The sequence below is a fragment of the Protobothrops mucrosquamatus genome, unplaced genomic scaffold, assembly GCF_001527695.2.
Source record: "Protobothrops mucrosquamatus isolate PMUCROS unplaced genomic scaffold, P.Mucros_1.0 scaffold125, whole genome shotgun sequence".
Classification (NCBI taxonomy): domain Eukaryota; kingdom Metazoa; phylum Chordata; class Lepidosauria; order Squamata; family Viperidae; genus Protobothrops; species Protobothrops mucrosquamatus.
This window is the reverse complement of record NW_015386492.1, coordinates 1,138,445-1,210,533: the sequence shown is the minus strand read 5'-3', so window position 1 is coordinate 1,210,533 and position 72,089 is coordinate 1,138,445. Positions and strand designations below refer to the sequence as shown.

General features: G+C 40.8%; 2 protein-coding genes across 2 annotated transcripts; one reads left to right on the top strand and one right to left on the bottom strand.

Moving 5' to 3' along the window:
- Window positions 1–1,601: 1,601 nt before the first annotated feature.
- LOC107284861 (zinc finger protein 2 homolog) lies at window positions 1,602–9,927 on the top strand. The gene is made up of 3 exons (XM_029283540.1): window positions 1,602–1,664; window positions 4,774–5,022; window positions 7,207–9,927. Exons 2-3 carry the CDS (start codon window positions 4,833–4,835, stop codon window positions 8,556–8,558), a joined length of 1,542 nt encoding a protein of 513 aa, XP_029139373.1. The 5' UTR covers window positions 1,602–1,664; window positions 4,774–4,832; the 3' UTR covers window positions 8,559–9,927.
- Window positions 9,928–18,547: 8,620 nt separating this feature from the next.
- Window positions 18,548–50,938, bottom strand: ZNF395 (zinc finger protein 395). The gene is made up of 10 exons (XM_015812989.1): window positions 50,927–50,938; window positions 40,106–40,358; window positions 33,393–33,694; window positions 31,359–31,471; window positions 26,535–26,761; window positions 25,770–25,870; window positions 23,550–23,820; window positions 21,980–22,072; window positions 20,088–20,191; window positions 18,548–18,910 (listed from the first exon to the last, which is right to left on the bottom strand). The coding sequence occupies exons 2-10, from the start codon at window positions 40,346–40,348 to the stop codon at window positions 18,799–18,801; spliced, it is 1,566 nt and encodes a 521-aa protein (XP_015668475.1). The 5' UTR covers window positions 40,349–40,358; window positions 50,927–50,938; the 3' UTR covers window positions 18,548–18,798.
- Window positions 50,939–72,089: the final 21,151 nt, after the last annotated feature.

Here is a 72,089-nt window from a genome sequence, read left to right as displayed (position 1 = left end):
ACTTCATATGCAATGTCTAATTGTGAGGACCTTAAGAATCAGCTAATCTTTGATTGCAATAAATTGAAATTGGCATTAAGAACACCTTTATTAGATCTACATTTTTCCATTAGCAACTATCCTGAAGACATCCAGTGGAGGAGGATGGACCCGGATTTCCTTGATCAGAATCCTGTATTGTACAAACGACAATGATTGAATGCATGGAACCTGCTAAACCAAAACCAAATCAAGTTTATTACAATTCAGTGTGTTATATGAATACAGCCCTTGAGTTTGTAATAGAGATAAGATTCCAAGGACTTGAGCGTTTATATAGATCCCTTCTCATATCAGATAGCTCTTGATATAGAGGGAAGAGGGAACAGGAAAAAAAAGTAACCATTGAGCCAATGGTCTGATAAGAGCAGCTTGAATTTGGGCTAAGAAGATAACTTGAGAAAACATTTCAGATAAGCTGCTCCCTAATTCACCCAAAGATAAAGGGAGGAAGGAGGAAACACATTCAGATTTGCAATATTCTGTCACTGAAGCTTTTTTCAATACAGTAAAAGCAGTTCTGATCTATAGAGTATTGATTTTTTTTGCCTGTTCTTCCTCATTGGGCTGAGTTGCTGTGCCTCCCCTCACCTTCCAGTTGGAACCATGGATTATTGCTCTACATTCTTTTTCCAATCGTGGCGCACTGTACCATAGTACAATGTTTCTCACCCTTGGGAACTTTAAATATGGGCTTGGCAACATCCCAAAATTCCTCAGCCAGCATGCTTGTTCAGCTCCCTACAAGTGCAGAATCCCTACAAGTGCAGAATCCAACCTCCCACCTCCCACCTCCAGGTTTGGTGACCAAAATTACAATGAGCATCCATGTAATGTGTGCAGTCAAAGCTCTTCTTTCTCTTCTTCTTTATGTTACTAAAAGGAAATATAGACTGCTTGCTACAGTATCCCCCATTTCTATGGAATGGATACCTAGCTGGTAGCTCTTGGCTAAGTATGTACCCTGTTGCAAATTGTTTATACTCTAACCCAGTATTTCTTAAGCTTGGCAATTTTAAGAGGTGTGAACTTCAACTCCGAGAATTCCCCAGTCAGCTGACTGAGGAATTGCAGGTGTTGAAGTCCATATATCTCAAAGCTGCCAAGCCTGAGAAACACCACAGTAATAGTACAGTACAAGCATAGGTCTATGTTGCAAGGTTGTTGTAACCTGACACCCTAAATCCCACCACTACCAACTCTCATACTACAGTATCTAAAATCAAGGTGGTGTTTTTGCATAACTACTTTAATATTTTACATTTTTAGAAAAGGCTTCACACATAACAATACTTGAGTTTGATATAGCCCGGACTCTTTAATTATTGTCTACTTATTTTGAAGAGCGGGAGGACCATCTTAATTATGTTTGGGGGGGGGACTTCTAGAGCAACTTAGCGATACCAACCCTGCCATTTCCTACCTAGGCAAATTAACAAAGCCGCTTTATTCATTCTCTCTCTCTCTCTCTCTCTGCTATTGGCTCTTCCTTCATTAAGACCCGCCCCGGAAGCTGATGTTTGAAAATGCAAGTAAGATTTCCTGAAAGCCCCAGGGGAAGTGGGGGGTTTTCTCTTGGATTTTACAAGCTCGAAGGTGGGCGAAAAGGGCTTGGACATACCTGGGTGAGTATTGGGAGCGGGATTTTCCCCCAAGAAAAAACCCGAAAGAGGCTGAGCTGCAGATCGGAAGGACACGAAAACCCGCTGCCGCACCTTCTCATTCCCCGTAGCCCAACTTGTAAGAAGGGACCAGTTTTCCTTCCTCTGCGCGTCTAATAGTCATGGAAAGGGGACCTTTGCAATACCTGGTTTCATACTCCGTGACTCGTGGGTTTTGTAATCTCTGAAGCTGCCCTCCCTCGGGCTTTGTTAAACACCTGTAGAGAGAGAAACTGCAGGGAAAGCTTAACCGAAAATCTGCAAGGAGATTATCAGGATGTCGATCACAAACAGGTCGACCTCTTTTATCATGGTCTTATCAGAGGGACGCGGTTAAAAGACGAGAAAGGATGGTGGGTGAAGGATAGTGAAGCTAAGTCTAGGTAGATGGCAGGGAGCAAAATCTGCAGCTCGGGAAGGAAGTTTGCAATATAATTCTTAGCTGGAGGCTTTTCCCCTTAAAGCTTAGAGTGATTCTGGATTGGTGATTTAGTTTTCACTAGGTTGATGGCTGCAATCTTTTGTAGATAAAGTTGACCTAGCTTCCATGATATTATGGTTATGGCCAGGCTAGATTATTATAAAGTATACCATGAGATTCTTCAGAGAGCTGTTGAAACAGGCTGCAGAGTGTATGTATGTGTATGCATGAGGAGGGGAGATGTGGAGAGGGAAATGAAGCATTTGAATCATGTTATGCATATTCTTTGCCAGTACCATTAATTGCATATTTATTTCCAGATTCCATTTAGTGTTGATCTTAAGTCATTAAAGCCTCGCATGGTTTAGCTTGAAATACTTCCTTTCCAGGTATGAACTTATGTGAGTTCTGAGCTTGGCTTCAGAATCCCTGCTTTCTGACCCACCTCTAAAACCTGTTATTTGTGAGCATTGGAGTTTGAGAGATGAGATTCAGCATTTTGCTCTTTTTATAAGTTTGTTTTTGAATTAACTTATTTTTTTAAAAAAAACATTGCTTTGTTTGCTTCTGCTGCAAGGAACTTACCATCAACTGTTCATTTTTCAAACCACATTCATACTTCTATTATCCTAATGTTAATCAGTTCTTTATTTTTTCCAAAAATTATACTACACCAGTGGGTGGGATTATTGTAGCATTAAATATTAGTAAATTAAAAAAATGCAAGTAATTATTCTGCATTTAGTTATTGTGGCAGATGCTGTGGCCACAATGTTAATTAAATTTCTGATATCTAAATTTCTGATATATAATCTTAAATGTTAATATAACTGAATTTACTTCCACTTCTGTGCATTTTAGAGAATATTAGATTTCTGTATATTTGCTCAATATGGAGGTCTTGCAAAGAAAGTAAAAATCCTTATTCCCTTACTGGAGAGAAAAAGGAAGGCATAATTAATAACAAACATATTTTTTTCAAAAATAATAGACATACACATTTTAATGTATGCATAATTTGTATGTAATTAGACCAAAATGGACTGTAAAGAAAATTCTTGTGGTAAGAAGTGAGATACTTCTTATCACATTACCTGTGGCATAATTTGTTGATTTCAGAAGAGGAAAAACATTTTGTGTTGTTACATGCTCTGTATTTTATGTGTTATATGCTGTAGTTTTGATTTATCATGGTAAGATGTGTCATAGGACGTTTTGCTCTATTTTATTTTATAAAAGAGCCACTCCAAGGATGGAAGAACATGGACATACACTTGAAAAATTTAGGTGATAATGTTTATTATACAGAGGTGGAAAGAATATTTGGGCCACTAAGTCCAATAACATTGGAAATCATAATCAACACTGACATCAAAAGGAAGCATAAAAAAGCTTTCCATTTGCATTAATTTGTGGAATGGGATATCACTTTTGTAGGGTCAGTCTAGCCATAAGGGGACATTTTTCATAGACTAAAATACAACAAGTTCCTTGTCCGTCTTCTTGAGTCAACTGCATGCAAGGTTACCGTGAACTGTGTGTAACTAGTTTCTAACAAAAAGCCTCAACAAATTTAATATATACATTCAAGTAATTCAGTCCTGATATCCCTTTAGCTTGTGCTAATGGGGCCACTAAACATAGAATTGGGTCTTTTTTTGTGTGTTATGTCCTTTCAGCTTTTTTGCTTTATCTTGAAAGGATTCATTCCCACTACCACTCTGGGGGGAAAAAACCTGCAAACTTCTAGCAACATGAAGTTCCAACTAAGATGGAAAGGAGACTTCTGTGTGCTGTGACTAAGAGGGATAGATGAAACAGTGGATGTCTGCTTCTTGGGTAATGAGGAATGCCCTTTTGTGTATCTAAACTTCATTGTGAGTCTGAATTCAACTAGGACTCCTTCCTTCAGAGAACAGAGAAGTTGATGTATGCTTATAGTATTCACACTCTTTGATCACTAAATGGAAATGGGGAGACAAAATAATTTTCCCAAAGTTTAATGAGTGTTATTTGCTCTTTTAAAAACAGACCTCCGAGGCCACCCACATGATCTAAATTTACAATCTCCATTTAATTTCTTTTGGAACTTATTTTATTTAAGGTCTTCGGGATATGAAAAAAAGGAAGGAAAGATGAAAAGCCTGATTGTAGTGAAAGGAAGGAAAAGAAAAAAAATCCAGATATGCAACATAGGTTTACTGAACACAATTGTTTTTGAAACACATTTGGGCTCAATATATATATATATATATTTCTTATGTATCTGGGGATTCTTTCACCTCCTTCACAATTGCATTATACGTCTTAGAATGCTTGATAACTTTTATTTTTATTTTATGGGGCTTATAAACAGTCATGATTTTTCATAATAACTAGAGGCAACAGACTGTCAGAAAGCATACAATTGTTTTTTTCTCTCTTATTTTGTATACTGGGGGTAATGTTCAGTATATGGAAGAGATAGGAAAATTATGCTCAAAGGTTTGGATTCTTAATCTGATGAATGCATGAGACAGCTAAATTCCTTTTGAGATCTGAAAGGTGATTCTTCCACTTAATTCCATTCCCACATACATATAGAAAATAATTTTGAAGTTGCATATTTTCTAATTTACGGAACAAATTGGGTTTTTTTCATTACTCCAACAGGCCTGGAACGTTTAATCAGAATCAACGAGGAGAGACATATACCAGAATATTCAAAACCTATGGAATTATATGGCAAATCAGCATGGAAAGGAGAAGATTATGGTTTCCAGAACTGGGAGCAGTCAAAAACTTTAACAAGCCAAGAAAGAGCAAAATATATCCCAGGGGAGAAAGCAAATAAAGCCATTCCCTGCAGAGAAGGGAGCCCAGCTCCTTGTGGAACTAGTGTCCAGTTGAGAATTGATACTGGTAAGGACTATGGATATATCTTTTGAGCTTGGTTCATTTTTGCTCATTTTAACACTAAGCCCCAATTTGTTTTCATCATGGTTTGTTGAATAAGCTACTGTGTACTTATGTATTACACAATTTCTGTGCTGCTTCAGTTGCAACTGGCTTCATGCAGCATAATTCCATTTTAGTAAACCGATTATAAAATACAATAACCATAATAATTCTAATTGTGCTATGCTGAGAAACAGCATTCATAGAAACAAAATCAATCTTTTGGGAAGTGAGGGTAGAGAAATCTCATTTCTCAAGTCAGTCTTAAGTAGTTTCTTGGTTGGCCTAGTCTTAACAACTTTGTTAAATTGCAAGCGGGTTGGTGCTAGCTAGGCTAATCATAGCGGGAATGTTAGTCCAAAGCAATGGGGCAGCAGGAGAAAAAACTTGGCTTTGTGCTTGATGGTTGCTCTGTTTAGAGTAGGGATTCCAAGTGAATCTTCCCATCTAGGTTTTACTGGTATTGCTGGAAGTAGTCTGTCCTAAAGCTATCCACGCCCCAGGTCACATAGGACTTCCAAGGTGCTACATCCTATTATCTGGATTTACTCTCAGAAAGAATGAAAAAAAAAAACAGTATGGCACAGCATAAATGTCAACAACATGGCAGTCATGGACATAAAAGCTATTGCCTCTACCTGCTAAAATAATACCAATCAAAACACTGAAATTCAGTGAAATCCCTAATTTTTGACATTTTGGTGATGTTACCAGACCTGAGGTGCAAAACTTCAGGCCGCAAGAAATGTGGCTGCTTGCTGCTATCTAGAGTCATCTGGATTTTTGAAGCACCAAACTGGTAGCCTTCATTTTTAAGGCTTTTAGGAGAGCTGACGGAGCACGATGGCTCACATGGCTAGAACATTGGGTTAACAATTTGCAAGCCTGCGTTCAAGACCTGAGGGCTTCTGTGTGATGGGGTGAGCTCCCATCATTCGCTCCAGCTCTTGCCAACATAACAGTTCAAAAGCTACAAACATGAGTAGATAAATAGGTACTACTTTGGTGGCCTTATTAGCAGACCATGAAAGGAGCCCCCAACTGGGTGTCCCCCAGGCAGTGGTGATGTCGTTGGCTAATCCTTTCAACCTGGAAGCGCCTCAGCGCTTCCGACACGACAGTGACAACGAGGAGAGCTATTTGATCCCAACTCATTTAACTTGGTCAGTGGAAAGAATAATTAGATATTAGCATGATGTAACACAAAAGAGATCAATTGACACAGTTAGCTAATGCTCAGTAAAGTTTATCCTCAAACAGAACCAGTTATGCATAGAATTAAAGCTAATTTGACCCAATTAATTGTGGACAGGCCTAAATATAGACATTCTGTTTTGATTAAGTAACTCTTTGCTATATAGAGAGAAAATCAACTGAAAAAACAGTCTTGTTCATTCCAAGATCTGGCAACCTAGAGATATGTCTCTTCCACATTAATTGGCTATTGTTAGCCCTTTGAGGTAATTCTGATATGAATTAGTACTATGATTGCTAATTCTTTTGTAAAGTCACATTAACAGAATTTTGAAAGACTAAAAGTACTTCTTCCTTTCTTCACGTTTACTCTCCCAAAAACTAGAGAAAATACCTTCTGAGATGCTTTCACCATATCTCCTCCGTCAGACACAAATTTTATCAGACTATGTATAATCTAGGCTGCACTCTTCTTTCCAAGCTCATTCCCATTAGTTAAAGGGGTGAAGCTTCTCCTACTGCTGCCTTCTTGTTAAAGGGGATGGGGTTAGTGATATAATAAAACTTGCCAGTATTTGACTGATACAAAGACTCATAGGATATCATGTACTCCATGAAAAAGTGGGGTGTGGAATCTGTCTTCCTAAAATAGCAGTTGTTGACCCAATTAAATCAGCAGTGTGCTGCAAAAATCACCGTTGATGAGATATAGAGTACTGAGGTTCTAGCTGATTATTAAGCATGTTGCAGAAAACAGCCATTTAAGATTATATTTGTCCCTGTAAGTCAGAATCCTAGTGGAAAGAGAGATAAATCCTGTAGTAGATTACCTAGGAAGGATTTAAGGGGCTAGTTAACTGTTGGGGGGGGAAGCCCAAGAAACTAACTATGTTTATAACACAATGTCTGGAGGTCCTATGTGGAAATTTTGTTGGCTTTCTCTTTTTATTCCAGTGGATAATGGATGGAAGAGTGAGAATGATGGGAAGCAATCAGAAAAAGTCAAATCTGAGGAACTGAAAGAGAATTTTTGGAATCAAAGCAGACCAACAGGAGAAGAAGGAAGTTTTGTGGAGAAAAGAGTTGATAAATCTATTACTTCTCAAGGTAGAAGTTTCAGTGAAACCCCAGTGCAACCTAACAGCCAAACAGATAAGAGATGTAATAATTGTCTGACTATTCACCAGTTAATCCACGCAGAGGGAAAGTCAAATAAAAACTTCAAATTTGGAAAGAGTGTGAATTGGAACCACAACCTTGCTGATGGTCAAGCATTTCTCGAAGACAAGAAACCCTATAAATGTTCAGAGTGTGGAAAGGGCTTCAATCACAGCTCAAGCCTCCCTTCGCATCAGAGAATCCACACAGGGGAGAAGCCCTATAAATGCTTAGAGTGTGGGAAGAGCTTCAATTCAAGCACAAGCCTTTCTTCACATCAAAGGACACACACTGGGGAGAGACCATTCAGCTGCTTGGATTGTGGCCTGAGCTTCCGGGACCATTCAGGCCTTATTAAACATAAGCGGATTCACACTGGGGAAAAACCCTACAGTTGCTCAGACTGTGGCCTGAGTGTTAGTACTCAGTCAAGCTTAGTTAGACATCAGAGAATCCATACAGGAGAGAAACCATATCGGTGCACGGAATGCGGGAAGTACTTTGGTCAGAGCACAGATCTTGCTTCACACAGAAGAACCCACACAGGGGAGAAACCATATAAATGCTTGGAGTGTGGGAAAAGCTTCAGTCGAAGCACAAGCCTAACTTTGCATCAGCGCATCCACACTGGGGAGAGACCATACAGCTGCTTAGACTGCAACAAGAGCTTTTCTGATCAGTCAAGCTTTATTAAGCATGAAAGAAGCCACACAGGAGAGAAGCCATATAAATGCCTGGAGTGTGGTAAGAACTTCAGTCGGAGCACAAGCCTTTCTTCGCATCAAAGGACACACACTGGAGAGAGACCGTTCAGTTGCTTGGACTGTGGCCTGAGCTTCCGGGACCATTCAAGCCTTGTTAAACATAAGCGGATTCACACTGGGGAAAAGACGTACAACTGCTCAGACTGTGGCCTGAGTTTTACCACTCAGTCCAGCCTAGTTAGGCATCATAGAATCCATACAGGAGAGAAACCATATCCATGCTTGGAATGTGGGAAGTACTTTGGACAGAGCACAGATCTTGTTTCACATAGAAGGATTCACACAGGGGAAAAGCCCTATAAATGCTTAGAGTGTGGTAAGAGCTTCAGTCGAAACACAAGCCTAACTTTACATCAGAGAATACACACCAGGGAGAGACAATAAAGTAGGAAAAGCTTTTGTTTTATCAAGCAAAAGAAAACTTATGCAGAGAAGAAGTCATACTTATATGTGCAGAAAGATCTTCAGAAAACAAGCATTACTTCAAAGGATAAACTTGGTCTTTTCATCAGCCTATGTAGACTTCTTTTACTTAATTGTATTTTTGAAGGTAGCCATATGAAAAAGTTATTTTTTGGTACTCATTCTCTTGACATTTCTGCTATGGTCATTAAAATATAGATTAGAAATACATTGGTAATTCTAATGCATTGTTTAAATTGAAAAGTACGAGTAATTAAATTTTACATTGCTTGCAAAGAATGTTCTATTGGAACAAAAGGTAGACAAAGTATATATCTGTAAGAAATTTTTGAACACTTTCAGAGCAACCATCTAAATTTGCGTAAAATAATTGCATGGAGTAAAATAAACCATGCTGTTTCCCCTGACAGTGCCAGTTATAGCTTGCACTATAGGAAGGAAATTAGGCTGATAACCTATAGAATGGAGGGAAGCATCCAGATGCAATTGCAAGCGAAGGGGAAAGCTTTAATACATTAAAGCTTTAAAGGTCTGTAATTGATCACTAGGAACTTTTAATATATTCCTGGAGATAAGCTACATAATGGGACTTAACCTCTTGAGTAGGTTTGCCTAAAATTGTGCTGTAAGCCAATAAAAGGTCAAAGAGGAAATGCAGACCATTGAAATCAGACTGAATGTGTCTGATCAAGTTTGTTCTATGATGGGGCAAGAGCAGAAGGGGGGGGAATCACCGCCAATTAAGAGACGATAAGCAATGCCTGCAAGTAAAATGCAAAAGGGAGCTTCTGAGATAGGAGAGATCTTGAGGAAAATGGTTGGTACTTTAAATTGCATACTACATACTTATTTTGTTCAGTAAATATAGATAGTCCTTGCTTAGCAATCACAGTTGAGACCAGCAGCTGTCATTAAGTAAAATGGTTGCTAAGTGAAATGACTGCTTGTAATCTTACGTCAGCTTTCCTTTCCTTTGCAGACCTGTGAAGATCATAAATTTGAGGATTGGTCACAAAGTTACTTTTTCATCACTGTCATAACTTTGAACAGTTGCTAAATGAGGACTTCCTCTAATGCCAAAATATGCAGTAGCTGTAAAGGGAATGTCATAAATTTCATATAAAAGATGTAAAGTACAGGTATTAGCAGACTGAAAGGTTAGATTCCTTGTTGAATAGTATTGCTGAAATTGTGACTTCGTACGATGTAACAGAACAGTTGGGAAATTGATAGTGGGGGGTTTTTTTTAGATTGCTTCATTCTGGATTTAATTTAAAATCATATTTTTTTAAAAAAAACGTTGAATCACCAAGAGATTAAAAACCTGTTGTTACACTTTATTTTACATTTCTTTCTTACTAATTGTTTTTTTTATATTTTTTAAGTTGGGATTCAAAACTGATCACTAAAACAAATTAATCGACAACTGTTTTACTATGTCTAAATAATGTACTTTATGTAATGTTTTAGGGCAGCAGTGAATTTTTTTCCCACAAGTCAGCTGTCCAACTGCTTAACAAGGCAGCCCAGAGATGTTTCATCTCCTGGCACATTATGTCTGTGGAGCCATTATTTCATTGCAGTTAAAAATGAGGTAGGAAATTCCATGAAGAAAATTTATTAATGCCACACCTAGCTATACATCACCCAACTATTTCAGTTCATTAAAAAAGACTCACAGACACTTATGCCAAGAGCTTGAGGTATGCTATAAAACAATATGTCTTAACTCATTCCATGCTGACATTCTTGAAGTTTGGGGCAGAAAGATTTAAGATCACTCAAGCTTAGAGGTTTAACTAGAGTAATAAAGAGAATAATGCTTTCTACTTTGCAAGCTTCCACGTTACAATATCTTCCTGCTATGGAGCCCCTTAACACAAATAACCTTAGAGAGTGTTCTTTGCACTCTCAGGTTTTCTAAAATTTCCATTGCTGTTAACACTCGTACCCTTTATGTAATTGCAGCTGAGTTGGAGCTGTTATATGTTAAACTATGTTTTTAGCAGAGAGTTATATAGCTAGTTATACTTTAGTCCAGGGGTCTCCAACCCCCAATCCGTTGACTGATACTGGGCCGCAGCATACCAGCAACCAGTCCGCACAAACAAGCAAAGCCCCATGGTTGAAATATATCCAGATCTATGCAGCTTTGGTATGCCAGTTCACTATAGGGATGACCTTTGTACCTACACCAGTACAAATGCATTTTGAGACACTCTTACCTTCTGTCCAATTATACAAGTATACTTCTGTGTACTAATCAAGAAATTTCTAGCTTGAAAAATGCCTGAGGGAAGAAAGTGTCACTCATTAGGAGTTATCTCAGTTGTAGAGACAGATAATATCCCCAGCATCAATTCTCCACATTAGGTCACTGATGGCATACTTTTTTATCCCTCAGCTTTTGAGCAGAGTGTTAAATTACAATGAAGTAGAATTTGGCTGGATATCAGTAAGAACTTTCTAACAGGAAAAGCGGTTCAACTATTCGGAGTAATAGTTGTACCAGCAGCCTGGTTTAATTTAAAAGTCAACTTTCTATGCCTCCATACACATCCTGACCAGTTGGGATGACGAGTCAATAATCTTCTGGAAAAGTAGATGGAGGAATCACTTTTATGTAGACCTACCCACTCACCCACCCAGCCTCCCGAGAAGGAGCAAAAAATACAGAAACTGACATCTACCAGGCCATATCCTTTTATTATAAAATATATTTCATATTGCTGTTGTAAAAATTACATTTCACATTTTTTGTTTACAATAAAAAATAATACTTGGAAGACAATCAAAAGAAAAGCTCCAATTAGATAGCAATTCACAATACAACAGATTCCCCTCCCCTTAGGCTTGATAGCATATCACCATTGAAAGAGCAGCGGATTGCAGATTACAAGAACTATCCAGCCACTCCTATCTTCATTCCTTTTTTTTTTCTTCAAAATCTCTCATACTTAAGAAGTTCAAAAACCCAGGCTCACCAATCTTCAGCTCAGAAAACCAACCAAGTAACTTGGTTTTAAGGTGGCATTAACTGAAGTTTTAACAGGCTTATTCTTGATCTTCTAAGAAGGCTAATTCTGGGACTTCCTCTTCACCTTGTGTTGCTCTCTGTAAAAGCAATTGTTGGTGATAGGATCCAGGTAGTTTTCTTGTTCTCTACCCTGCACTGGAGTTAATGCGTGCACTCAGTTTTAGGGGAGAATTCTATCCGTGCCTAGAATTGCATGTTGATCCCAGAGGATGAGCTGGCAAACTGTCTCTACATGCCTAACAAGGCATGGCACTCACGCACATCTGCACTCAGTACACATATATACACCGCTGTGCAACTATATAGCCCTTTTATTTGGAAATCAATTCCACTTCTCCTATTTGAAAGCAAAGACATTTTTTTTAAATTCAGACACATTAAATTAATTGGATTTTGGAGTTCTACATCTAAACCTCATTGAGGTGTTTTTGTTTCCATCATCCCCAGTCTCCATGCTGGTTAGTAATTATGGGAGCTGCAGTCCGACCCAGCAGATGGAAACTGGGTTGGTGGTGTTTCCAGTATGCCAATTTTGCTACACAACATTGGTGACTTTTGTTTGAAATAACAAAATCAAGGGTTCACAGTGCATAGCATGAATAGAAAATAGGCCCCCAGCTAGTGCTAATAAAATGGTTTATACATGCGTGCACAAGTCATAATTTCCCCCTTCCTCTAAAAAAAAAAATGTTACGCAGCCCATAGTGGTATTTGCAGATCTTAGATCGAGTTAATTCTTGAAAAATGGGTATAGATTTGGAAATCAATCCTGTAATCCAGTGTTTTTCAACCTCAGCATCTTTAAGCTGTGTGGACTTCAACTCCCAGCATGCTTAAAGTCCACACAGCTTAAAGTTCCTGAAGTTGAGAAATACTGCTGTAATCCAAAGTAACTAAAATCAAAATGGAAGAATTAAAAACTGCACCATCCGTTAATTCAGATGAGAGGACCACGGAATGATTACTGTATTAAAGCTAAAATCTTCTGGCATCAGAAATACACCAATGTCCTTAACTCAGTAATAAAAACAAACCATAGTGACCTCATTTTGGGAGGGTGCACTCAGTAGGATCCTGATGCATCCTATTGACCCCCGGTAGTGAATTTTGCTCCTAGGAGGACAGGGAATGTGTCCACTCACTACCCACAGGTTCTATGCAAATCCAATGGAAAAACTAACAATGTTTCAAGTAATTAGAAAGATTGGGCTGGATAAAAATGGGAAAAAGGAGCCAGCCTAAATATTTGAAAATCCTTTTTTTTTCTTTTGCTATTTTCAAAGCCAGGAGAAAAGCCTCAGTTGCATCTGTGAAATGGTAATCATTTTTTAAAGTTTTCATAAAAGAATAAAAAGTAGTGGCTTGGATACAGATAGGGATCTCTTTCATTCTCTCTTTGGCCTATTGCAAGAAAGAGTAAAGGTTGGGAAAAGGACAATCCTGTGAGCAGAAGAGGCAGAAATGAACTAAGACAGAGCAACTCACAACGTGGACTACTGACATATTACAGGCCACCCTTGCAAAATGGCTGCCACCAAGAAACGAGATTGTTCACATCTTGTTCCTTATTTCCTCAAACCTCCCTCACCTACCAATACAAGCTCTCTGCCTTCTATGAAGAGAAAACAGGATGGTCTCCACTGCAAATACAACATTTACACCACAAGTCTTTAGGAAGCAGCATTTCCTAAAATTGCTTCCTTCCAACTTTCCCTTCTTGTGGGGAGGTTATATTTGGGGTGAAGGAGTGAAGAGAATTCTATTCCAAAGTTTCTTGGTTAAAAAACAGAAATACAGAAAAAAAAATCACTGACATACATTGTCCAGCCTAATTGTACCGCATAGCTCACGAAATAAGAGAAGGGGAAAAACATATCCTATTTAAAAGATACTGGTAACAAATATATTTCCATGGAAGGCTAGCTTTCCTTTTCACGCTCCAAAATTAAGTGCTATAAATTTTGGGGGGAATGAGGCATTTGAGAAAGGCTGGCTTTTTGTTAAAAAAAAAAAAAAAAAGGACAGCACTGACTGCATGCTTTGGCGATGATTATGCTCCTAACCTCACCAGTAAATGGCACATATTCCTTTGACACCAATATAAAAGGAGTAACACTTTGATTCCAAGAATCTGTCATAGCATAATAGGGATATCCTATATTGCAGAACAGTGTTTCTCAATCTTGACCACTTTAATATTTCAACTCTCAGAATTCCCTAGCCACCAATGCTGGGCAGGGAATTCTGGGAGTTGGAAGTTCACACAGTAACCAAGGATGAGAAACATTGTTCCAGAGGCTTCAGTGTTTCACTGCTTATTCTTTTATAGGGCCTTTTCTCCCCACAACTTTTTAATCATATTCTAACAACAGTTACCCCCCCCCCCCAAAAAAAACCTGCTTTTTGTAAGCATAAGACCCAGACTTTTGCCACTGAAGAAACTGATCTTTAAATATAAATGAAGATAATCATCTACTACTCCCTATGATTCAACAAGAAATTGAGATGCCTCTTCTAAATCAGAAAATAAACTATTTTACTCTGATACAAGGATCCACCCATAGCATGGTGGCTGAAGTAGAAGGAGCTGTTAAAAATGCTGGGATTTTCAAACATTAATTTTAATTTGGGGGGACTGAATTTTAATCAAGGCTATTTCTCAATACTCAATTTTCAGTGTCAAAATTGGAGCCTTACTTGTCTTGGAATTTGAGGAGAAATGGCTTTGAAATTCACAGGTTCCCACCGAGAATTATTTGTAGACCATCAGCCTGCAACAGATTGGCTTTGCATCTTATAACTTTGGTCTATAAGACAGGCCACCTGGAGAGTTACTAAGACTAGTATGAAGGAAAGCAGCTGCAGAAAAGCAGTCAAAATCCCCCTTTTTAAAATTATTTTGAATCTCTGATAACCATAGAGGATCAGAGCAATGAAGTACTATCATTAAAATAAGCAATTTCAAAGTCCTTGCACATTTATGTATTTTTAATATTAAATTTTCTCTTTTTATTAAGAGGATTTATAGGAATCAACTCCATCAGACCTCCCAAGTGTTCTATAGTTTATAGTTTAGTCCATAAAGAAAAAGCAATTGCACTGCCCCAAACCTCCAAACATTAATGGCTTTAGATGGAAGCCGCAGATGATGCACTTCCATTGTAGAAAACCAGAGATTCCCTTCTCTACCTGGCTTCAGGGACAGAAAGTAGCAGCGAAATATTTCTCAGGAGGAAGAATGGATGCTAAAAAAAGAAAAAAATCTGGCTGATTGGTCAGAGCAGAGAAGTTCTGAACCAAAGGCATCAATAATCTAATCTGAGCAATATCAGCCACAGATCTCCAAAAAGAAGTATCCATCTTCTTGGATGGTTAAGTCAGACTATTCATCCACTTGCTAAATCATGACTCATTGTAATGACAGCTGGCTGCTTTGCTTGGCAGAGACCATCACTCAAACAACAGAACCAAGATGGCCGGTCCACAACAACAATTCTGTTGACTTGGGTGTAATGGGAAACAGGTCAAGGCCCTCCTGCATTCTGCAACAGGTGGAAACCTAAGGTTTTGTGCCATAGCCACTAATCCTAGTAAACTTGTTGTCTTGATAATGGGTTGTCCTTGATGAGATCAAGTTGTACTTTTTAAAGGGCCAGGTTTGTCTCTGAGGACCAAGGACTGATTTCTGTTCAGCAACCCCTGCTTTTATTGAACGAAGGATGTCCAGGTCAACCCCTTTCAGTGTTTCCCAAGAACTCACTGAACCAAAGCTATAGAAGTGAGAGAAATGTATCTCAGATGGGGAGAAAAAGACATGAGGTTTCTCCTGAAGCTAAAATATTTCATCTAGGACTTTTACCCACCAAATTTCCATTAGTATTTTGGCATGAAGCATGATTTTCAAAGCCAAGCTCCTCATTTTTTAAGTTCCAAGGCGTTTCAGACTATTGTGACCCAAGCAATGCATTTAAGTAAAAATCCCACATTTTATTATAAACCTGAAGCTTCAGTTGTAATACCTCTTATCTGAACTTCAATATTCTCAAATTCCCTATTCAGAATTTGCACTACATAAATCTGAGTTCAATTTTAATTTTCAAAGAATTAATTTGTAATTTGTACAAATTAATTTGTAACTAATTACAAGATCAGTTAAGCATCTATCAGATGTCCAGGCTAGAAAAATAAAATCTGACATACTGTGAATATTATGCACAAGATTACAAAAAAAAAAAGAAGCAATCAACAAGCACCAAAAATATACATAATTCCTTTTCAAACTCTTCCACCCATCCCTTAAAGTACCCTCAAAGAAAGATAAAAGAGCTCACATTTTTATATAAAGAAATTATAATTCTCCAGGACATATAGTTCAGTTAATATTTTACAGAGAGAGGTTTATCTCTTTAGTTTATGGCTCATGATTATCAAAACGCTTCAGGGAAGGGGAGAAAAGAGGCAAAGAACCAACTTCAAAGCAATGTAAATACCTACCAATATACCTCATTTTTCATTTCCATTATCATTACTATTGGTGTTGCCACGTTACATCTGCAAAATGAAAACAAACCAAGCCACATGGTTTCCTGAAATGGAGGAATAGATTTCCCCTTCAGTCAAACTGATGGCTTATTTGATAACTTGACAGTGACTTCCGTGGTGAAGCTAGCATCAAATTTAATTAGGCTCACCACTGAAGCAGCATTGCACCACCTATGATCATGCATTTTTGAGTTTATCAACTTTGAATGTAAACTTCCACACACCTCCAACACATCATCTGAGCCCTGAGAGCCCCCACCCTCCTGCGTGGGCAGGACTGAAAAATTCAGATCCATTTTAATTGATTTGGGAAATTTAAGAAGAGAAATGAGTGGCTTAGGCCAACAGATGCCAAGGCACCCATAACACTCCTTAAAATACCCATTGCCTCAAAAGTTCAGCCCTGCCTATTATGTTGATGGCATATAGCTAACTGCCATCCATTGCAACATCCATCCAACAGTTGGTTTATTGGACTGTATTCCCCCATCCCTCTGAGATCACACCTGGCCTACCTTCATGTCACCAGATAACCACAGAGAGAGAGAGAGAGAGAGAGAGAAAAGAGAGAGACAATATTTGCAAGGAAATACGTCTATATGAATTCTAACATATACATGCTAATCACAGAAAATTGAAAGGAATAATTGTACAGCTTGGCTAACATACTTTGGATTTACAGTCCCTTGTGTAGATGATACAACCAACACCAAGTGTGTTGAGAGAGCAGGCAACCATTTCCAATTCCAGTGTCTCTCACTGTAGTTTAACCCAAACTCAGTCGTAACAAGAGTAGTTAGACAGAAATCTTGTGGGGGAAATAGATTATTACAATTGTTTAGGTTTTTGAGGCCAATGAGTCATGAGGAAAATACATGTTTATAATGATGGAATTATTGATTATTATTTCAAACCCCTCCCCCCCAAATTGGAAAATACTCATTTTTTCCCAGATAACTCAAGAATCTTTGAAAATTGTGCTCATAAAATCCCAACCAATTTTAAGACAATGTTGGCCTCAACTGCCAACATATCTCTGTGTCCCTCCCAATTTCAAAAAGGCCTAGATTTTCTTTCTCTTCTAACTATATCCTGAGAGACTGGGACTATAGATTGTATATCTAAGATTACTCAGTGGCCAGAAAGATGGGATGGAAACAATGAATGGGGCGGCAAGGCAAAATAAATGGGCATTCCAAGAAACTGAACATGGATCAGCATGCCCTACAAAACAGCTCTGGCTTCTGATATGCAAATCTTGTTATGCTGCTTCACTGATGTTCAAAGGTTTAGATTGCTGACCCTGAAGAGGAAGGAAGAACATAATCATGGTTTTTATGTGCTATGCTACTTTGTTCATTACCTGTTGCTTCCTATGATAATTAGAAGAGAAATTAAACTGTCCAACCACGTTACCATTCATAGGAAACGCAATTAATTAATAATTAAACATCTAATTCTTGTCTGGAAGATAGGCCTAATTTGGGGATCCAATTAATAAAGACAGACAAACGCACAGTTGTAAAGGGAAAAATATCCCAGCTGCATCACTAAAAATGTGATATGCACAAGTCAAATTCAGGCTCCAGAAAACACTCCAACTATTGGGAAAGCCAAGACTGACCCAGATTCTTGCTTAAAAATACAGTGTGCAGAACTTTAATTTACTGCCACATACTATATAGAGTGGCAATGGGGAGATTGTGATGTTCCTATGATATCCAGGTAATGAAAGTTGCATTGTGGATACTCAAGATACCATACATCTTAAACCACCAGTTACCTCAGTTAATAATTCTGTGCAGTGAAGACTCTTACAGAATGCATCTGTTGTGAGGTTTATAACTGCTAAAAAAAAATCCAGAAGATTATTTTTATATTCCTTCCTCTTCAGGGTTATTTGGAATTTGGGGGAAGGGGGAAGAATCATCTTGCAATTTAAAGCAATGATTGTTTCCCAACAGCAACTAAAGAAAACAAAATAAAAAGCAGTGCTCATTAGGATGCAAATGGCTAATTCCTGTGCGGGCATCCAAGGACTCCCAGGGAAACACAGTGTCCATTAGTAGACCAACTGTCCTCATCTGCTAATAGCAGTTCCCTTCCTGTCCTCTTTTGCACTCTCTAAATGGTTACGTGACTTCAGGGGAAGTGAAACAGTTGCTTCTCTCCTCCATATTGCAGTCATTGATCCAACTACACAGCCAACCTCACCCTATATTGGGGAACAGATCAAAGTTCTTTGGTCCCTGGACCCACCTAAAAACAAGTCTGTAAGATAGATCAAACAATCAGCTTTTTTTTTCCTTTGTCCTCCTTATTTACAGATAGAAAGGGAGGCTGTGTTATTTGTCATTTTAAAAAAAGAAAAAATTGTGTAGAAAAAGCTTTCCCACAAAACACTGAACGTTAGAAAACCTGGCAGACGTAGACTATACAGAGCTTGGGATAAACACGTGGCTCGCGAGACTTCTGCCAAAGCACCAGGAATTGCTTCCAAGATGACAGGGTCCTGGATGTGGCCAAAATACAGAGATCTGGCAATTTGCTCTTGGGTGACTACAAGAGAGAGCCCTCTGAGACTTCCCATCAGAAAGGGGTGTGAATGCAGATACATCCTTCTCAGTCCAAAAATCTCTGGCATGCTTTTTTCCACCGGCAGGCTGTGCACCACTGGTCTCGGTGCTCGATGCCATAAACTTTGCGGCACTTCTTGGCTTCGCCACGGACTTTCCTAGAGAAAACAAAAGACAGAAAACTAATGAATATACATAGCTACTGAGCATTAAGTCTTTCCCATCTGATACAAACCCTGGGGCTTAATAGAGGCCTTCCACCTGTAAATCTTGAGGGCTACTGTTCTGTTCCATCCACAAAAAGGCTCTTGTTAATTAGCCAAGAGCTTGCAATGGAGCCTATTCTCGTGTACGGTAAGATCATCTACAGGCAGTCCTTGCTTACCAGCCATCGTTCAGTGACCGTTCATAGTTACAATGATGCTGAAAAAGGAGATTTATGACCAGTCTTCAAAGTTGCCACCATCCCAGTATCCCAACAGTCATGTGAGCATGATTTGGGAGCATTTCCAATGGTCACAGTATCCTACAGTTACAAGATTGCTATTTGCAACCTTCACAGCCAGCTTCCAACAAGCAAAGTCAATGGGAAAGCTGGCAGGAAGTCGTTAAATCATACACATGATGTTGCACTTAACAATTACAAGTGATTCACTTTGCAACCGCAGTTGGAACCGACATCCTAAGTGAGCATAGTCCCTTGGTTCCACTTTACAGCTGCAATTGCTTAATGACAGAGTTACTGGTCCCAACTGCTGTCAGTAAGTGAAAACTACTTATGCTAAGATATGGCTCACACAATCCTGGTTCAAAGACACCACAATTGCCACAAGTGCACATTATCCACCATTTCCTAAAACTAATTTAAAAAAATAGATTGTACTGTACAAATCAAACCCATTTGCCATCAATTTCAGTAGCACAATCTAAAGATTTTTTTTGAAGACCAGAAAATGCAGGTTGTCTCTAGTGCACTAGGGCTGACGAAATACAGTGTTGGATTCACACATGGTACCTGGCCATTACATTGTTGTTTATGATTTACTGCCATATGTGAATCTAGACATTTTGCCTCAGCTCAAAATGACGAAACGTACAAATCTGCCTTATGCTCAGTCGGGCCACTGATCTAAAAAAACTGCAACCCAAGCTTGCCTACTTCTTCTGGCAGTAGATACCCAAAATTTCAAGCAGAATGGTCTTGCCTCCGACCCCTTCCTAAGCCAACAGCACAATTTCAAAAATTCTAAAGAATAACAACCCCCAACATTTTTCTTTTTGAGCCTATCTGACATTTCCCAGCCCTGCTTGAAATGGCTCAGTCTGCCTTCTTACCTAGTGCCACTGGGTGCTCTTGGGGGGGATGCAACAATCAGCTGGGATTTCAGCACTGGAGGTGGGGGTGGTTGTTCACTGAAACTCAAAGACCGGCTTCGAACCTGCAAGCAAAAAAAAAATTTATTTATTTATTTGGGTTTTCTTATTCTGCCTAACACGATAATGGGTGGGTGTCTTGAAAGGTTTTTCTACTCAACTGAAAACTGTAAACTTTCTAAAAGTATGTCTTATTTAGATACTTCAAAAGCATTTTTTTTCTTTAAAAATATCAAAATAAAAATATCAAGTTTCCAGATAACTGGTGCCCTGCTGTATTACAGAAACTCTATCTAGTTCAACATTCCTTTTTTTCAAGGTGATACTTCTGGGGAAGAACATCTGCTGTTATTATTTTTGAGATATGCTTCTTCTTCATGCAGATATTTCCTTTAATTCTCATTTTCTCTTCTACTGGTCACATCCCCCTAAAAGGGCTTCTCTAATAAAGCCAACCACAAATGTAAGCTTTTCACAGCTATATAAGAAGGAAGCAATCAGTTTGGAGAGTGAAAAAAGGAAATTTCCTTTTACATTTATTTTCATTTTGAAATGTGTCTTTACCATGCAGAGGCTAGGAGTGGGGTAGGTGTGTAGAGAAGAAATAAGTAGTATTTTATTGGAAGGTTCCCTTTTCCCATTTTTCTTCTTCTTCTTGTGCCATATCCATTATCGGACATTGGCGACTTTCCCAATTCAGCACCATTTAAAACTGCAGGATTCAGAGAATTTGAATACTGAAGTTCTGGGCAACACTTTCCAAATTGCACAACACTGCTGTAACTTGTCAACAATTTGATTAGATCTCCTTTTTTGCCTTCAGAACATTTACAACTGACACCCCACACCCCACCCCGAATCACACTGTTTCACAAATGCTGCATCATACTTTTAACTGATAGATTCTCACTGTCTAGTTGACTTCTTTGTTTCTCTCTCAGTTCAACTCAAACCAAAGTTCTAAGTTTTGAAAACTAAAAACCCTGTCTAGCAACTTGGATTGGATGTTCCGGAAACATTTTGTTTACAAATGCCTTATTTTGGGAGAAAGGGGCTATTTTTTTTTTCAGGCTGACAGGCAGTTGAACTTTTCAATTTGCTCATACAGAAAAAATAAAATCTATTTTTAATTTGTGGTAGCAAATTTTGTAAGATAATCATGTACAAAGGGATCTTTAAAAACCACAGCTTTCTCAGAACATGCCACCCATCAAGTATATGTAATATATTCTTCTGAACCAATCCAGATTCTCTTCTTAGGTATAACCGGACAACTTTCTAGATTCTAGAGTCATTTGACACAAGATGGGCAGCAAATAAATTTAGTAATAAATAAGCAGGTAAGTAAATAAATAAAAGTTGTGTCCTGTTGGGTTGTCATTTCAAACATATTTCCTTACTGAAACATGATGATAAAGGGCAGTCAAAAAAGCAATGGGAGCAGTAGTGTCACCTGACTTCCTATGGAATTCCCTCGTGGGAATCTGGCAGGGAGACTTGGAAATCTTCCTTCTTTCCTTGCCCTCCCCTGCTCTCCTTTTCCAGCAGGCAGGTTTGTGGCTGCTACTGGTGGGGGAGAGAGCAAGGGATTGCAAGACTGTTACAGAATGTTGAAAATTGATGAAGATCATGTGAATGCAGTAGCCCAGCAGCAGCAGCCAGCAACACTGATACAGCCGTAACTTTCTCAAATTTCACTCCATCAGGAGTTATGGGTCCCAAATTTCGAATGCATACTCTAAGTTAGTCCATTTGAGGTTCCTTGGTTCAAAAATTATTGCCCTGTGATGTACCACTTTGCCGAGTTAAAGGTCATGACAAGAGTTTTAGTAGTATAAGGATGTCAGACTCACCGGTGAGAGGGTGGGGATGGTTGAGGTTGCAGCAGCCCAACTAATGCTGGTGAATATGTGCGGGGATACAGGAATCTGAATAGATGGCAGAGCCTAAGTAGAGAAAAATGTCTGTCTTAAGAAATGAAGAGCATTTTCATGTCCACTTTCTGTGTTCTATCATGAATTTTCTCACTATGGAAACATAGTGTTGGAAAAAGGACACTGGAAGTCTTTTAGGCAACCTCCTACTCAGTGCAGGAATCCTCAACCATCTCAACAAAAAGCTGTCCAATATTTAACAGAATAAAAGAGTTGGAAGGGACTTTGGAGGTTTTCTAGTCCAATCCCCTACTCAGGCAAGAACCCTATACTTATACTATTTCATACAAATAGTCGTCCAATCTTTAAAACATCCAGTGTTGGAGCACTTACAACAGTGATGGCGAACTTTTTAGAGACCAAGTGCCCAAACTGCAGCCCAAAACACACTTATGTATCGTCGGGTGCTGGGTGAGCGTGGCCCGTTGGGTAGGTGTGGCCAATTGGGTGGGCGTGGCCCATTGGGTGGGTGTGGCTGCGGTGGTAACGGCAGACTGGGTGGGACTAAAAAGTTCAATCAATCAATTCCAACTTTGAGAGATCTTTTTTTTCCCCCGCAAGAAGTTGAAATTGATTGATTGATTCTTTTTTTTTTTTTGACAGAGGCCCAAAGCGAAAAGGTTTTATAAAACCCAGCTGAAGGCCTAGGACTGGGGCGGCGGTGTGCGTGCCCACAGAGAGGGCTCCGCGTGCCATCTGTGGCACGCGTGCCATAGGTTCGCCACCATGGACCTACAACTTCTGGAGGGAAGTTGTTACACTGATTAATTATTCTAATGGTCAGGAAATTTGTCCTTAGTTCTAAGTTGCTTCTCTCCTTGATTAGTTTCCACCCATTGCTTCTTGTGCTACCTTCAGATGCTTTGGATTTATTTTTATTTATTTAAAAATAAATTATTTATTTTGGGATTTATTTAAAAACCTTCAAAGATGATGCAATCATGACCCCAGAATTCATGCTATTCCACTGCTTAATAGCTCTCACGGACAGGAAACTACTCCTTATTTCAAAGTTGAATCTCTCCCTGTAGGGCTTCCATTGGTTCTTGCCCTGCCCTCAGGCACTTTGGAAAATATATCCATACCCTCTTCCCCATGATAGGCCTTCAAGTATGAAAAAACTGCTATCATGTCTCCCCTTAGCCTCCTTTTCTTTAGGGTAACCATTCCTAATCCCTTTACTGTTTTCTATAGGATGAACACATTAACTATGCATTATTCTTTCGCTCTCTAACAGATTGCCTCGAAGTATAAGCAAACAGAGAAAGAATACGAATACTTAGAAAGGTAACTGTATTTACCTTATTCTTTATCTGAAATTCGAATCATCCATGTTGCTACCACTACTCTCAGAACTGCAATCCTGCCACTTAACTACCAATCATAACTGTTTTATTTATTAGGGTGAACAATTCCACAGAAGAATTCTGAACACCTTCAGGAGGAATACAGATTCCTAACATTGGGGTGCAGGTGGACACTAACTTACCTGGTATGCATGGTCAGCCTGGATGTGCCAGAAAGAACTGGGGGCCGACTGGCTGAGGGCACTGCTGGGCAGATGAGGCTCCAGAGGGGTTGCTTGATCCAGAATGAGAGCCCCTGGCTGAGAGACAGACTGTTGGATGACAATAGGAGAGGAACCTGCAGTGGGATTGGGAGCAACTACTGAAGATTCCGGAAGTGCCTCCTCCTTCACTTGCATCTCAGTGTAGTAGAAATCCTCTTCCCGTTTTCTCTGGTCAGAGTTGGCACCATCTCTGCAGGCATTGATAAAAGATGAAAGAAGGAGATATGGAATAAATAAGATAACTCCCAAGTAATGTTTTCCACTGTTTTGTTATCAAAGCTGTAACAATCTGGGGCTTTTGTCCCAGAGTGTGAAAGTAGAGGAACATCTTATCTGAGGAACTTTCACATCTACAACCCCAAAGTGGACAAGTTAATACCATCTCTAATATCTCTCATCAGCTTTGCCAATTCTCCTCTGTCCATTGAGATGGAGACACATTTTCTGGCAAATTCTGAAATTCTTCTACACTTCTCAGCAGAACCAAGCACTATTTTACGGAATCCCAGTAAATCCTTTCTTTCAGGATAACATTCTGTTCATAGACTAGCAAAGGGAAGAATATAGAACTAAGTCTATCTGCTGCTACAGACACAAGATGGAGTAATTTTTCAGGTACACTTGATCCCTTTTTAGTGCAAAGACTTTTGGAGCAGCACAGTTATCTGGTGAATGCTGACCTTCTCTTTGGGCTGCAAAACTCTCATCTATCTTCATTAAGAATTTAACATTTGAGGTGCTCTGGTATTATGCACTATTAAAATAATTCAGCTGCTAAAAGAACAAATCAAAGAGGGAAAAGTGAACTGAAGAAGCAAAACTCAACAGAATTAAAGATCATTGAAAGCAAAGGAAGATATAACCAATTCTCCCCGCAAGAGGGCCCCACAACCACATAGCAGATATCAAACACGGTTCAGTCATTTCTAGCCAGGACTGTATTGAAGCCACAGAAATACTTGGCAATGCTCAAATCCAGACTCAATCATATTCTCCAATTCACAAAAAAAAGAGTCCAGCTTGAAATAAATGACTGCCAACCGCAGGTGTCTTCAAACTTGGCCCTTTTATGACTTGTGGTCTTCAACTCCCAGAATTCCTCAGCCAGCCGAGCCAAGGGCTGGCTGAGGAATTCTGGGAGCTGAAGTCCACAAGTTATAAAAGGGCCAGGTTTGAAGACACCTGGCCTACCAGAACAAGAGCTCTCTTCCAGGGGTTCCCAATAACCCCATCACATCAGAGAAGATGATTCAGAAACTGATGAACACAATCAACTATCTCAAGGGCAGGTAATATGCTTGCAAACAACTCACGTGGCATCTCCCTACATCCAACCCACCTACCCCTTTCCTTTCTTAAAATTTTCAGTTTTAACTCAACTGAGTTGAGTGTTAACTTCATTTTAGATTTAATTTGCTTTTTTCACTTCAGTTTTAACTCAACCGAGAAGTTGGCATTTTAAAATCCCACAGACGATCATGAGGAGTGAATGAATACATCATATTTTGTTTAGAATTGTGTCCAACATCCCACATCAAAAGAAAGAACAGTCTAGCACACCTTCTGGGGAACTACAGGAGATACCATGGAGCTCCTGCAACCATCAGACCTGTAGTAAATGAGTGCTTTGTGACTAGCTGTGCACAGCCAACATTTTGTAAGCATTGCTACCTCCTTTCAACATTGAAAATGTGCCCAACCACAAATCCGTAACTATCCCTGATCTGGGCCTTTCCAAACAGAGTGAACTTTATATCCAGAGCCTGAACTTGACTCAGTAATTTACTCATATCATCATAAAGGAAAGGTGCAGTATAATGGGGTGACTGGCAAACACCAATAAACTCATGGAGTGGCCTCAACTGGAATAAAAGGGACCCCCAGCCACCTCCTTTTACATGGTCAGCAGGGACAAGGACCATTGTCTGCAGCATACCAAAATCCAACTTAGTCCCTCCTTAGGCTCTGCTTTCATCCTCCAGTTCATGAGGATCATCATGGAAGGAGCCCACCGAAAGTCCAGATTTGGCATCAAACTTTCCCCACTCCAGTTACTGTTTTGAAACATAATTATGTCTACTGGTGATCCTTTCCAATATAACTGTGCAAGTATGACTTAACTGTAACTTAAGGCCTTACCCCAGATGCTGGGTCTTCACGTGTCTCTTAATCCCAACAATGGAGCGAAGGACTTTGCCACAGCTGGGCCACAAGCATTTGTACATCACTTTCACTGAGTTCTAGAAGAAAAACAACTCTAAGTCAAGCCATGGCCATATATAAGTTGTGAAAAACATAACCTCTCGGGATTCTTAACTACTGGGGACAGCACCACTTTATTCCTCCCCTTCATTCATATCCCTTTGGTTGAAGTTAACAGTTCTCAGAAAATCTAAAAGATGGCTCAGTTTTATATCAACTTTCTAAAAAACAAATCAAAGTGACATGCAAAAGAAGTCACCAGAGCCTATTTGTATCAAAATTAATACATTTCCACTGTTAGCCATTCAGAGTTAAAACAGTTGCCAATAAAAATGAGAATTAGGATGGTATCATGGTTAAGGTTTTAATCTAGGTCCACCTCAGTCATGGAAGTTACTTGTCTCTGAGTTCCACCTACCCACAGGACTGTTGTCGAGGTGAAAAACTGGAAGGGAGAGGGCCATACGCAATATAAGATCCTGAAGGAAAGCTAGCATACAAAAAACCCTAACAAATAATTAAACATGAATTTATGGAGCAGATAGGAACAGTAATGATGGAGCTCTGATAGTAAAAAATTAAATTCTGGAACAGCAGGCTTGTATAGATATTTTTTTCTTGATATGATGGGAAGAAATCTATATTTGGACCCGTAGCTTCTAAGGAACAATTCCTTCCCCGTCTTATGGTCACATTATGTACCTTCCTTTTCCTCGGAGCAGGCTCTTCAAAGAGAAAGGGATCCGAGTCTGTTTCAAAGCCATCATCAGCCCGAGGAGAACTGAAGGCCTCGTTTGTGTACTTGGGGCTGGCCTCTGAGTGTGGGGGAGAAGGGGTGGAAATGCCACTCCAGTGCCCGCTTGTAGTACTGCTCCCACCATCCGACATGTCACCGCTCTCTTTCCAGGCATCACAGATTGCTTGGGATGCTGAAGACAAGATGTGAGGATAAAAGGTGAATCACTGTTTTATTGAGCTCTTGAGCAGTTAAGTTGATTCTCTATTCAGTTTAACACTTCCATCATTTTTACATGGAGCATGGGTGGGAACCATAGCCTTTTATGACTTATGGACTTCAACTCCCAGAATTCATGAGAGTTGAATGCTGGCTCAGGAATTCTGGGAGTTGAAGTCCACAAGTCATAAAAGGGCCATGGTTCCTCAACCCTGACAGGGAGGCACAGATGGAGGAAAATGGTACTGAATAGAAGAAATGGGACAGTCTATGTTTTCATTCAGTAGTCTGCTTTTTACTATTAATATTTGAGGTTTTAAAACAAACCCAAAAATATTCATATTGTAAATTTTGCTACTAAGAGCAGGGAATGTGAGAAACTGAAAAAATATCACCTAAATTTGATTTTCTGTAATTTATTAACTGGGAACAGGGGAGTCGAAAGAACCTCACAGATTATTAATAGCTTTGTCTTAGTATTTCATTTATAGTGGCCTTATTCTATAGTATAGAATGTGAATGGGATTTTCTACAAAAGATATATATTTCTAAATAATCTACCTTTTTTTAATATTAGGAAAAACTTCCTAAAAAAGCAATTTGACAATGAAACTGATTACCAAGGGAGGTGATAATCTCCTCTTCTTTAAAGGTAATCATCCAGAAACTGGACACATGCCTACCAAGGATGCTTTAAATTAGATTTTTGCACTGAGCAGAAGGATGGACTTAGTTACTGAAATGGCCATTTCAGATGGGTTTTAAAAACTTGCTAGATTAGGCTAAAACAGGGCTGCTTAGTTTGTTGTTCTAAGTATTAAAACCTAGCCATTAATTTAAATGTTATGTGAAACTAGAACATCACATTTTGCCATGATACTTTTTATTTCTTTGGATGTGACACATTATATGAACCTTAGATTCTATGACTATATAAAAAATGGCCCATGTTCCCATTTATATCAAATATAATGGTGTGTTTTGTGGTGTTCTTTTTTTAAAAAAAAAAATTCTATTGATGCTGAATATCTTGCTGTTACAACTCTTTTTCCGAGGCCTTCTATGAACTGATTAAATCTCAACTGAGATTTATTGATCACATTTTCACAATACAGCTAGGAAAACAAGCCAGAAACGAATACATTCCTCACGATGGACCCAAACCAGAAGTAACACTATTCATACATGGTGAATCATACACAGGTAACGAACCAAGGACTGGAGACTTTAAACTATAGGGCAGAGGAAAGAAATCACATAAAATTGTTTTTTAAAGAACAAAGACTGATGAGTTCTACCTATAACATAAAGACAAATAGATTCCATCCTAGAAGCAAACACAGACATCCGGCTCCAAAGCCTAACTTGGTTTTTGTACGTGTGAAAGTATAATACCCAAGCACATTTAAGAATCCAAATTTTGATTAGTGCAATCTGAATGGAACACCTGTATTGAACTTATCTCTTTATCCAAAAATGCAATATAATTGTGCCTAAGAAGTAAAAAAGCTTAACTCCTGATGACGTTATGGACATGGCACTACAGTTTCCAAGGCCACAGAACAAGAGCTGTGGTGGCACAGTGGTTAGAATGTAGTAGTGCAGGCTAACTCTGCTCACATTGCCAGTTTGATTCTCTCAATCCTGATCTGCTCAAGGTTGACTCAGCCTTCCATCCTTCCAAGTCTTTAAAATGAGGTCCAGGATCGTTGGGATATGCTGATTCTGTAACCCATTTAGAGGGCTGTAAAGCACTGTGAAGTAGTATATATGTCTAAGTGCTATTGCTATTCCAGATTGTTGTGTGGATTTTCCAATCTAGCCTACATTCCTGGTGTTCCCTGGCAGCCTCCCTTTAAAGAACTAACCAGGTCCAACCCTGCTTAGCTTCCAAGTCAGAACAAGTTTACAAAATTCTGCCACCTATAAACATTTTCTGAGATAAAGCCCGACTGAATTCAATAAGGATGAATTCATATTTTCATTTATAAAATTCCTCTTCCTCGGGAAGAGAATGACAGGAAAAGCCACAGGATATCTCCCCGCCCCTTCTCAGTTCCAGAAGCCTTTTTCACACCTTCACTGCCAGTCCAGCATGCAGACATACAACAGGCCTAATTGACTGCAAAGCACCTGCATTTCCCACGCTGGAAGGCTCCTATTTTTAAATAGACGCACAGAAGGTCCAAAGAGGCTTATGGGAAGTGGTTCCATATAAAGACACCGGCTCTTCTTGGTGCCTATTACTCCCGTAATAGGTCTAATCATCCAACTGGAAACGGCAGCCAGGGGTTGGATTACACAACCCCTCCCTCCACTGGGGAAGGCAGACACCATTCCTAATCCAGCCAGCTGTTTTTCTAGCAGTTCTCCAATCGTCGAGTCTGCTGGAGGGATTATAGGTAAGGTTTTACTGCTTGCCACAAACAGCCAGTCTCAAGGGATTCTACATACAGGATTCTCATGCATAAATTTGCAAGAAAAGTTCTCCATGATCTTCTTTCTAGTTTGTAATTATAGCCTGAGTAAATACGTGATGGTAAAAACATTGAATTTGGGTCAAATTTAGTAGGCAAAAGGATATTTAAAGAGAATTGGTGATCTGAAAGAGCGGTGGGGCAGTACCCTTTTCCCACCTATCAGTCTATCCTCACAATCCCATTCCTACATTTGAGGACCCTGCCAAGATAGGTGGTAGCATTCAAAAAGCCAAGTATTTAATCTTATTAGGCTTGGCTGAGAATTCAAACAGAAGAAGGACCTTCCTCAATGTGCACAAAAATCAGTTAAACTGGGAGGTAGCTAACCAACATCTTAAAATTCTCCAGAGGTGAAGAAATGACCACTTCCACCTTTGGGCTACTTTCCTGTTATATAGATTTTACCATCAAATGTTTCCTTATATTTAACTGAAATCTAGATAGCTACAACTAATATACATTAGTTGTGGCCCAGGTTTCTGCAGCCATGGAGAAGCATTCATGACCATCTTCCTTTTATGTATCTGAACTTGATTATTATGCCTCCCCTAAGTCTTCTACTCTTTAGATTGAGCATCCCAAGTTTGTTCAGTCTGTTCTCACAGAAAATGTCCTCAAGTCAGCATTTTCCTGTACTGGAAGCAAGAGAAAGATAATAAAAATAATAATAAAAATCCCTTTCTCATTTTCTTAGGAGACAATGTGTTTTGCAGCAGAGGCTAGTGAACATTAAGGAGGTGTCAATAACATGGGACAATCTCTGGGGAAACTTGCTCATACATACGTCATCAAAAGGAACAATAACTGCAAAAGTGCCCTACAGACCATCTTTCCTTATCCCCATTCTGCAATTCTTAAACAGTTCATCAGACAATAATAACAGACTCACTTTATGTCAGGATATGTTGGGGCAGATTTTCAAAGGTTCGGAAACATGTGGAATGCTATGTACATAAGAGTGCCAGAATGCCAGGCAAAAAGGGTTTAGCAAAATCATGGTAAACAGAGAAGAGCCAGGAAGGAAAATCTAGTAGAACCCAGAAGAGGGCTTGGTTTACTATGATGGACACATTATTCTTAAACTTCATAGCTGGAATAAAATTCTGGATCTCTAATTGGGTATGGCCTACTTTTGAGAAAAGCTTGTTAAGGACATAAGAGAGAGATACGTGAGCCATTTAACAGGAAGAAAGTGAGAAATAAATGAATGCTTTAGAAACACAGATTTGAGGCAGGTAGCCAAGAAGCCCAAAAGACCAAAGAAGTAGAGCAGAAAAGTTGGATCTCCCTGAAAGCTGAACTGAACAGTCTGTGTGTTGGCCAAGGCACTTAATGCTATTCTACTCCCTTTATTTATGCCATTTTCTCTTTTTACACAACTTCCAAAATTGAGTTATAAAATGGCCAAACAATTAAAAGTGGCCAACAAGTATCAATAAAAGGCTCTTCAAAAAAGAAAAAGAGCCCCCCCCCCACAAAGGCTCTTCAACAGAAACTTCAGAATTAAAATACTTCCAATTGAAATCCAGAAGATTTCTTAACTTCTTAAAAAAAACAACAAAAGGGACTCTATCCCATAACATCAGCATTACCACAGGCAGAATTTTCCTCTACAATCATTGTTACAGGGTGGAAATTTCATATCCCAAATCTACAATTAGTGGAAATTTTCTTAATCAGACTCATTTGCATTATTTTTTAATCCGAAAGCTTTCTGATATAAGCTGAAAACTGCCCTGTGCACATTGCTGCCTCAAAAAAATGAAAGGCATACTTCTGTGGATAGCCTAAATTCTCAGGTATGTATATTCAGGAAAAAGCAGATACTGGAATGACAGTGTTCCAAATAATCATTCCCAGCTTGGCATTCTCCAAATGTGTTGGCACTGTCATATCCAGAATCAGCAGCCAGCATGGCAGAATCCTGGGACTTGCATTCCAAAAACAGGAGAACATCCATTTGGGCTGATACAGCTAAGCGACTGTGGCCCCAGCGCTTGCATTGCATGAACTATGCATCACAACAGCTTTTTTTTTTTTTTTGCACAGAATGCCAAATGGCCATCAGAGGCCTTTTGCTGTCAAACTTACTTGAGATGCTGGCTTCATTGTTGGGGGGACTCTGCACCACAGGGCTACAGGATAAGCTGGTTAACACCATTGCTGCCATCATCTCATCCATCTCCACTGCAGCATCTGGTTTCCTGCAATGAGAGAAGGAGGGGGAAGGATAAGATGGTTCCTCCAAAAAGAATCAACATACCAAGTACCCTAGCAAAGGCATTGCTCACCAGACAATTCCATCTCAAGTGCTTCATGCCTCTTGCATTTGTTTTCTTGCAACACGTTCTTCCTCGGGCACAAGTTAATTGTTAAAATGCAAACAGTGAAGCATTATGATCGAAGTATCAACTTTTAACAAGCCACTCACAGCCACAAAGTGAATCCAGGTCTTTTCTTCTAGATCTGTACAAGATTTGGACTCAGGAAAGCGCTCCTGTCTCCAGAATGAAGATGTTTCTAAAAGGAGTTTTTAACATGAACAACCCCACCCCTTCCCTGCTAGTCATAAATGCATATCTCTTGAAGTCAGTAGGAAAAGCTTCCGCTGTTAATTTTAAAAACAAGCAGACCAGAAAAGTATTTGGGATTTCTTATTTATAAGGAACCTGCTATAAGTTTGGAGGGGAGGGGCCTCAATGTAGTTGTGCAGGCAGAAGAGATCCAACTTTACCCACTGGGGTGAAAAATAAATTGCAGTAGTCGCCTAAAACACTGGAAAGGCAAAACATATAGAAGCAACTTTTCAATTTTAGTACTAGATACGTTAATGGGCAGCAGCTACCAGGGAAGTAACGTTTTCTTTTCTCTTACTTTTAACAACTAAATGCAGGGCTTTTTTTCTCGGAGAAAAGGTGGCGGAACTCAAACCTGGCCACGCCCTCATCAAACCCTAGGACCGCCCCTTTAGAGAACAGGAATGCAAGTAAAATTTGGGAGGGGCTATTTCCGGTGCGGCCGGCCCGGAAAAAGGTGCCGGAACGCGGTTCCGCCGCGTTCCGGCTGAAAAAAAGCCCTGACTAAATGTAATATGATTGTTTCAATTGGACAGTAGCAGGCTAAGCTTTTAGATCAATTCTATTGACATTATTGTCTCATTCTTTTTCTTAGTTCATTTTGAAGGGTTTAAGATTTATTTGTTTACTTACTTTATTACAGTTTTTATAGGCTGCCTCAGTCTCTACAGATGCTAGGAAGCAAATGAAGTTCTAAAATACAATCATTAAAACCAAACCATAATAATAGCAATGATACCACTTATAATGGATGCTCAAACATAACTAAGAGGCAAAAGCCCTGTACAAAACATAATACAACTTAAACTTGCTTCTATAAAGCAAAAAGGATTGAAGCTCTCTTATCCTTCCAGGAGAACTTGCTCCATAAAGAGGTCTATCATATAGACCACACCTTAGGAACCTTGCATGGAAAAAAGGCTTAATTTAGGTGATCCTACCTAAGAGGCAAATTTTATTTTGGCAATGCACTTCTGGTTATAACTCAATATTGACCAGTAAAGGGCTTTAAAAGTAATGGCCAGCACGTTGAATTGGGCCCCAAAGCTTACTAATAACCAATATAGCTACTTCAAAATAGGCAAGATCCCTACCCTGGTGGAATTGTCCTGACAACAACCTTGCTGTTGTAATTTACACCCTGTCGTTACTGGGTGATCTCCAAAGACAACCCTTCACGGAGCATGTTTACACTAGTCTAATGGGTGGATCATGGTATGAACTACTATCACCAAGGCATCTTAGTCAAGATATGTTATTTTAGTTTGCGGCTGCAAATTATTTGCTCATTTGTTTAAAATATTATAAATACTCCCATCTACCACCCTTCAGCTGAAAAGGCTCCTAGGGTAGCTTATGTAAGATCGAGTGCAAACAAAGCTGTATTTGCCTTTGTGCTTTCAACCTAATAAAATGAAAGGGAAAGAAAACAGCAGGAGGTAAAACTGCTTTCCATATTTTGTTTCAGCCAAGGGAAAAAAAATCTCTAAGTTATTATGGAAATGTTATGCAATATTGCATAACTACAGACAAATTTTAAATCACCCACCTTTTTGGTACATCAATATTCCTAGAAACCGATCTCAAACTAGATGTCACATCAATGTCTGCTGCAGATGTGCAATGCTTCATCACCACAGGAACCGGATTATAATCCATTGTTGTAGGGGTTCCTTGGTCCATCTCCAGTTTGGGGAGAGGTGACATCCCAACTTCAGCCAGTCTCACTTCCTCAGTTTTTCTAGTGACATAAAACCCTTTTTCTGGGAGCAACACCTTCACTTCATGACTGACCAGGTCATGGTATTCCACCAGCCCAGCACTCTCTTGCCCGTTGTAAAAGACATACACCTGTAGGAAGAAAAGCCACTATCAGTCATAATGGTCATTCTGGTCTCCAAATGAATTAACCTGTTTTGTTGTTCTTGTTTCCATTTTTTCCTATCATAAATAAGCAATCCAAAGCCATACAAACCAAACCTACCAATAACTATGAGCCAGTGTTCAAATGGCATCCTATCTTCAGAGACAATGAACAGGAGTAGCTATGCTGCTCAATCTTGTAAAGCAGCGATCCCCAACCCCCGGCACCGGTCCACAGCATGCCAGAAACTGAGCCACGCAAACAAGAAAAGCCCCATCTGTGGGATGCAGGCAGCACACGAAACCACGTCCCCTCCTGTCCGTGGAAAAACATCTCTCCACAAAACTGGTCCCTGATGCCCAAAAGATTTGGGGGGAGGGGCGCTGTTGTAAAGCAAGTGGCTGACCATCATTAAAGAAAAGATGCTCCATTAAATGTCATTTTGATCTGAAAGAAATTCAGAGTTTCGATGCCTTATAATGGGAGGCCTTCAAAAATGCATTTCCTGAACAACATGAAAGTAGCAGCTTTCTTTCACTGTGTTCTGTGTGCTCTGCAGCCACAGTCATATCTACATGACCAGCATGTGATGTATTTTGCGCTCCAGTTCAACTTCTAAGTGAAAGGGACACACTGTGATTATCAGCTGACTTTCCATCACGTTTTGTCAAATCTCTCAAAGAGTGTCAGAATAGGTGAATAAGCAGAAACTCATGAAATCTCTCCAACCATTCCTTTGCTCATACAAAAGCACATGCAATCTAGTAAGACAGCGCAGGAAAGGAGAACCAGAAAGAGAATGACCAGCCCGTGCTTCGGTAGTTCATGGAAGGATGGTATTTAGTTTCTCCAAAGGTCTTTCCCCTCTGCTGCTTAACTTCCTAAAGTCTATTTTAGTATGTAATTTTATCTAGGCTAAGAGGGGCACTCTTTGAGTTAGTTATTCCTGGGGGTGTTATTTATAGAGGGATCCTAATTACTATATGGAAAAACTGGGGAAGCTGCAGTGACCCCACTGTTCTGAAAAAGTAGAGTAACAGGATCTGTGGTAGCCTCATGCAGCCCAATACAGGGTCCAGTAGGGCTCTTGACATCTTTCCAGAATCACTACTCTGCCTCTGCTTCTTTTTGCTCTACGTTTCTATGGGTGTCTCTGGCTGTGTGTGCAGGAAGGGAGGGAGTTTGCCCACATACTTCCTAATTCAGAGGTGGGCAACTTTACGACCTGTGTACTTCAACTCCCAGAATTCCTCAGTCAGCCATGGCTGATTGGCTCCTGGGAATTGAAATCCAGAGATTGTAAAGTTGCCATAGTTGCACACCCCTGTCCTAATTCATTTTAGGATTAGACATCAATTAAGATGAGAGAGGATGGAGAGCACTGTATGTATGCAGGTTAAAATGCTGCAGTTAGATCTAATGCAATGAAAATGTATTCATGATTAGGTTAATGTTCATCCTCCATCCATTTTCAAAAACATGAGGCTCCACATGAGCCCTCGTGGCGCAGTGGTTAAGTGCAGTACTTCAGGCAAACTCTGCCCACAGTCTGTTGTTTGATCCTGACAGGGCTCAAGGATGACTCAACCTTTCATCCTTCTGAGATCAGTAAAATGAGGACCCGGATTGTTGGGGGCAATGTGAAAATAATGCTGACGCTGTAAACCCAGAGAGTGTTGTAAAGTACTAAGGGGTGGTATAGCAATAGCAATTAGACTTATTAAACACCACTCCATAGCATTCTCTGAGCAGTTTATAAACTCAGTATATTGCCCCTAATAATCTGGGTCTTCATTTTACCTACCTGGGAAGGATGGAAGGCTGAGTCAACTTTGAGACGGTCAAGATAGAATTCCAGATTGTGCCTGCAATATTGCATTCTAACCACTTTGCCACCAGGGCTCCTGGTATATAAGTCTAAATACTATTGCTTTTGCTAAAAGGTAAAGCAGGACAATCCATCACAACATATCCTTGAGGGGAGTAGGTGGAGAGACTAAGGCAGTGCAATGAACAAAATTACACCAAACTGAAAAACCTGGGACAGGAATTCTGTCAGATGAAAAGATTTGAATTCACACAATATATCAAGCCATAGTTTGGATAAAGTGCACACTAACTGGGATTATATAAATGTGCTACCCCAAAATCAAATACACTGTATTATGGTTTAGTGTGATAGCTGAGCCAGGGTAAGTGCACCATAGCACAGGCTTTTGGATCAAGACTTCCTGAATTTAAATCCCAATTCTTCCAATTGGGCCAGCCTAGGGTTATTAGTCTCCCTAATGGGAGAAACACAGTGGAGGTAAAGTGGAAGAAAAACCATGATTTCAAGCCTCTGAAAGGAAAAGGAACTTATGCAGGTAGTTCTCGACTAACACCTGTTCATTTAGCATTCAAAGTTACAAGGACACTGAAAAAAGTGATTTATGACCAATCCTCAGACTTGCTGTACAACCATCGCACCATCCCCACAGTAACATGATCAAAATTTGGGGTTCTTGGCAACTGGCGTCTATTTACAACGGCTGCAGCACCCCAAAGTCATATGCTCACCATTTGCAACCATCCCAGTTGGCTTCAAACTACAGGTAGTCCTTGACTTACGACCACAATGCAGTGCCAAATTTCTGTTGCTAAACGAGACATTTGTTAAGTGGAATTTTGCCCCATTTTACAACTTTTCTTGCCACATTTGTTAAGTGAATCACTGCAGTTGTTAAGTTAGTAACACAGTTGTTAAGTGAATCTGGCTTCCTTATTGACTTTCCTTGTCAGAAGGTCGCAAAAGGGGATCACATAATCCTGGGATGCTGCAATCGTCATAAATACCCGCCAGTTGCCAAGTGTCCGAATTTTGATTATGTGACCATGGGGATGCTGCAACAGTTGTGTGAAAAACGATCATATGTCACTTTTTTCAGTTTTGTTGTAACTTTGAATTGTCATAAATGAACTGTTGTTAAGTCGAGGATTCTCCGTAAGTCAATTTCGGAAGCCGGAGTCGCTTAATGATGGCATGATTCACTTAACAACAATGAAATACTTCATTGCTAAGCAATTCACTTAACAATCGTGGCAAAACCAGTTGTAAAATTGGGCCCAACTCACTTAATAAGAGCCTTGCTTAGCAATGGAAATTCCGGTACCAGTTATAGTCATAAGTTAAGGACTAGTTACTATGTGATCAACAGATACAGAGAACACCAGATACCCATTGTAAACAACAAGGCTGCTACAGAACACCACCCACCTGCAGAAGGAGTGGGAACAATTCCAGTGGTAGAACTCCCAAGGGGAGGTCATATTTCAGCCAAAGTTTGCTGGTTGGTTGAACTGTTTGCTTTGCTTAGCCTTGGGTGACATGCAGCTGGGGCTTTGCAGAATCTACCCACACCATCCTGAAAGCTGTTGTGGCACCTTCTGGATCAGGCTATGTATACCCCCAAAGCCTTACACTCCCAGAGCCCCTCCAAATTGTCTTCAGCTTTATTTTGAATATGACAGTATACGTGTCTAGGGAACAATCAATAATGTATTTAGTTTAATTTAACTGATGGTTACACTTAGTTAAGTAAGAGAGAAAGGACGGAGGGGAGGGGGGCTTGGGGACAGGGTGCTTTGGTGCCTGTGCAATGGGGAGAAGGTGGTCCTTGGGCCTCCACGTGCAAGGCCCCCATTCTGCGCTGCAGCTGTTGTCGCAGCTGCTTCTTTTCCGGGCAGGCGCCGTGATATTCCTGGGTGCCTTTGGTTGTCCTCTCCCGCTGCCTCCATTCTGCATTGTTGCTTTTTGTTTCATATATATATAATGTGTATTAACAGCTTGTCTTCAGAATTCGTGGGTGCTCCATCACTGGAGGTTTTTCAGAAAAGACTGGACACTTGTCTGAGATGATATAGGTTCTCCTGCTTGAGCAGGGGGCTGGACTAGAAGACCTCCAAGGTCCCTTCCAGCTTCTATTCTATTCTATTCTATTCTATTCTATTCTATTCTATTCTATTCCACTCAAACAAGTAATAAATATGCATTATTTTTTGCACCTTACACCTGCCTCCTTCTGGAGGGCAGTTCCTAGCAAGCCAACTATTAAATGCAACCCCCCAAAAAACAGTGTCCCTCAGCCCTAAATAGCAACTCACCTAAGCAAAACAATGCTGGCATTTACAAGCTGAGGAGAAGGACTATTTTCATTTGGTTAGCTTTTGAGGGTATATTTTTTTTCATAAAGCTCCCAAATACTTTTAGGCACTGGTCATGCTGAGTCTGTGGATGAGTGGTTTTGAATGCATTCTTTTTATAGTCCACTAACTCCAGCAAAAGACCTTGGAACCAGAATTATTTTTATAGAAATTCACAATAGGATTACTTCACATTTCCTCTTCTTCCGCAATGCCACCCAATGTTTCTCTCTGTGTTGTCTTCCCCTAATGCCACCTTAATTTCACACTTTTTTTAACCCAACCTTCCCCAAGCTGGACCTTCCAGAAATGCTGGGCATGGTGCCCATCATTGCCAGTCAGTATTTTCCATTTGGAAAAGCAACCTGTCCTTGACATTTAACAAAGAGAACAGGAAATTAGCCCCAAGGGAAGGAGATAACATGCCACATTTTAAGTAACCCCCCCCTTTTTTTTTTCAAATATCACATGCATCACTTTGCATAGCGAAGGAGAAAATGCAAAATGACTCGATATGAAATCAAGCTCTTAAATCTACCGTATGGAAGTCTGTTGGAAATTCTACCAAATGCAGCTAAATCTGCAATTTTAGAGCACATTAAAACCCCCGTGACACATGACACTAAAACTTACCCTTTATTTTTTGGGATATCGAATGAATAAAGCATCGTAAGAATAGTCTGTTCCACTTGGTTCATTTACAAAAGTGCAAAATCGCTGTCCGCTATTTCTACATAGTAACATATCAGATCTATAAATGGGGTATCAATCGGGAACAGGGTCTCATCTGTTGTTGCACCCATTCTTTAAATACCCTCCCCCTTGAAATAAAGTGTGCATTGTTATAATTTAGTCACAAGCCAAAATAATATTTCAATTCATATCCATGCTTGAGTATTCATAATAGTGCAAGTAGGAACTACGCATTGCCATTGTTACATTTCTTTATATGTTTTAGGGAAGTACCGTATTTTAAATGCATTTTAAGTATTTTATATACTGACAAGAGAATGGAGATAATTTATATTTATTTATTCATTTGTGCCTTCAATTTAGTCTTGATTCCTGGCAACTGCTTGGACAAATCCTTGCAGTTTCCTCAGCAACATTTTTAGAAACGGTTTGCCATTGCTTTCTTCTTCCTAGGTCTGAGAGAGAGAGACTGGCCCAAGGTTATTCAACTGCCTTTATGTCTAAGGCAGGACCAGAACTCACGGTCTCCCGGATTCTAGTCTGGTGCTTTTAACTGCCTATAATACATTGGCTGTGAGCAAGTGACATAGGAAGACTGGAAATAAAGACTAACTCAACTTTTGACATCATTGGCTTAGGACAGCCAGATGTGATTTACTTTCTTCAGATATAGCTACCTGTAATTCACCTCACCTCAGCCAGTATGGCCAAAGTGATGTGATGGAGATGAGCCATTTACAGGTCAGGAAGGGCATCTTGTGGCAGTTCAAATAAACTGTGAACCCTGCCATGAAATGTTTGTTAGTACAAAAATAACATAGTTTCCTTCCCCTCCAAAAAAAACCCTGATTTTTTTTATATTTGCAGATACTTCTACAAATATTAGCTCAACAAAAGTCCATAACACCCACTGATTTGTTGTACGGCTGTTGCCCTTGAAGCCAGTTCATTAACTTCAGCTCCTGAAAAATTTTGCTATTAGCATTTCAGTTGTAAAACTCCGAGATGCTTTCTCCAATCTAGGGAATTCTGGGAGTTGTAGTCTAAACATATCTAGAGGACACCAGGGTAGGAAAGACTGATCTACCCCAAAGTTTAAGGAATTATATTAGTTTCCTATTTAATTTCTAAGTCTAAATTAATGGCTAGAAACCAAAATATATCAAACAAGCCTTTCATTATTCGATCCATTGTTTAAGATTTTCTCCAAGTATTATCAACCTAAGAAATACTTTACACATTATAAATGAGGCAGAATACTCCACGAGGGCACCCTAACTCTGGAACATGTCTCAAGGGTGATGCAATTGGTATCAATAGCAACCCTGCTCATTTTTCTGCCTCAACCCATTTTTTCAGTTTCCTTAGGCATTTTACTTTTTTATAATTTTTTTTTAAAAAGAAAACTATTTTCTTGCTTGCTTGCTGACTAAATAAACCTGTATGGCTTGTTATTTACAGCATTAATACCAACATTTTTGAGATGAAAGCTGGTTTATAGTCATCACCACAAAATTCAGTACCTTCTGACCAAGTTGCAGCACTGGCCAATTTTGGTTCTGATTGCCAGAGTCTTCAGCATGTTCCTTGAAGTGGCCATCCTCATATGAAAGGGTGCTCTGATGTGAGGATGCTCTGTTGTGTTCCGACTGCAGGGGATGAACTTGAGTTGTCATAAGCATCCCATCCCCCAGCAAAGGGGGTGCAGAAATGCGGGCGCCCAACAGGGACCGCTTCCCCAGCCTCCTGGACAGCACACTCGCCATCACGGACACACTGCGATCAATAAAGAAGGACATGCATTATCATTAATAATAATTATTGGAAGATGGGGATTTGATAGCATGAATTATAGTGCAGCCTGTAAATGAGTCTCAAGCACCTCTATCCCAGGGCTGTCCAAGGGTCACACTTTATTAAAGGGGGGGGGAAGCACAGAGGTCTCAGTCTGGCAGGGCAATACAGCAAAGTGGGAAGGATCATGGCATCTATTTGGTGAGGCCAGGACGTTTGGATTTTTCTTTAGATTTGGGGGCATTGGGGGGGCATTCATGGAAAGCCAAGTTAGAATGTAAACTCCATTTTTTTGCATTTCCGTCACCAGATTAGCTAAAACCACATCTCTTGATGCTCAACAACAGCAGCCATGGCAGGTGCTGAGAGCTACAATAAAGGGCTTGCGGACCACAGTTTGCCAGTTTGGCTTCACACTTCTCAAGCACAACATTCAAGCCATCCTAAGGAAACAGAGCCTTTATAAGGAAAACCAGACACACAAGTATTCCACACATACATTTTGACTTTATGGTTCCTAGATGCCAACTACGGGCAAAGACCACAGTACCTGAGAGGCCAAGAAAAACTAGGCACAACATTCCTGCAACATGAAGCTCTGTACTTCAAATGACTATACCAGCCAACATTCGCCTAAGATAGCCCAAATGAATGTGGGGCTACACATCCTTCATGGCACTGAGGTCAGGCATTTTCAGTAGGTCTGCAGTTTGCTTTGGAAAAGTCTACAGCCCTATCACTATATAACCAAACAGGAGTCCTCAGCATGTCGGACTTCTGAAACTATTTTGCCTGGAATCAAGCCCACCTAGAAACAGATCTTACCCCAAGAAAGTCCTGCTCTCTAATTGCATCCACACATGGGTTCAAGCCAGGAATGTATTTTCAATTAAAATAGGGTTTTTTGCAGTTTTAAAGTACTGAAGGGGAAGAGAAGAAAGTTCCCTTGTGTAGACATGCAGCACTGAGCCTTTGCAATGAAAGAATCGAGAAAGAAAGAGATTTCTGTGTTTTGCATCAATTAGGGAGTGCTTTGTGTCAAAAGACAGTTTAGGAACAGAGTAGACAAGCAAAACCAATACCCACGCATGTCCCATGGGACAGTACTGACAGGAAGCGCTAGCCCCAAAGCTCAGGAATGGCTTTTTCAGAACTCAGCAAGCCACTGCTGTGTAAACAGAAAGTTGCACTTAGAATTCAGCCTGTTGAAAAAGAAATGCTTACGGTACAACCCGCCATTGGGCATGTATAATCTATAGCAGAGGAGCAAACATGAGGTTCCTGGGCTGTATGTGGCCCCTAAAAACTCTGGGCAAGTATTCCAGAGATCTGGTATAACCTAATTAAGGTAACAGAAGATGGAAATTATTAAGTACCTAGCAGGAGTCATCCTATTAACCAGATTTAATGGTAAAGAAATGTAAAGGAACTCAAACTCAGTTTTATTCTGGCTCTTCCCACCTCTTTCTGAACTGAACGTACTTAAAGACAAAACATGGGACTTTAGCCTGCCAAAAAGCTTATGGGCTCCTGATTATGGGAAGCCTGGAATTCACCTGAATCTAGAGCTCACTACTGGAAATTACAAAAAAGCATTGATTTCAGGACATGTGTGAAATGCCTGACTCACACACATCACAATGATATGTATCGGAGCTTAAAGGAGTGAGAACATTTTAGTTTGTTCTCAATGTGCAATTTCCAAGCTGGTCTGAACCATAGCATTTGTTTAGGAAATTAAGAAATTAACCAAGCCGAGAAAGAAGAGACAAAGAGCAATATGCAGACAGCAAAGCAGGTAGATCTTCGATACGCAGTCTGCCTTCTTTTAAATTCTTCCCCTCTGACAGCACTTTGCCAAACTGAAATTCCAAGAATTATTCCTGTCAAATTGGCATGTTACATTATATTTTAGATATTAATAACCTGAGAAAAATCCAAGTTGCAACCACCAGATCATTGCCCCAAGGCAGCCTACAGATGAAACAAAAATGGTACAGTACAAAAATCATGCAAGCAAGGATAAATTACAGAGACCCTTTTTTCCCAGAAGTTTCCTATTCTGACCCATTAACAGTATAAGTGGCAGGCTCTAAAAGAGAGGGGTTGTTTGTGATTCTGGGGGCATCAGATTCTGTACCCAGTAAGCCACCTGCTCCCTCCAGAATTTAGCTGAAATTTGAGTTCCATGTTTTAATTTGTATATATAGGTTTCATTCAGACCATTTCACCTAACTCTCTTTCATACTTGGACTAGAACTGCCTTTTCCCAAATTGGACCCTCGGATATCCAGGAATTAAAACTCCAGACATTTATAGCCAGTTGGTTGGAACACATCTGAAAGGGCTAACTGAGGGAATTCAGGATAAGGTTTTACAATCTGGATATGAAGTACAGGTAGTCTTTGACTTATCACTGCCCATTACAGTCATAAGTAATGATGGGCATAAAGCAGGTACCCTATGTTGACTGACCTAATTTTATGACCTTTTTTGCAGTGGTCATTAAGTGAATCACCATGATTGTTAAATGAATCCATGGTTGTTAAGCAAGCCCATTGCTCACTAGGGGGTGTTTTTGCCAAAAAATGAGAAGCAAATGCTGGGTTTGGGCAAAAATGTCATAAATTGCAATCATATAACTAGGGGTAGCTTCTGGACCTTCAGAACTGGGTTGTAATACTTTTTGGAGTTTATTATAACTTTGAAGAGTCACTGAGCAATCAGTTGTAAATTGAGAATTACCTATACTAGTTGTTTTTAATTCAGAGAGCAAGGTGGCCTGCAAAAGGCAAGTTGGTAACGCAACAAAAAGGAACACTGCAAATTATTCTAATCAGTTGAAAGTATCTGTTAGCCCTGAGCAGCTAGTTCTATTTAGTGATTTCATCTGTGCAATCAGGTTGCTTCAATTCTGCCTGGTAGATGTTCTGCCTTCATTGTTGTATTGTTTTGACGAGTAACTGGGTAAAATCACAGGCTGAATGCTTTAAAAGTAATTACAACAACTATAACTTTAAAGGCTGCTTATAGCATAATACAATAGTTGTTACCCTCTGACTGAGATTCATATCCTGCTTATGATTTAGCAATATGGTTTGGAACAATATTTTTACTTATCCACTTCAAAAACAGAACTAGGAAAACAAGTTAGAATTTCTCTCTTGGATATACTACCTATTTATATGTGAGGGAGGGGATAAACGTTTTCTTAAAAAATCCTCTTGACATTTGAGGAGTTGTAGTCATGTTTACCTCGTTTTGGTGCTTGGGTAGACTTTCCTGAAAGTAAAAGACAGAAATGGGGAGCAGGTTAAGGAAAAAAGGGGCTTGGGCAAGTTTTCTTCTTGGTTCCCATTCCATTTCCAGACTCAACACTCTCAGTACACAACATATTGTTTCTGGCAAGCCTACCTGCAAGATATGGATGACTGGATGGGTAAGTGGGCAACATTAGCTATCGCATACCAGAAATGCCTCAACCCACTCTGTTCCCCACAGAGTTGCAGCAGGACTGATCCCAAAAGATAGGATGGTTGCCATCTAATTCTTCTGAAACAAGTTAGGAGAACTTTAATAGATTCTAAATTAGTGACATCAATTTACACTCCTACAATCCTCTACAAAATTCTATTAGATAGTAATGAGGGCTGAATTCTAAAATATTTGGAGAGCATCCTTATCAGTATAGATTATCTAAAACTATGAATCTTAGTTTTAAGTAAACTTTCAAAATTGGGTCACATTTTTAATCTATTTTTTTTCCTTTAATGATACTGTAATCCCTTGCATTGGGGTGGAGTCAGGGCGACTGAATGGAGTTGAGCACTTACTGGCCGGATGCCTTCCTGACACCTACAGGGAGTTTGCAGCAGACAATTACTCATTGCGCCCAGAGAGAAATACCTGCCACTACCTAGAAGCAAAGTCTCCTGATTGTGAGGTGAGAATTCCACTTCTAGGCCACCACGCTGCCCACATTTTTAATCTAACAGTTCTTCCAAATTAAAATCCCAAACTACAAATGTTACATAATTCCAGGGCTTTTTTTTAATCATAGAACGCCCAGAACAGAGTTCCGGCACCTTTTTGGGATGGAACCTTGTAGGGTAGGCAAGGCGGGTTGTATGACGTGTGTGAATTCCGGCACCTTTTTTTTTTTTTTTTAGAAAAAAAGGCACTGCATAATTCATCTAGAAATGTAAAATCCAAAAATTGACATTTAAGAGCTTTCCAGAAGTTGTAAACAAATGCTTTATTTTGTTTTTAAATTACCTTATTCAATGGATGCATTCCTGGGTGACTGCCTAAAGAAACGGGCAGTTTTGAAAACCAAAGATCTGTATTATATCAGTGTACATTATGTTACTCCCATTTGTTGTTTTGGCAATGGGGGACAATCTAAGTTGCGTACAATGTCAGAATCCCTTACTTGCAGCCCAGACATTTTTCTGTAATCTACTAAATTTGAGGAAACACTGAGGTGTTAGCATAAACACAAAGTGAGCTTTATGGCAACAGCCCCCACTGCCTCAGCCTTGTGCTGGGGAGAAGCAGGCAGCACCAAAGGGTTAAAAGTGAGATTCCCCAAGAAGAAAAAAGCACGGATTCTTAGAAGGAAAGTCTAAAACCTGCAAATTTAAATCAGATACTTTCAGCGTATTCCCGCAAGCAGAAGTCTGTTAAGGAGGAGGAGGAGTGGCAATCTTGCCTGGAGGCAGGTATGAGTCTGTAAGAGCTGCAGAAGGTGCAATCCGAAGAGAAAGAGGAAAGTACACATACTCTCCTTGTGCAGGCACTGGTGGCATTATTCCTCATGCTTATAATATCTCCCCAGCAACAACTTATCTGTCATTGTTCAGGTACATTTATACAATAGTTTGGCAGGAGCCCCTGACTGCAAGGGAGATCCCTTTTATTTCCCACGTTTCAAGTGACAGAATTGAGGACATGGTAGGAGCATTTGTTCCCACCTCCCCGTGCAAAGTGAACCAGATTTCAAAACTATTCCAAGAGAAGAAAAGTTTATAATGTCACACCAAATTCAATCAGCACTGCACACAACCTGCTTGAACTGCAAAATGGTAAAAACTTGCAGGAACTGGGTGCTAGAGTTGATACTTTTCACACAGAAGCAATAGATTCCCAGTTCAGGCTGGAAAAGAGCAGTCACAAACTATAAAGCCTCACTGCTAAAATAGATTCACCAGTCTTCTGCTTTTCCCATCACAACCAAGTGCAAAGGTAACTTTGAACAAAACACAGACACTGAGTTCACTAGGGTTAACACATCTGGGCTGCAGAAACCTAGGAAACCACTAGATAGCAGCAAAGAGTGGCACTTTTCTATATTTTTTCCATATCTTTTTGCTGTCATCTTGCAGTTGCCCAAATTTTCAGAATCTAGACCTGATAGTTATGGAGTTCACACAATATGGTATATCCAAATTAAGAAAAAACAGATTACAATATTTTTAAAAGGATTATTAGGTATGCTAATAATGAGATTGCATGGCTAATACAATATGATTAAAATAACAGCTGGCTTTCTGCAATACAGTGATCCACAACCTGCACTATCATGTAATGTGTAAACCAGTTAGCAAGTTCCATCAGCAAGTCTACTTATTAAATTCTGCAGCTCAACCCCAAATGAATGCAGAGTAACACATGCACACACACATACACACCTGGTACTTCATTAATGCAAAGGACAAATTTCATCACCAAAATCAAGACAGGTAGTTTTGGGGGACAGGAAAGAGTTAGAAATGTTCTCTGTGTGGTCTCTGTTAGTCTTCTTTTAAAAAAAGGAATCACCCAAATCTTCCAGGACAGCCTGAGGCATGTCAATTGGCAGAAAGGGGGTGCTGTTTCCAATCAAATTCACAAATGTTATGGGCAGCATCTGCCTAGTGATGGGCAGCATGCTGTACTGGGACCACATGGAAATTTCAAAGTTCATTGCAAGCATGCAGGTCAGACCTCTGGCAAGAGCAACCCACCCAATTTTATTGCCTGGCAAAGGAGAAAGCAGAAGAGGTGGGAGAGACCTTGATGCCAAAGGGAGAGGGAAAAATGGGGGTGTTGAAAACCTACTTCTGGATCTGGCCCTGCCCATTGCTTGCTTAATCCCCAATCCACATTGCTGCATAATTTCTTGCAGATCACTGCCAAGGGAATACACTCTTAACAATAACAACAACAACAATAACAATAATGGCTGCCAAACTACACCCTTGTCTCTCTGATTTAATGCCAGATAACAAAATCAAAACACCATTAGGAGGGGCACAGTAGCTACATATGCAAGAACCGTATGCACAACAGAAACTGTTCGTGCAACTTTCTCTGAGCTGCATCATATTTTAATTCCCTGCCATAGAAATGATCAAAGAGAAAGCTAGCCTTTTTTTCTGGCAGACTGAACATCACACCAGCAGGAGTTTTTCCTGGAAGCAAACGACCGTACACCAGTCTTTTCCCCCAGAACTCCTTATAAATGCTGGAAAAGGGGCTTGAGGGATTTTTCTAGCAAAGATCGCCATGAGGTTGGAAGTGGAACAGACTGAAAAGATGAGAAGATTCTCTAACTGGGAAAATGTCCCTGGCTGAATTTGAAAGTGACGGTACCAAGCCAACATTGGCTGCCCGCAAAAAAGCTAAGTAGGATCAAACCTCCTTGGTAGTGGGATAGGAGGCCACCAGGGAATCCCAAGGCTATGGCTAGATAGGAAAATGGATAAAACATCAGAAAAATAGGTAGTAGCAAAGTACTACCACAAGATTGCCAAGAAAATGAAAAGCCGTCCCTGGCCAGAAGTTAAAGTCAACTCAAAGATGGCTTTACATTTGCTTCAACCTACTCATCTCAAGAGGGTCCTCTGCCTTTAGTATAGCTTTGCAGGGTATATCTGAAAGTGAGGGTTTGGGCCTTCAAAAATGTTCTTCCATCAGCACTTTACATTGCTCAATGTTCAAAGTGGGGAGCCAGTTTAAGATAGAGGTTAAGGCATCAGGCTAGAAAACTTGAGACTGTGAGTTCCAGTCCTGCCTTAGGCCCAAAGCCAGATGAGCAACTTTGACCAGTCACTCTTTTTCAGCTCTGGGAAGCAGGAAATGGCAAACCCTTTCTGAAATCTTGCCAAGAAAACTGCAGGGACTTGTCCAGGCAGTCGCCAGGAGTCAAGACTGACTTGAAGGTGTGCACACACGCACACAAAATGTTCACAGTTGGTTCCCCCCACCTCTTTTGAGAATCTGGGACCTTGCCATTTTTGTCATTTGAAATGTACAAAAGACTTTTCCTGCCTGCAAAAGTTTCTAGTCCATAAATAATTTGCCAACTTCATTATATAACTTGCTTAGGGTAATCTTGGTGACTCTGAAGAAGAAAAAAGCAAGCCATTTTTTTGGAAAGGAACTTCTGCCTGGCAGTAAAAGCTCTGATCGTTGGCTAATCACAAACTTAGTCAGCAACATGTATACCAGGAGAAAATGGCAGGAGCCCAGAAGTCACCACACCACTGCATGGCAAAAGGTAATCAAGCACCAGTAATCAGCCATCAAACAGATGTTAGTTAACTCACAGGACAAACCTTCTACAACAGTGGTTCTCAACCTGTGGGTCGGGACCCCATTTGGGGTCGATCGACCATTTCACGGGGGTCGCCAAGCAAGGCTGTCCGCCATTTTTTTGTCTGCCATTTTTTTTGTCCGCCATTTTTTCCCCCCTTTTCCGGCGGGTGCCTTTCCTCCCTTGGGCTGGGCCAGCTGGTGGTCGGCCTGCTCTGTCTCTGCCGCTTGCCAGCTACGCCTCGGCCAGCGGAGGGGGCGGAACCACGCATGCACGGCGCTTCCGGGCAGGGAAAATCCTCGACTTACGACCGGTTGGGTAGTCCTCGACTTACGACCGGTTTAGTCTTCGACTTACGACCGGTTTAGTCCTCGACTTACGACCGGTTTAGTCCTCGACTTATGACCAGTTGGGGTCGCGGCATTAAAAAGGTTGAGAACCACTGTTCTACAATATGTCAAAGAAGTTCAGGACTACATCTCCCAGATTGCACAGCCATGGATACTGGCATATTGTGATAGTAAATTGTGTGATTTGGAGAAGGCCCCAACTCTCAAGCAGAAGATCTGAGATATGTTCCAAGTTGCAAGGAGGCAGCATAAAGAAGGGGTGTGGCACAAAAGGGGGGGGCAACACAACAAGTACCACTTAGGGCTACAAGAGGAGTGAAAACCTGCATGGTAACAAAATGGGAAACAGGAAGGGCCAATGGCATACTGCTCCCTACATTTGGGGCAGCCTCCCCTTCCCATCTCATCTCACCCTGTTCTATTTCAAGGCCAGAGTAGGGCCCAGACAAGCTTGCTCATGCCATAGATTCCCCATTAAGAGGTGCCGCTTTCTCTCTCTTTCTCTTCCATCCCACAAATAAGAGATTCAAAGAAAGCAGCATCTGCTGAAATGTAGCACGCTGGCTATGTTCACAGAACATCCTTACCTGAGTTGCTGTGTCAAACATTTCTGGAGGATTTGCAGTGACTTGAGCTATAAACTAATTAAACTGGCTGGATTCACACAACATGCAAATCCAACAAGCTCACCCCATATATTGTGTAAAAGCAAATACTAGGCCTTCCATTGACCAATGCAAGTTATGAAAAATATTGAAGTTCTTTCAGCTAGCAGAGCTCCAAGATGATTGATTGTTAGGCAGGGAATCTTCAGAATATGATCTTTTGGTTTTAAAATTCGTCAAACTAAGCTTCAGTCTCCTAAAAAGTCTTCCTAAAATGTCCTCATCCAAATATCTACATCTTTCCTAAAACAAAGACCCAGGAATTCAGGTCTGGGGAACCAGAAGGCTGGCACGCAAATAGCCATTTATTTAATTGCTTACTGGAGCATTTTAACTGCACTTTAAAACTCCACACCATTAGAACAGAGAGCCCTGAGCTGCAATCTCAGTGAGATTTACTTTTGAAGGAAACATTCAAACTTGCAAAGCATTATGGAAGAGAGGGTGCATGACAAATAGGATCCAAGCTGTGGAAGGCACTGCCCAGAAGCTGAAGCCTTGCGTAGCTATGCAAAAGCTAACAGCTGCACAAAGTATATTTATGTTAGGAGTCTGTGAGAAAGAAAACGACAGTGAAGGGTGACAGCTGCAGAAACCTACAGAACAAAATATAGTTGCCTTGCCCTAGACTGTTCTGGTTTTCTCAACTCTTGTAGTATCTTCTCCTCTTGCTGATTTTCCAAAGATTCACTACAGAAAGAGCCAAGGGGTTACCAGCCACTCAAATCACAATGGGAAAGCCCCCAAGCAACGTCCCAAGTTTGGCGTTTCAGGACGGGGCGTGCTCGTGCAAAGTCGGGAAGCGTCCTGAAGTTTGACCGGCAAGATTCAACATCGCCGGTCACTTTTTTGCGAGATGGGCAGTCATATCAAATTAATGAATAAATCAATAAATAAAAAGACTTAAAATGTAGAATCTTGGGCTGGACAGCGAGGCGTGGTCTAAACGCAAACGTGACATGGCCGCAAGAAGAGGGGGAGTGGCACTTTTCCTCCCGGGGCAGAGCCCCTCTGCGCCTAGAGTAGGCGTGTCATGTGCAAAACAGGGGCGGGGCAGGCGCAGCGGCTAGAAGGCAGAAGGGGGCGGTTTGGCTGGTTGTGGGGAAAGGGCTGAAGCGGGACCCAAGAGCTAGGAAGGAGGGCGGGACGGCGAGGGCCCTGCAGACGAAGCAAGAAGCGGGTGTTGCCTTGGTCTGCACCGTTCCCGGTGCCAAAAACTGACAAGACCGAAGGAAAAGCGCCCACTAAAGGGAGGCGTGGCAAACACGCGTTGATCAAAACACACGGTAGCTCGCACAAGGAAGAACTGGTCACCCGGACCAAGTAATCGGGGAAAATTAGGAACAAGAGTAAATCGACTGCGGGTTTTAATAAAGGCGCGTGGAGGGGACATTAAGAAAAGGCTAACCAAAGTCGATCTCCCTCACCTCTCGCCTCTGGAGGGCTTGTCCAAGGGGGAGGAAATGCGAGGGGACTTCAATAACCAAGCCGAAAAAACGAACGCACAGCGAAAAACACTTGCTGCGGTGCAAGGACAGGCATAAAATAGTTCGGTTCTGCAAAAGGCAAGAGTAACCCAGAGGGCAGGTAAACTGTTAGAGCGCCGAGGACCGGGGTCGCGGCTTTGGATTAGGGAGCTGCGCGCAAGAGCTCACCCTTTTTCAGCCAGGAAGCAATTCCTAAACCGGGTGGAGGAGATCAAGTGAGATCCACGAAGTTTGGTTCGGGTTTGCCGAGGAAGCGGATAGAATAAGATCTGCCCGCAAACCGCGCGGCAGCGAGAATGCACGGCCCGTGGCAGGTTGCGCGCGCACACACCCACTCCGTTTGCACTGCCGGTCCCCGCTGCCTGGGCTTTTCGGGCCTCTTTCCAAGCGGCTGCAGCGCCCCCGATTCCCCCGCGCGCGCAAGGGGGGTGTGCGCCCTCCCCGCCGCCACCCGCAGCGCTTCTCCGCTTACCTCCAGACGCCGCTTGCCAGCTCCGCTCCCTCCTTCCTTTCCAAAGCTTGTTTTGAAATTCACCTTCCCCTTCCAGCTCCCTCCTCCTTTTCTCCTCCCCTCCAGTCCCCTCCCCTCCTCTGTCCCCGGCACAAGCTGCCTCACGTACGCGGCTGCAGGCAGCCCCCGGCCTGGAGTCCCGGCTTGGAAGGGAGGTACTCGCTTTGCGGTGGCGGCGGCATAACAGCTCGTCGAGGAAACGCGCAAAACCAGAACGCAAACAACGCGAGCCGCACCGAGGAGCCGGCTGGGAGTGGGGGAGCGCCTTGGCAATTCTGCACACATCAGCCAACCCGCGTGGCCACAAAATAGCAGGCGCCAGCTGACTGGGCAGGCAGCATCCACGGGGCAAGTGCCACCAGTCGGGCATGGAAACCTCGAGGCGTGTGGCGAACTGCCGCTGTAGACAAAATGCTAGCTCAGGTGAATTTCTGGTTCCTCGCACACTCGAGGGAGGTTGTATTACTACTGTAGCTCCGAGGACCGGATGATATTGTACTGGGCACACGCTATACAGGACCACTGTCATCACGCTTTGCTTAACAACACTTTGGGAGCTAGGACGGCCAGAAGTCCCTACATATGTCAGATTTCAAGCCCCATCATTCCCAGCTGGCAACATTTAGGAAAAATATATTTGTTCAGAAAGAACTAAGCTTGATGGGCATTTGACACCTTTTATGCTGCGTCCTATGCAAATGCATTTCAAAGTGGGTTACAAAATATAAAATAATAGGTACAATTAATAAATATAAACTATATTCATTGAAAAGTTGAGACGAAAAGAAAACAAAAGCAAAGCCCACTTCATGAACTATTTATACAGGATGAAAAGGTATATTTCAACATCTAAAAATTAATGTATCCAAGTTCTGAAGGACGTACAGAACAGAAATGTGACAGAAACCATGGAAGCAAAGCCAAAATGTGCAGGGGGGGGGGAGGAAATACCGGTATGTTGTAGAGACACAATTACTGCACATACAAAGGGGACACACAGAAAGCCGTGTCACTTGTCCAATGAATGACTCAAAAATTATTAGCATATATAGTAGAATTGCTGCATTAAGTAAATAAGGCTGCTGTGGATTTTTAAAACCCACTTCTTAGAATTTATTTAAAGCCATGTTCACTGCAGAGGAAACCAGTTTTATTCCCAAAAAAAGTTTGCCATTTTTCACCACTGAATTTGCCACTACTGTAGTTATCCTTCTTAACACATATATTAACAAGTTGTTTGCCCCAAGGGTTTGCAATCATTTGTTTGAAGAGACACACCTACACTGCAAATAGAAGATGGAGTGTAGCTCAAGACTTAAGGAAGCAATAAAAGAGCCTAGAAAACTTTGAAGAAAAGGGGGGGCTGCTAAGCTAGAACGTGACACCTTTGGCATCTTATATTTATCAGCTTAATGTTGGAGAGCTCCTTCCTTGAGCTTCTAAGAAACATTCAGTATTCCTAACTGCAGGGCAAAAACAGAACAATTTTTCATTTGCATTTTAAAAGTACGGTTGTGTTGTTGTTGGGTTTTTTTTTAAAAAAAAAAAACCTGAACTGGACCAGACAGCCAGATAATCTTTGCAAGCGTTATTTTGTAGATCATAGTTATGTTTATCAATTCAGTTTTACCTAGATAGACTTAAATTTAGGTTCCTTGAAATGGAGATAAAAAAAAGTTGGAACACTAGCCTGGATTAACTAGTAAAATTATTTGGGGAAAATAAGCACCAATACTGAAGATATGTTTTGCAGATACTAGCTTCCAGTTAAAGCAGCCCTGGACTCTTTCTTGAGATCCAAAAAAGTTGGAGAATTCTCCCAATTCCACTCTTTCAGGCAGATATGGCATGGCTCATTGAAGTTAGAGCTAAAGTCTATGCTCCAGAGATATATGCTTTCCTGTGTCATATGGTTTTCTGAAAGTCCACTTCTGTTTATTTCACCCTCCCAGTGTAGAAGAGCTACTGAATTTGAGCTGCCAAAGTGCAGCCATTTTGCCACTGAATTTCAAATAGCCAAAGTCTCAAAGCACGGGTAAAACATAAAGGGGCCATATATGGCCTGGTCTGAGGCATTCTACACTGTTATAAAATAGTTCTCACCATTAAGTCTTAGTTTTTCCTAGAGTGATATAGCTGTCTTATGCCAGGACAGACTATTAACTATCAACTTGGACTGGCAACCATTTTCCAGAGAAAAACTTTCTATAAATGTTACTATCTGATCCTTCTTTCCACTGGAGATATCAGGGTTTGAATGTTGGCCTCTCTATATGTCAAAAAGAGTCTATATGTCTAAGCTAGGGGCCCTCCTGATCTTCTTTTAAAGCATCAAACGTGCCAATTGTAAGTGAAAGTCTCTGACAGCTATATATCCTACCCAATGTTGCAAGATACATTATCCAGCATGATCACCAAGAAGCAAGGTATTTCACAAATACAAGAATGAGATCTGGGTGTATCTATTCCATTAAATTGAGGAGTGGAGGATAAACTATTGGAAAGCTTCAGTGGGCAGATTATATAGTGAGCAGAAGCTTATCTGCACCTTTGGTGGAGCAGAAATTCTCCATTTTTCCCAGTTGACGAGGAAAGAATGGTTTGTCTTCCAAAGTATGCCAGACCTATTTTAGGATTTAGATTAACAGTCCTGTGGTTTTTTTCCCCACCACAAATGGTGCTGAGTTTGGGGGCCATTATGCTGCTGAAATCCAAAGATACAGATAGACACAGCGTTTGATACCTGCAAAAAATTTGGTTTGGAGATTGAATGTGTTTTGTGGGCCACTATTTGCCCTCGTTTGACTTGAAGTAATCCCTTTCCACCATCCATTTGCTGTCTAAAGCAGTCCTTCCCAACCTGGCACCCTCCAGATGTGTTGGAATTACAACTCCTAAAATTTTTAGAAGCTGGAAGCTCTAGGAATTCCAGTCCAATCTAGCTGGAGGATTCAGAAAGGCTGCTATGCTTTCAGTTTACACAGTTGAGGCTATCAATAAATATAAATTCGTACAAATGCATGCACAGGATTTCCCCCCAAAATTTTATGGAAGAACTTCTGTAATTGCATACTACAATTCCTTTAAGGAGATGAGCTACAAAGTGCTTTTAAGTGAGTTAAAAGTCTCAAAGACTAAACATACACCTTTGCAAAATAAAGGAAATCAAGATACCTTCATTAGACAGTCTTAGTGAAACAATGGTTCACTTTCTGCTTAAGACTAGAAGCAAAATATATGCAGACATTAATTATAATTAATTAATTATCCAGAAAAGTAATATACCAATGATTACAGAGCTGTAGTTTGCTTCCTCTGAGAAACAGCTAAAACTGCCTCCGCCAGCCCTGTGCCTTCTGAATGTTAGGCTACACAATCATCTTCCTCCGCCAGCATGGCCAATACACACACTGTCTGCAGAGGTTGGTGGTCAAATGCACCTGCCCTTAGAAAAGGCTGAGATTCTGCTTTTCTTCATGTGGAAAGGACTTAATTTAGACAAGCTGGGGGGGGGGGAGGAAAAGCAGATGAACATGTCAGCCAGCTATAAAAATGTGCAAACTATGAAGAAAGTAAAGCTTTCTCTTAAAACATCAGAAGCCGAGAATGTGTATTGAGGCAGATCACGGAGACAGTCAAAACCAAAATTGCACTTCTTTACTTAACGCCTAAGCAGTTTGGGGGGCTCTCAAAACGCCGTCAGACGAAGCAATGGCCGCTGGCTTCTAAGAGGAATCCAAAAGGACTGGATCATTTCCAGGCAGATGAAGTAACTACTGTAAATGGAATAATGGATCCTGCATATGCAGAAGCAATATATCTGCCAATAGCCGCTTTTGCCGATTAAACACAAAACCAGCAACAGTGAGTCGCCCCCTTCCAGCCGCTGAAAAGCTCCCTCCGAGAAGCCACCTTTGCACAACGCCATTCGGAACTATATGGACCTTTGCTCTAAGCCAGCCCCCACTACGGCTGTCCTTTCGCAAGATCTGGCACCTTTTTCAGCGAACACCCACGATCTTGCCTTAATTTATTTACCAGTCCCGCCAGTGCACGGTGGACTTTGGCAGGGCCTGTCCAGGTCCGTCGCTGCACCCATCCTCTCACCTTGCAGACGGCTCCTCCCGGGGCGGGCGGCAGGGGGAGCGGACAGGGCGGCCTGGCCGCCTCCCGCGCGCGCGACTCCACGTGTTCCCGCCGCCAGGCTTTGCTTCTCGCCTTCTTCCTCCTTGCCGGCCGGGTTAGAACAGCTCGGAAAGATCTGTTGTAAACAAGCTGCCCTCACGGTCCAACCCCTCGGCGCGCATTGGCTGCGCGGCTCTATTTAAATACACGCCCCCAGCCGGAGCCCTGCAAAAAATAAACATCGAAGCCAAGCCGCTTCAGCTCGCCTCGCCTCGCCGTCCTCCCCCGTTTTCACCCACTCCTTTTCGTCCAGCTCTGGTTTTAAGCTCTTTTACACTCATTGCTGCGATGGCGAAGCTTGGTAGAAGACAGCAGGGTTTTGTAACCTCCCCAAATTTTCCTTTTCCAACCCATAAGGGGATTCTTGCCCCTTAGTGAGACAGATTGTTTTAACGTTTATTCGTTGCCTTCATGTAAACCCAGAAAGTCCTCATTGGAGGAAATGCCGTTGTCGTGAACGTGGAATAACCTTTCACAAAACTGCCCTGTAGCAGCATTAGCACATTATGGCTGCGGTGTAGCCCACCAACAAGAAAAGGATACACCAGCGAGTCTACCATTACTAAGCATCCAGGGGCACCTGCTTTTGTCCAATCTTTTTTGCAATTTAGGGGAGACTGGCAACCGTTCTTTCAGGACTGTTTATAAAGATGACTGGGATTCAAATAAAAATGCCCTATGGTAGCCTCACCAGCCCTGTAGAAGAGATCATCCATAGTACCTGAGGATGATGGGTACTATGGATGATCTACAAAGTTACACAGTATAATTGTTAAGTAATACTAAGTACTATTGTAGCCTCAGGCTTCATCAGCTAGAATTTAGTACATAAAGTTAACTACTAATCCTCATGTAAAACATAAACCTAAGTGTCTTTCTAATATTAATACAAGAAACTGAAATGAGTTCAGCCAGAATCTGGTGTTGCTGTAAGCATGCTAAACCACGGGCCTTAACCTTTGGTTCTGTCTCGGGATTGTGGCATAATTTCTTCAGGAATAATAAAGGAAAGTATGTGCACAGTGGTGGATTCTTTCATTTTAATACTGAATAGTCAATATTAGTGCCAAATTCTGTATCAATGCCCATGTTACATATTAAGGGTAGCAGTGAGGCATGGTGCTGGGACATAAAAGTGTATTGTTAATTTACTCTATTTTTGAAAGACAGATCTCAAAGGCAGTCATATAAACAATAATAGAAACGGCTCATGCAAATATTTGCTGGAGAGGTTCAATTAATACTACTAGATTATCATGTTGGTAGCAATGGACATACTACTTTTAACTCTGTGCCATTTCTCCTTAGGCTGATTTCAAATCTTGGAGGTTAAATGTGGAAAGAAAGAAACTTAACAGGAAAGAGACAGAAGAGAATGGGTCAATCCAGAAAAGAGACAACAGTCTCCTTCCATTCATGGATTACCTGTTGGTGCTAACAAGCATTTCTTCCCAGGTCAGAAATTGGCTTCAATGAAGGGTATGCCCTCTACAGTGAAGCATGGAAGGAAATAATTAATTTACCCCCACCCCAAGGAGGGTCCTCCTCCCCGCAGAGAATGCTATTTATTAAAATTAGGAATATCTGCTTAATTACATGTGTAATATAGCACTGATACACAGTCCCTATTCTGCGGAATTCAAACTTGTTAGTTCATTAGTACTGATTGCATTCACCAGGCCATAAGCTAGGGCTACACTATGCAAATACTGGATGGATGAATCCTTTCTCTAATTCCTCATATGACAATGGCAACAGTCTAGATTTTGGTAGTGGAATATGATATCCTGGATTGGCTGAAGAAGCTCCAGATTAGTTTGATTTATACATAGGCACACACACACACACACACACACACACACACACACAAATGATCCCTGTTGTTTTCCCCACCCAGTGGCTTCTCTGTCAGCTTGGGCCCCATCCAAGTCTTCTGTGTACTGTGCCAGTGCAAGCACACACACACACATCTTTCACTTTGCTTTGGCCTGCCTGCTCACAAGTGCCATGCAGTTTTAAACATGCAGAAGGAAAAAGTACTGTGTTTCTCCCATTGCCTCTGGCTGCAAGTGAACACAGGAGTGGACACAGAACAGAATGGGAGAGAGGAAGAAATACACACCAGTTGTCCCTGCATGGTATTTGTCTGAAATGCTTCCTGAATTGCAGAGAACGTCTTTTCTTTGCATTAACTCAGGGCATTTACCTGATGTCAGGGCACAATATACCTGATTGTGCCACACTTTAATGAACATAAAAATAATCACATGCCTTCAGGCTTGCCTTTAGGGCTGAAAGGAACTTTGCAAGTTAAAAACAAACCAAATACAATTAAGCATATCGAAAAGATGTTTCTGAAAATTCTATGAATCCACACACCATCTCTTGTTACAACCTCCAAAACTGATATATTGTACAACATGAGACAAGGCAAAAAATACATTACATATTCTTGGTGGTTGGAGCTAATATTTCCTCTAACCATAAAACTCTTGGGTTGGCCCCAATTGTGCATTTCCCAATAAATTAGCAGCATCTGAAGTTTCCAGAAAATTGTCTGTAAAACTAATGTGCTGTAGTTGTTTTAGTAGAATCTGGCTCTGAAAAAATAATCCAGTTATGTTTAATTTCTGTTATGAACTGGGTTGTTAGGCTGGTTGCTTTGTATTTTAACATTACTTTAAGTCTATAACTATGCAAAATTAAAACACATTTTCTGCTATAAATTTGGAATTCTAACACATCTCCTTAATCTCTGGGTCCTCCTGCAGAAAGTCTTTTACTCTCTCTCTCTCTATCTCTCTCTCTCTCTCTCTCTCTCTCTCACACACACACACACACACACACACACATTTCAATTGCCTCATAGATTGTTTTGTACAGTGGGTGTTAATATTGTCAGAATTGTGTTCATTTGGTTTATTTACTCAAATCTACATTTTTTAAACATCAGTTGTAGTCAGCATACATTTTATTTGAATTCCTGTTCATTGTCCTCATTTGGTTTTAAGACTTTCATGTTCAGAAGGAAGTTTCTTTCTTCTAATAGTCTGACTCTGCATATTAGCTTGATGTTATCTTTTCCAATGTGCAATATTTATTCTGAGTTTGTCTTATTGTTGGTTTGATTAACAGCCAAGCATTGGCTGCGACGATTCTCACAATTAGCACCCAGAAGTTGATCCATCCTAATAGTATTTAATGAGATTAAACTTGCCTATTGGAAAGTTAGTATAAAACATGGTCATTTTCCTAAGACTCTGGATGGATTCAAACAACACATAACATTTGCTAATCCAGCCTCATCCCCAGAGGTCTATCTTAAATCCTGGGTCTACCTCAACTTACCTCAATTAGCAACAAGTCCTTTTATTCACAGGAAGACAGTTAAGCCCACACAACAACGAGTATACATGAGACAATCCCTGAAAGGGGTACTAACAATTATCATAAATTGCATTTATTAATGACTAATGACTCACAGGTGTAATAATATCCATTTACCTTAGGGACTATTCTACTCAAGGCAATTCTGCTGGTTACTGTGGGAAGGGGGGAAGCTTGTGAGAATCCCAGTGCAACATGCATGAAAACATGACACATAATGCAATAACTTTCTCACCGCAACTCAGAGAGTTAAAATGTGGTTTCTTTCCAGAGGAAACACTGAAAAACATGCCTGAGAGAGTGGAAGAAGAACAAACGGAGATGGGTGACACCACAAGGCAAAGATTTTGACCATGTGCAGTAGGTACCATCGAACAATGGTTGAAGTAAACTCTAACACTGTATGCAAACCAGCCCGGGGACACGTTGCAGAGTAGTCTAAGTACATCAACCAGTCTCACTATGTTGACTAATCTTCACTGGCACAGGGGCAGATGGTGAGCAACCAGAGATAGAAAGTGAACCAGAGTGAGAGGTAGAGAGCAGAATCAAAGTGAAGAAACACGAATCTGAGCAAAGAAGTGACTGCATGGCTCTATGCTACCTGATTCCACTTTCACTTGTTGGATAGCACGCCAAGGTTCAGCTCTTGGCCTGTGTCCTCTGTCCTGCATGTGTTCCATAATATTACTGTTTTGGTTGATTGTGTTGATTGGTTTAACCTATGCAATCCCCCTAGAGTCATGTGTGAGTGGGCAGTCATGGAAATTTAAATAAATAATGGTGTGGCTCCAAGTGCAAAGTGTATGGAGTCCCTGGAACAGCACAGGGAAACCTTCTGTGGCTCCCCCAATCAGCACTATCTAGCAGAGGGCAGAGCAGAGATGGGAAAATTGCTAGTCCTATATCGCTGTGCATTAAAGCATGGAAGCATTCTCAAGGATTGTTTCCTTACCAGTCCTCCCTGTGTTCAAGGCAAAATTCCTGTAAGGAAAACAAGTACAATTGCCTAGTCCAGGGGTAGGCCACCTTGGCTCTTTTATGACTCGTGGACTTCAACTCCCAGAATTCCTGAGCCAGCTATGCTCAGGAATTCTGGGAGTTGAAGTCCATGAGTCATAAAAGAGCCAAGGTGGCCTACCCCTGGACTAGTCCTTCCAATTCTATTCCAAAACTCTAGTTAAGTATATACCTTTGATCTTCCCCTCTGAATATTTAAGAATAGCTGAAGTGGCAAGGCAAGTACACCAATGTCAAAGTGTCTTGTCTCAAGAAATACATTATTTTCAAAATCATTTTGTCCAGCATAATTTGTGAGGAACTGAGGCTTTGTTTATTCTTGGAATTCCTGCATGAAAAATAAATGCTAGAGGGAAAACCCCACTTAACTATTGACCTAAAGTGTGTGTGGTTCAAAAATCTAGGAAATTTAGTATGGCTCTAAAAATAGCTACCAATGACAGTTGTCATCTTAATTTAATTGTGATTAATTTCAAATAAACTTTGCAGAAAAGTTTGATTTCTCTTTGATACTATTGTTAAGGGGATACATACTATGGGCATACATCCATGCAGGATTTGGGGGCCATAGGACAAGGGGTCTTCTACTGCTGTTGTCTATGATTTTTCTTCCACTTCTCAGTCTAGCCTCTAACCATAGGGCATCTTGGTGGCCTCTCATACATACATGTTTCTTATTTGTCACAACTAGTATTCAGACTCAACAATGGTTAGCTTCCAAAGGCAAGCAAAGTTGGACAGGCACTGCCACATGGATGACATTTAAATTAAATGCTATGTCCTTCTCATTCTGGTCCTGCCCACTTCTTTCTCCCAAATGTAATTTCTTTTTAGCACACATCAGTCAAAGGCCAAATATAACCCTCAATATAAAGGAAGCTGTGCACTGCTGACATAAGCAAAATAATTTCTCTGGGAGAGGAGCAATAAACTTGCTCCACTGCCACATAATGGGATGTGGAGTGTGTGTGGAGAGGGCCAGACTCTCCTGAATGTGCTATCCTGTGCTTTGGAAAGTAGCATGTGTTAAAGATCCATATGGAGGAGGCAATGGGGAGAGTGTGAACTAAACATCCCACTGTGCAAAGCTTAATTCATGCAACATTGAAGGCTGTTCATTAGTGCTTGTGTTTTATCAACAGCAACATATCGGCATTTTTTGTAATTTCAAATCCCAGCAATTTTTTTAATGGTTCATGAGCTGGTGATTTCATGATCAGCAATGTACTTCTGCTTTGTACTACTGGAATCCCAAGATATGTATATTAAAATAACTTTGGAAAGTTATTTTCAAAACAGTGCTTTTTTATTTTTAGAATTCTGGGAATCATAGGGATATTGTAAGAGAGGACTGGCTTATGTGAACTTCTTGATTTATTTAACAGTAAATGTACGTTTAAGGTCATGTGCACCATTCTATATGAATCATCCAGAGAGCATGTGGTAGGTTGAACAGCTGTACACCAGTGTCAATCTTGGAAAATCTTTAGCCACCCAACTAAATTCTACTGTATGGCTACTTGATGATGCATGGCAAGCAAGAAACCCCAGCTTTAGGGCACTTCCATTATTTTTGTCCCCCAATTCCTTCATGTTTCATGAAGCTTGTTGTGTTTCATCTTCACTACTGCAGCCTTAGAACACCAAAGCGAAGCTCTCCATCTGACCTGTGAAGATAACAACTTTCTCAAGTCAAGCTTGACACGTCCATGTAGTTTTCATGCCAACAATGCAGAAGTGATGTGCCACTGCCTTCTCCCTGGATGTTGGGAATTCCTGGTAGTTTCCCATCCAGATTCAACATTTTATAAATAACTCAAGTCAGTGTGCATATACCTAATATACCTTCTTCCTCCTATCTTCCCCACATTTTAATTTAAATTTAATTTAAGCAACACAACATTGTTTAGATTTTCAAGATCAACTGAGATTGACTGGATGCTACCACTGATATAAATAATTGACCAATAGGAGAGGTGACCCCCCTCCCCCCAAAAATCAATTGGCATTTGTTTGTTTATTTATCAAATGTAGAAACTGCCCATCTCAGGGCAAAACCCATCCCATCCCTTGTTGATTCTGAAGCAACAAATTTTTTCTTACTTCCTACACAAATTAAATAAAATGGCTGGCTCCTACTACCCAAGAACACACTGGCTACATTTCTTTGGTCATTTGTAAAATAAACCCCAGAACCAAACAATTGCTATAAAAACAGAGGTGCAAAGTCACCCAGCTCCCCCTCCTCTTGCACTTAAAAGTCCATTGCTAATTGTGACAATGGTAGAACAAAAGCCATAGTTGTGTGGCATTGCAAATGTTGGAGAGTAGGAATTATTTTTAAACAGTACTTTCCAACATATAACATGAATACGATACTAAAGGTGGCTGAGAAGACTGTGAAGGAGAGCCCTGGCACAGCAAAAACCCTCGACAAAATTGCTAGCGTATGTGCATTCATGCAGCACAAGACAGTTTAAAAAGCCCCACACTTCAAGCAGAAGCCTAGAGATACTTTGTGGAAGGAACATAATTTTCCTCTGCTCTCTTCAGTCAGCTGACTATTCTGACAAAATACTGAAAGGATCTGCTAACAGTCAGAAAAACTCAAGTAGTACAGTAGAAGGAATAGGATTGGGTATATTTATTTTCCTGTACTGTATATATAAAAAAACAAAACTGAAGGGAGATAAAGCCATCAAACCCTCTATTCTTTCATGGATCTGATGAACACAAGGAGTGTTCTTCATCAGATCCTTGAAAGCACTTGCTGAGAGACAACTCCTGCCCATGATGAAATAGACCACATACACTCTCTAATGAGGTTCTCCAATGAAAATGTTAAGATAACATTTGAAAGATTGCAATGCGCTATAGTTGTGCTAAAAAAGCAAGCACAGGTGATAGATTAAGAATACTTAGGAATGGCATAGAAATCCCTTATGAAGTTGCCAGCTTTGCCATTCTGACCAGTACAGTACACTCTGGCTTTATTATGTGCTATAATATTTATCCCACTGATCTTAATGTCTCAGAAGTTCCCAGGAAACAGAGCCAGCTCTACAGGTTGCTATGATTGGGAGTCATCATGTAAGTATCCTTGTGTTTTGCCACTCAGGGCAATTTTCTCAACCTCAACAATTTTACAGTGTGTGGATTTCAACTCACAGAAATCCTCAGCTGGATTTAGGACATTGGTATAAGAGTATTCAGAAATCTTTCAGAATCTGCAAACCTCAAGGAGCAATCTTCACCCCATAATAACAGTTTGATTATGTGGGATAAAACACTAAATATTGGCCTGGCCATGACAATAAGCAAATATCACGTTCACTTCCATGGTAACCAGACTATTCCTTTCATGTCCCAAGACAAAGACTAAAACAAAGCCATGACTTTCTCTAAATGTTGGATAATGTCAAATTGAGAATTTTATAATCATCACATCTAAACTTGCCCATGGGTATAACAGCCTCAACATGAATATTAAAACTCTCCAAGAGCAATCATCCTAACATTCTGCAATACCACCCTAGAAATCACCTTAGGGGAGAAAGTTGCAAAGCAGGAAAGTGGCCATGCAGCAATCTCCAAAACTAATTTATTGGCACAAAACCTGGTAAAGGCCCGCAAAGTTTGTATCATTCTGGAGTTTTATCTAAGTAGGATAATAAAAACAAACAAACTGGGCCCTTGGAAAAAAAACCTGACCTTCCATTTTGTGATGAATCATCAGTAGTGGGATGAGGGTCAAAATGTTGCTGATCGGCCAAATGAGGATGAAGGAGAAATAGACCACAAGAAAACAGAATATGATAAACAGACCAAACGGACATAGGAGAACATTAAATCCAGAGATATCAAAGAGAAACACTGTGCTTATCTGTTTCTTTGTTAAATATAAACCTTTGTGCCAAGATGGAGTGAAAAGTAAAAAGTAAATACAGAACAAATATCTTGTGAATAGAACCAAGGTAAGCATGTAAATGTACATTTATTAAATAGGAGAAGGAATACACAATCAGGTTGTGTGTGTTATAGAAAGCATAATTTCAAAGAAGTCAGAAACCTCAAAAAGGGCCCAATTCTTCCCCATAATGGTTGTGGATGAAAATTGCAAGGATGCAAAATTAATTTTGCCCTGGGGCGTGCTATTTTCCTCTGCAAGATGAGATGCAAAAAAAAATCTGGGAGCCAGGAGAAAATATTAAAATAATGATACATTATTAACTGAACTTACTAGAGATGACCTCAAACTAATCCTAAAAATACAAGGTTTCTCTGAACTAATTGGAAACAGTAAACACAATGGCTTCATATTTATATGTAACCAGAAAATTGCCAAGGCAATCAGCTGTGCACTAAAAGAAAGGAAACTTCTAAATTAACAGATTAGTAAACTGGAAGTTGAAACAGAAACTTAAGGGGTCAATTCTCTATTGTTCAGGATTATTCAAAGCTAGAAACATCCCCCAAAACCCAAGAGGTCACCAGCAGTTAAGAAAATGTCAAATGAACTATTAGATAAGGTTTATTTCAGAAAAAGGTTTCCAAATAAGGAAAAAAGGAATGTAAATTTGCACAAATATACCAAACTTCAAAATAAGAATCTAATTAGAACAAAATCCAAAGCTCTCCTTATTTAAAACGACAACTTAAGTTCATTTCCGAGTACACGTAGACAATTACTACACCATAGTATTCTGCTGCTGTGAAGCCTCTACTGATTTTCCTGAATGCGGCCTAAGTTTCCCTAGACTCGAGACGCATTACTGGCTGGAAAATCAGGTGCTAGATTATTTAGCACATTATAAAATCAGGTTCTGGGAGATAAAATGCAACAGCATTCATGGCAGCTTTTATGTTTTAATCAACTAATGGGAGCAAGAGGAAGCACGCGCATCCAGCCACAAGGTTAAGACTTGTTTGTTTTGCATGCATTCAAGAGGCAGCTGACAGCAACCGCGGGACGGGCGGGAGAGCATCTGCGCTGAAGTTCCCCTCCCGTTTGAAAAAGCATCGCTGCGGCCACGCACAAAAGCGCTCCCAATTGAGAAATCGGAGGATCGCTCCATTCCGCTTCCCCTCGTCCCACGTGATTTGGGCAAGCGCTCAGCCTCCTCCTTTGCTTCAGCTTACAGGCAGGGCGGAAAGTGACTACGTGCCACTCCCCACGTGGAAACAATTCTTTCCCTCCCTCCCTCCCTCCCTCCCTCCCCCCTCACAGAACAGCCAGAGCTGCAGGTTGGGGCTTATGTCAAGGGTGGTGGCCCAACGAGGGAAGAGCGGCGTCCAATCAGAGATCCCAGCGACCGGGGCGCCTATCCAATCGCAGCGCTCAAAGGAGGAGTTGGGATGCAAGCTTGACCAATCCGAAACCAAACCGGGAAGAGTTGGCGCTGGAGGCCAAGAGACGAGGATGTGGGAAGGAGGAGACCCAGAGAGGGCGGAGGGAGGTGGGGGGAAGAGAGAGCCAATCACGAAAGAAAAGCCACTGGCAAAGACGCTAAGAGGAACCTTATCACTAAGGGCGGGAGCACGTTCAGTGGCTAAAATAGCATCCAGCTGCAAGAACGCGCGCTCGAGCTGCTAAGGCAATAGGAAAGGAACCTCCCTCACCCTCCCGCTGTGAAGGGGCGGGGTTTGCTATTTTCGCCGCGGGGCGGGGGAGCGTCCCTTCCCCCGCTTGAGAGGCGGTCGGCCGGGATTCCGCCTCTCCTCCCCCTCGCGCACGCCCAGTCATAAAAGCTTCTACCGCCGTTGGGTACACATTTATCATGTTTGACAGCCGAGTTGTGGGCTTGTTTACTTCGAAGCGATCTGGCGGCCTAATCTTCCATTTCCAGCCGTGTGCACGTGTGAAGCTTGTCCCAGAGAAGGCCAGACTTAAAAAAACCTTCCGTCGAATCGTTCAGTGTTTGGGACGGTGGGTTATGTAGTACCGTCTTCAGCGGGACAGAGAAGAAAAAAAAAACAAGTCTTTTTTTAAAAAAATGGCAGATCTTAAGATGGTGCTTTGTTAAAAAGAGTAGCTGATTGTGCCCGAAAGAGCCCCAAATCCCACAACTTTCGAGGAACAGGACGTTTTTCGGTGCCGAGCAATGAATTTCTGGGGGCAATTGTAGCCTTCCTGAATTGCCACCCCGAACATCCTTACCCCTGCTGTCCGGAATACTGGAATTCTTCGACATCTGGAGGGCCGACTTTGCCCGGGTATAATTTGGCAGGTTCTGCATTGCTGATGGTGGGGCCCAGGTAAAGACCCATATTGGGAGGAACTGAAGCCAGTGGTGAGTGGGGTCACCTCCTGCAGACACTTAACTTGTCTTTCCCATTTCCCACTCCCTGTTCAGTGGCTTGCTTTACCACGTGAAATCCCCAAAACACGGGTTTCATACTCCTAGGTAAGGAATGAACAGAAGACCATAATAGGATCCACAAGGCTGTTTATATCAAATCTTTTTTCTTTGGTGTTGCCAGGGATGCTGGAAATAACTAATCTTCCCCCTTCTTCATGGTGCTATCTTTGGCTGTGTGCATGTGCCCTTGCAACATTTTTTTAACCTGGCTCCTCCAACTGCCTTCTCATTCCCAGCCTATGATAGTGTAAGACAAGCTTAAGCCATTATTAGCTGTAGTGGTGTTAGAGTAGTATTTCCCTCTCTTTTTTCCTCTTGCACACTGTGCAAGGGCAGCCTCAAAAATATGTAAAGCTTTTAGGCTCCCACCCCTCCCCTTTACCCAAAGTCAGATGACTGGGAACAGAATTGAGAGAGGCATAGCAATAGGACAGCAAATGTTGTTCTAGTATTCTGTTGCTTTTTGCCAACTTAAATTTGAAGGAGAAATGCTGACTTTCAAGTCAACACTGGGTAAATATGATCTCCAGGCTATGATTTGCACAGCCCTTTTCCACTGTATTTGCATTGCCAACCATTTGCCTATTAAATAAAGACAGTGCATCACTATACCAAGACATTTGTCTATACCTGCAGCAAAGGCAGAGTGAGTTCCACTATGGATTGCTAATAAGGAACAGCTCAATGACTTGTAGAAGGCAACTAATCCAGATACCAAAATTTTGGGTATATTGTAGAATTTTACCCTGGAGGTCATCTAGTCCAATTCTCTGCCCAGTGCAGGAATCCTCATCCCAGAAAAATGATTGTCCACACATTTCAACATCCTGGAATAAAGAGCTGACCTAAAGCTTATGATGATGGAACTGATGTTTAAAAAAGAAACACAGAGAGGGATGATTGAAAAGGTTTATATGGGTACTCTTCCAGAAACCTCATGAGGGGCAATTGATTTAATGTGTTCTAGTGGAACTATTTTTGTTGCTTTGTGCCATGTAATGTCTACCTTTTTTTTCCTTAGTGTTTTCCCACAGGTGCAGGGTCCAAGTGTTGATCCATTGGTTGCAACAGAAATTGACCAACTGGCTTGTTGAGGCTGAGAGATTGATTGGCTCAAAGTCACCCAGTTGGCTTTCATACGTAAGGCAGGACCAGAATTCAGTCTATAGTTTCTAGCATTGCCCACTAGACTAGACCAAATTGGCTGATGTGTAATGTCTACTTGTATACTCAATGTTTCAAAAATCCCCAACATACTGCAATATATCAAGTGGAGATCTCGTCCTGCCTTCCTAACCAAGATGTTTGCCACTGAAAATCCCAGAATCTAAACCTGACATTGTCTGCATATAATGGGTATGCACTGCTGAAAACTATGGACCCTCCCAACTCATTTTCTAACATCCAAAGTAAAAGCAGTTTGTGGCTACCTCTGGCCAAGGACCAACACATTCTGTAGGTCAATGGCCAACTTTCCTTCGCACTTTTCACTAAGGGAAAAAAATGGATATTTTGCCAACATTCTGTGCTTTTCTAATAAAATGAGCACGTGCAACACAGCTGAGACTTGTATTCAACCAGTTATAAAATATTGAATGCTGTCACTAAGCAAAGTATTAACTATGTTGGTCTAAAATCAGATTTTTGATATCTGCCTGAAAGTCACCTAGCAAATAAAGATTTTAATAATTACGGTTTCAATAACTGGAAATCCCTCACTATTATTTTTTAAGCTGCTTTACTATGTTATTTCATTGGGGCTCCTTTGTTATTAAGAAATGTATCTTTGATCTGAGGATTGTTTATAAAAATCAAAATCAAAAGTATACAAATACTAACACATGTAAATTACTCAGCAAGGCAATAAAACACCACATGAAAATGATTTTAAAAACAGCAGAAACAATAGTTCCTATTGATTATTGTTTCTATTTTTTAAAATCTAGTTTAAAGTTTTTACTTACAGTACTTGATACGCTGTATACTCTGTTTTAACTAATTGGGAAGACTGTTATCCCTCATAATTAGGATTCTTATTTAATAAGCATACACTGAATAGATGGGAATAAATTATTTGATAGTAGTTTAATACTTAACATTGAAATACTTAATCCATGTTAACTGGTCTTGTGCATGTTGTCACATGTAATCTACATTCTTCTATGTAAAGTGAGAGGATGTGGCCCCTGCTACGGTAGTTATATAACCACGGTTAAGATTAGAAGTGCTCTGCAAAACATCCTGAGGTATCCTTCTATTCCACAGCAAGATGGAAAGCCCTCTGTATTTCATTAAAAAAAAAACAACGTGCAACTTCATACAGGATGAGTGTCTATTTTCTGGGATTTAGATTTTAACTATTTGACCACTGTGCACTCTGCAAAGAAGTTTTCTATAAATGTGAATGATAGTAACTATTCTCTTAATTTCCTGTTACAAGAAGTGAATGAGTTTTAAATAGGAATGTTCAGTTCAAAATTGTTTTTAATTTCAAAAAACTTAAATTTCAAAAGTAGTCCTTGTCATTCACTTTCTTCCATGTAGCTATAGTTCCATTAAAGAGTACACATTGTAGATCAGGCATGTCAAACTGCCGGCCCACAGATCGGATGCGTCACGTTGAAACTGTACCCACCCCATTGCCGGCAATGGGAAAAAGTCCCGATACGTCGTGTGATGCCACATGACGTCGCAAGTTTGACATGCCTGTTGTAGATAATTTCAAATAGAGTTTTGTAGCATTTTAAAATGTATCCAAAAAACTAACATGGCCCTCTCATGGGAAATCAACCCTATGAAATACAGAGTTAGTTCAAAACAAATTCTGAATACTGTAGTAATGGCTAATCATGATGAAGCTGTACCAAAGTTATAACCAAGCTACTTTCCACAATAAGATCATTATGTTAGGGCTACCAAATATGGACTGTAAAAATTCATATGACTATTTGATTGCTAAATTTAACATTTTCTGTACCTCTGCTATTTGGTCCTGTCAGAATTTTGCAGTCTGTTAGCCTTAGGGTTCTTCTAATATACTAAACTGATACTAAGAACATAAAATTGCTGTGTTCATATGCTGTCCCCAAACAAATAAGCCATATTATGGCCTAATGTGATAGACCAGTTCATACAGCATTAGCATTCTAAAATAAGGGCTGGGTTCCCATAATGTATCTGTCAAGAGTCAAAATTTGGCAGGTACGTGCCTCTCTGTTTCCATCTTGTCATTAGAGTAAGGGGGGGAAGTGTTAGTTTAAAATGGGTTAATTAGAGAAACTAAACCTCTCTAGTTCTATGGAAGCTTGCTGAGAGTCAGCAGTCTGGAAACCTTTCAAGGACATTCTAGCAGGTGTGAAGAAGATAGCAGACAGGTCCCATAACAAAGAAACATGGACATCTGGGGGGTTTGGCTGGGAAAATTGTTGTATGCTATGGTCTGATGCCTTGGATTTTAGAGTTAGTTTTACCTCACCTTTACCAGGCCATGTATTCAATAAACAGTAAGCTTTTGAGAAATGAAAATAATCCTGGACTTTGATTTGGATACTTGAGCTGGAGATTGACAGTATCACCACCTACCCAATTCTAATAAGGCATCAATATATGTGTTGTGCAAACCTATCAAGCAAGTTCTATCTCAAGTCAGCTGATAAATTATATAGATCTCTACATATCCATTAGCTGAGAAGGATTTATGTCCAAGGTGCTTTTTGTAAAGTAAGTTAGACTGAAAAAAAAAATCAGAAACAATAAAGCCCAGATCTAGTAACCCTACTTATATCAAGTTGCGGGAAATGCAGGAGACATATTAGAAGCTGCAGTTCAGATAAAATTACACTGTTTCATTGAGTAGCTTAGAATTAGGCATATTAAAAAAGTTGGGGATATGTTGGAGGTGCTTCTGAAAAGGAAGCATGGATATTAGCAAAAGCTGCATTTACCAAAAAGCAAACTGCTGAGATTGCTCCTATCACCCCAACTTAGTTCTGTTGTTTTTCGAGACAACTGGGCACTCTGCCAAAGCAATGGTTCTATTTACTAGTATACTGAACCCCAAACTAGCTAACTTGGGTAATTTGTCTATCATGCAACTCAGACTACTTGGGCTGAATTAATCATATTCAAATTAGCAAAGTATAAGCATATCAGCCCAACCAATATGACAGCATCAAGACAATTTTGACTGATCTGGAAAACTAAGCATAAACATTCCTGGTTAGTATTTGGATAGAGACTGTCTAGGACAGGGCTTTTCAACCAGTGGTATGGGTACCACCTGTGGTACATTGGCACCTGGCAGGTGGTACGCGACCATCCTAGAAAAGTGGTAGCAGGGGAGGGGAATGAGCTGAACCGGTGGCAGCACCACACAAGCCTGAGCGAGAGATGGCTGGAGCTGCAGGGCTGTCAGGCTCAGCGGAAGCGCCAGGATCAGCGCAGAGCTCCAGCTGGAGCTCGGCACTAATCCTGGTGCTTCTGCTGAGCCCAGAAGAAGCACCAATCAGCTGGAATGTTGCAGCATCTCCAGGGTCTTGTGATTAATATTCAGATGCTTGGCAACTGATTCATATTTATGACAGTCACAGCGTCCCAGGGTCATGTGAAGTGACCAAAACCTGCTGCAACCACCCAGCAGACGGGGGGGGGGGAATAAAAACCAAACACCCCCCCACCCCCGCTGCCAATCCTCAACAGAAATGCTCACAATTAAAACCTCAGACAGGAGGAAGAGCGTGGCCAGGTGGGCAGGCAGGTGTCTTGCTCAGCTGTGGCTTGGGGGGCACTTTTTTCAGTGCCATTGTAACTTCGAACAGTCACTACGCAAACTGTTGTAAGTCGAGGACTACCTGTACTTTATCACTTTTTTCCTTTTTTTTTTTTTTTGGTCATCAAGTTTTTGACACCTTGCTAGGCGACTGATGGTACTCGGATGTTGCCGTATCCTAAAAGTGGTACAATGGGTGAAAGGTTGAAAAGCCCTGGTCTAGGATATTCAGGATAGCATAAATTAGACTGGGAAGTCTTTAAAACATTCCAGAAAGTGATCATAGCATTTGGTGTTGCAGAAAAAAAATATAAGAACATATCCATGTAAGTTATCAAGCTCAACTTAAAGGCAACTTTTATAAGGCATGCCATGTAAGAAAAGACATTCAGTTACAACCATGCACTATTTTCTCATTCTAAGATTGCCTATGAGGCCAGTATTTGGGCTTTGCAACTTATCAGCCTCCCCTCAAAATTAAAATGTCAATTAATTCTTTAAAAATCTGGATAAGTGAGGAAGTTTATCAGAATCCAATGAGATGGTCGCAGGCACAGTACTTACCCCATTATTAGAGTAGAAGATTGGGGTCCTTGGTATTATGTTTGCACCAAATATCAAGGCTTGATAAATGCTTGCCAAACACAAGGACCTCTCCCTCACATTGTACTCCTTCAAACACCGACGTGTTACAATGTAGGGTGGGTGCATTCTGGTTTATGCTTTATAGGCTAAGTGCATCCTGGTTTGTGCTATGTAGCCTTGAGCAAGGCACTGATCTGTTGTTGTTTTTTGCTTGAAGCAGAAACTACCTGTGCTTACTCCATGTGCTATTTCTTTGTGCTTTTCATTGCACACCTTTTGCTCTTGATGTGCGTTTTTACACTTATGCAAGTTCTTGGAGACTTTCTAGTACATTAACTACATTTACATGAGATTTCACTACATATAGTTCATCTAGTGAACAAATTTCAAAGATGTTAGACCAAAGTATACCTCAGCCTTCGGAAAAGAGTGAAATATAAATGCTACTACTAGCTCACTGAATAATTTTCTAAGGGGAGTTTGAATTGCCTTTTTTATTCACTGAGAGCCATTTCGTTTTGTAAAAAAAGTTTTTATCATAGTCCTGAGAACTTTCACCACCACCACCACAGTGGTTAAGGAAAGGAACAAAAATTAAACCCACACATGCTTTTTTTTTTCTTCCTGCAGCTGCCAAATATTTTCTGAGCCAGAGAGATCCAGTCTCAGCAGGCTGGATATATAAACGTGATGAGGGAGGGGATCTGAGTTGTTTGGCTTGGCTCTCTCTACTGTAAAGACACCCACATGCAAGCCAAAAGAGGGCTGAACTTTTTCTTTCCTTAAAGAGACAAGATCAGGAAAGCTGGAAAAGGGATCC

Bases quoted from the DNA above. Each gene is read 5' to 3' on its own strand.
- LOC107284861 (XM_029283540.1), top strand. From the start codon at position 4,833: ATGGAATTATATGGCAAATCAGCATGGAAAGGAGAAGATTATGGTTTC. The intron at 5,023-7,206 runs GTAAGGACTATG...TTTTTATTCCAG, and splicing joins CCAGTTGAGAATTGATACTG to TGGATAATGGATGGAAGAGT.
- ZNF395 (XM_015812989.1), bottom strand. From the start codon at position 40,348: ATGGCGAGTGTGCTGTCCAGGAGGCTGGGGAAGCGGTCCCTGTTGGGC. The intron at 22,073-23,549 runs GTAAGTTAGTGT...TTCTCTACTTAG, and splicing joins AGGCTGACCATGCATACCAG to GCTCTGCCATCTATTCAGAT. The intron at 20,192-21,979 runs GTGAGTCTGACA...TTTTGCTTGCAG, and splicing joins CCATCCCCACCCTCTCACCG to GTTCGAAGCCGGTCTTTGAG.